The 72089-nt window shown below is 33.3% G+C and overlaps 5 protein-coding genes and 1 long non-coding RNA gene across 12 annotated transcripts in view; 3 read left to right on the forward strand and 3 right to left on the reverse strand.

Moving 5' to 3' along the window:
• The window catches only part of LOC106673811 (glycine cleavage system H protein, mitochondrial), a 7502-nt gene extending 1382 nt beyond the window's left edge, over positions 1 to 6120 (reverse strand). Inside the window, exon 1 of the mRNA XM_024225518.1 lies at positions 5783 to 6120. Within this exon, the coding sequence (XP_024081286.1) occupies positions 5783 to 5933 (151 nt within the window). The 5' untranslated portion in view covers positions 5934 to 6120. The remainder of the gene's footprint in view (positions 1 to 5782) is intronic.
• Positions 6121 to 9346: 3226 nt separating this feature from the next.
• Positions 9347 to 19566, reverse strand: LOC106673810 (protein arginine N-methyltransferase 5). The gene is made up of 11 exons (XM_014406099.2): positions 19310 to 19566; positions 14340 to 14458; positions 12966 to 13183; positions 12808 to 12899; positions 12452 to 12749; positions 12184 to 12392; positions 11906 to 12028; positions 11664 to 11839; positions 10271 to 10474; positions 10023 to 10204; positions 9347 to 9967 (listed from the first exon to the last, which is right to left on the reverse strand). The coding sequence occupies exons 1-11, from the start codon at positions 19390 to 19392 to the stop codon at positions 9812 to 9814; spliced, it is 1860 nt and encodes a 619-aa protein (XP_014261585.1). The 5' UTR covers positions 19393 to 19566; the 3' UTR covers positions 9347 to 9811.
• A 93-nt stretch (positions 19567 to 19659) lies between these two features.
• Positions 19660 to 31508, forward strand: LOC106673812 (magnesium-dependent phosphatase 1-like). 4 transcript variants are annotated; one of them, XM_014406105.2, is made up of 7 exons: positions 19832 to 20029; positions 29819 to 29879; positions 29939 to 30157; positions 30215 to 30401; positions 30652 to 30706; positions 30762 to 30980; positions 31042 to 31508. In XM_014406105.2, the coding sequence occupies exons 4-7, from the start codon at positions 30308 to 30310 to the stop codon at positions 31214 to 31216; spliced, it is 543 nt and encodes a 180-aa protein (XP_014261591.2). In that variant the 5' UTR covers positions 19832 to 20029; positions 29819 to 29879; positions 29939 to 30157; positions 30215 to 30307; the 3' UTR covers positions 31217 to 31508. The 4 variants fall into 4 exon arrangements, with proteins under 4 accessions (XP_024081285.1, XP_014261590.1, XP_014261589.1 ...); XM_024225517.1 differs by lacking the exons at positions 30652 to 30706; positions 30762 to 30980; positions 31042 to 31508 and having other exon boundaries at positions 19660 to 20029; positions 30215 to 30645; XM_014406104.2 differs by lacking the exons at positions 29819 to 29879; positions 29939 to 30157; positions 30215 to 30401 and having other exon boundaries at positions 19702 to 20029.
• Positions 31509 to 31642: 134 nt separating this feature from the next.
• Positions 31643 to 55726, reverse strand: LOC106673883 (DENN domain-containing protein 2A-like). 2 transcript variants are annotated; one of them, XM_014406257.2, is made up of 11 exons: positions 54949 to 55725; positions 39754 to 39837; positions 39617 to 39692; positions 39385 to 39560; positions 37295 to 37540; positions 37128 to 37234; positions 36912 to 37067; positions 36546 to 36732; positions 36139 to 36490; positions 36020 to 36079; positions 31643 to 31867 (listed from the first exon to the last, which is right to left on the reverse strand). In XM_014406257.2, exons 1-11 carry the CDS (start codon positions 55555 to 55557, stop codon positions 31845 to 31847), a joined length of 2076 nt encoding a protein of 691 aa, XP_014261743.1. In that variant the 5' UTR covers positions 55558 to 55725; the 3' UTR covers positions 31643 to 31844. The 2 variants fall into 2 exon arrangements, with proteins under 2 accessions (XP_014261743.1, XP_014261744.1); XM_014406258.2 differs by lacking the exon at positions 31643 to 31867 and adding an exon at positions 35086 to 35267 and having other exon boundaries at positions 54949 to 55726.
• On the forward strand, positions 37547 to 39084 carry LOC112126446. Its single transcript, XR_002909979.1, has 3 exons — positions 37547 to 37938; positions 38162 to 38214; positions 38714 to 39084. It is a non-coding gene; the product is annotated as an uncharacterized LOC112126446 (long non-coding RNA).
• A 3927-nt stretch (positions 55727 to 59653) lies between the features above and the next one.
• LOC106673751 (cyclic nucleotide-gated cation channel subunit A) overlaps positions 59654 to 72089 on the forward strand; it is a 353803-nt gene continuing 341367 nt past the window's right edge. The window contains exons 1-2 of one of the 3 annotated variants that reach the window (XM_024225512.1): positions 59654 to 59888; positions 66516 to 66518. In XM_024225512.1, the coding sequence (XP_024081280.1) occupies positions 66516 to 66518 (3 nt within the window). In that variant the 5' untranslated portion in view covers positions 59654 to 59888. The remainder of the gene's footprint in view (positions 59889 to 66515; positions 66519 to 72089) is intronic. The other 2 variants (XM_024225513.1, XM_014405961.2) reach the window with 2 other exon arrangements.

Here is a 72089-nt window from a genome sequence, read left to right on the forward strand (position 1 = left end):
TTAAAAATGTAAATCAAATCTAGATTAAATAGGTTAACATCATACGCAACGTTCCCAATCACTCTTGAGATACAATTCGTACAGATGTAATAAAGAGGAAAATAGAACACGAGGATAAAATATATGTAATGATTTCAGTGAGTTAAGATTATGAGAAACAAATGGATGGAAAAAAAAAGATTGAACAAAAATTTACAGTACAAGCTACTAATTGTAATAAACATTATAAATTTTGAGTTGATCTGACTGCTATAAATTGGCAAAAATTTATCTCACATCTTGGATGAGATTATTTTACAACTTTTTTGATCAGCAAAAGAAAAGTAAGATAAGCTATAACAAATCAGAAATTACATGAAAAATATCACTGTAATTTAGATAATTTTCATTTAGTCAATTAAAACTAACTGCAAGATAGAACTGTTAATTATTATTATTATTAATTATTAACACATTATGAACGGACATGCTGACTTTGTGGTTGAGTAGTTACATCATCCGATTTGTATTTGCCTGGTTCTCGGTTCGAATCACAGCATAGCCCATGACTTTTTGATTGAGAATATGATGAAAGGGGTGTCGCTGGCCGCAACGGTTTAGGCGTTGACATGGCACTTATCACTTTACGGTAAAGGTCCCAGGTTCGAATCCAGCGGTATTGTAAATTGGTTTGACTCTTCATGTGCTACAACCCTTGGACGTTAAGACTGCATGTCAGAAATACTTTACTTAATTTACTTATAGGGTCATGCTACAGTACTATTGTAATAAACAGTAAGAAAAAACAATTCATAATCAATTGAAAAACACAATTGAGATCAAGCAACTCTCTTTTAATTAATTAGTAAAATAATTGTTTATTTATATTTATTGTTGTTTTAACTAACAGGGTCCAAAGTGAGTATAATGGGGGCTGATAAAGTAATTTTTTTTTTCATATTATCAGCAGTCAGTTTTTTGTTTTTAATTTAATTATGAAATAAGCCAATGGTTCATTTCTCTTTGCTATTTAAAAAATGTGTACGTAAATTAATAATAAATTGATAATAAGCTCTCGTCTTTTCATAGTACAAAAGAGACTCAATATCTTAAGAAATTGCCATAAATTCTACATTATGAAAATGACAACTAACCAAATGAAAGATAATTTCGATAAAATCGTGCAATTCCTTGGCTCTATATAGAGAGCAGGTAGGAATGCCATGTCTGTGTCCCCTGTTCAGATACTTGGAGGAAACAGGTGATGGTGGTGAGGATACTAGGAAGTGGGGTTTGTCCTCCCCAGGCTCTGAAGCTTTCTGACTTATTGTTCTTCCCAATTTCAGTGCAATCGACTCAATCCTTCTTCTAAGAAGTATTAGGTCATTGACTGTTGCTATAATTACATTCCCTAGGTTTTTTCTGTATCTCTATTCAGCTGTTGCTTCATTTGATTTTGTTATCCCAAGTATAGGTTTGGGGCCTAAGTTGTCTTGCAGATCCTCCGCTGGCCAGTGTGTCTTCTTTTTCGTTACTCAAAATTTCTTTGCAACCTGGCACCCAAGATATCATCAGATTGCTGTGTTTCCCCAAGTTTTGGAGATTTTGGATACATTCACTGAGTTGGATGCAAATTTTTGCACAGTGTTAATAGCTGCTTGTCTAACAAATCTTATGAGGATTTTTTTTGCTTTTAAGATTTTCTAGGGTGTATTTCTGCTTGAAAGACCAAGTGTACTTCCCTAATGAGTTTGATTGCTCATATTTTGGGCTTGTACAGAAAATGCCCGATTCGGTTTCTTCGTTTGTTTTGGAGCCACCAGATCATTGTATCTGATGCTCTCCTGAGTTCTTCTTCTCCTTTATAGTCTGTTGAGACTTGATAGGATGTTATAAAGAATGTTTCCGGGTGTTTTTTATAAATAAATATAAGCCTTTAGTTCCAGCAGTTCAAATTGATAAGTAGTGTTATATGAAAAAAAAAAATAATAAGGCTGCGAGTTAAGGGGCTGAAGATGATTATAAAATAATTGAAAAGCTTCCCATGTGAATAAACCTGGTGGAACTAAAGGCTTATATTTTTTATAAAAAAACACCATTATGGAGTTCCACAACAAGAGGCTACACTTAACAACATCTTGAATATTTCCGGGATCATGTAGTCAGTCCCCATTTCTAAGAATGTGTGTCTGATTTTATTAATTGTGGTTGTGTGCCCGAATTGTTTACTTCCTATCCAATTTGATTGATTTTGGAGCCTAAATGAACTTTTCCTAGTTTCTCCTTGTATGTATGTTTCCAGTGGAGGTAGGTTTAGCAGTGTCTAGCGCATTTGTAAAGGTTGTTCTCATTGCCCCTATGATAATTAGATTTGCTAATCTTTGTATGCTACCTAGTGTTTGGGTACTTTTTGTTAAGCTTTGCTCCACCAGATTAACGATCAGGACAGAGTTGTTTTATTTATGTAGTAATGATAGTTTTTGTCCCTAATAGATGTAAAGAGTGAAGGAGGAATATTGACTACTCCACTACCCTAACTGATTGAATGGTAAAATAAGTAAGAATGTATTTAAAAACGAGTAAGATTTAGGGTTTGGATTTAGGAATTGATGCGTTGCGTGCTAAAATGATGTTGAATATGAATTTTGTTTCACGCCCTCCAGAGTGTAAAATTTATTTATTAAGTTATATAATTATGTAATTATAACTTAATTAATTAAATTATACAATTCCTAACATTTTTCTTTAAAAAAATCTCAATAGCCTGTAAAATTCTTTCCCTAACCTAAGACAATTACAATATTTGATTACAGACCATTTTAGAAAAATTCTATCATCAAGTTCAATTTTTTGTTACAGAAACTGCCAACTTTGTATGGCTGTTGTGTTGACATGGCAATTCATCAAAGCGTCCTTGATTTGAACCCAATGTGCTTACTAACGGGATTTTTTTATTCAAAAACACTAGTTCCCCATATATCACTTCGGCTGTTGAGAAGATGGAAGTAAGTACTATAACAAAGTTTCAAGAACCAAATATAGTTCAAAATCTAATGATATTAATTCATAACAGCACCTGAGAAAAATTTATCGTGTTATACAAAATCATCTTATCCACTATGCATGCCAAGAACAAATTCAAATACTTACCATTATATTGTTGATTAACAATTAATAAAAACTGACATGGATTTTCGATGTTTTGAAAAGTTACTTTAACTCAAATGACACATGTACTGGAATGGAATAAGTGTTTTTGCTAATGGCTGATTTACATAAGCTCAAATCTACACATACATGTACATATGTACAGAGTTGAACCTATCACTTCTCACAGTCCACTGGTCATTCCAGCTTTTGTACTTTTACATTGAATTTTCGCCAGGCCTTGAAAATCACCCACCGTTAGTGTTGGCAGTTCAGGGCCAGGCCTCAGCCTTATCATAATCAGTTCCTAAATCCAAACCCATTCACACACTCACTCTTAAATACATTCTTTCCTAATTACATACCATTCACTCAGTAAGGGTGGTGGAGTACTTCAAATTCCCCCTGTACTCCTATTATATACTCACCTAATTGTCGGTTTATGGGTTACTCGATATTCAGTAATAGCCCTTGTCACGCTACGCATTCATGCTAATAAATGCATTCATTCTCCACCCACACACTAGGGACACAAAACTGTCATTACTATATACAATAAAACAACTCTGTTTCCTCCATGAATCAGAACAGGGGACCCAGGTATTCCCAAGTACAATTGCACCCTTCAATTAGGTGGGACACATCGATCAACCTTTCTCTATTGCCGGACACATACGTGGGCTTTGGAACAAAAGTGTCTGTGTGTCAACTTTGCATGGCCTATTCTTAATCGGGTGAGGATGATCCTTCTGCTACAAATCAGGTCTCATATGCACAAGATTTTCTGCTGATCCGGCCCAAATAAGTGTATTGATCTTTTTATTCAATTTGTTTTTGCCTTGTGAAAATCAAATCTGCCATGTACTTTAAATGCAAGCCAGCTGTGCTGCTGCCAAGGAAGATACCAGGAGCTTGTCCTACTGGTGATGTTTTCCTCTTTCTTACTCAGATTTGTTTTTTATTTAGTTTTATTAGCATTTGTTTTGTTGGTAACAGCTAAATTAGTGCACCTTTAAACTTGGTAGGTTTTAATACAACTTGACTAATACCATTTTAACCGTCTAGAAAATTCAAGTCATATACGAATAACTGCATAAGTGGTTTGATAAAAAGCCAGTGCTGAAAATTTGTACTAAAAACCATAAAAGTGCGGGTGCATAATGATACGTACTAAATTAGTATAACTACTAAACAGTCGATGCCGGTAGTCTGCAAGTGGGTGAACTTATTTATGCTGAATCAGTACTAGGTCTGTCTTCACTCATTGATTTGTTGAACTACTCAAAACCGTGGGTGAAGACCAATAAATGACCCCGTGCCGGTTCTGCCTACTAAAAAATCATGATAATAAATAAATAAAAAAAATTAGTACGGACAACTAATTTTTTTACTTTGCCTTACAGGCATTCAGTCAATACCATTTTGTTGGAACCCTCGCCACCCCTTATCGGCACTACCATTTGGGTAGCATTAGAAGGATGTGGATAAAAACCATACATGGCAGCAGATGCCCGTGGAAAAGTCCACATCCTCCCCGCTTCCCGAGAAGGGACAAATACATTGAATTTGATGAAATGTGAGCAAAATAAAAAAAATGTTACTACATCAATTGTATTTGTAGCAAAGGTCCAAACTTTAAAATCGCAATCCTTAAAAGGTGTGCCATTTGACTGATCTACTTTTGCCACAAGGTTGAAGATATATTTATTATTTTTTTTACACTATAAAAGCTTAACAATATAACTAAAAATATATGAAAATGTAGAAAATCAAGAATGTGCATTTTTTAGTGAACTGTTGTTCCATAATTTGTTGAAGCATAATTTGTTCGGGTCACAACAATTTCACATAAAAACCAATATGACATCACAAGAATAGCACCACACTTTAGACCCTGAAGATGACTCGAATAAAGGTCGAAACATCAGGGAAAAGAAAAGAAAAAGGTGTTTTGCTGAAATTTTCATTTGACTGCCTCTCACAACTCCAAAAAAATTATTGAACAACCGGTCACTAAAAAATACACATTCTTGATTTTATTCATTTTCATATAGTTTGTGTGATACTGTTAAACTATTTTAGTGTAAAAAATTAATAAATATTGCATTAGCAACCCTCTTATTAACATTAAGAAATTTAGTAACAGTAGGAGAATTTGTAAGGGAGGCGGACAGAAAATGAACAACTCAGAAGTGACTTTTTTTGTGACGTTTTGCATTTATTGTATCCTTTATCAGGCTTTTAGAATATGGAGATTGTGATAATGAAAAGATGTTTGTGCAAGTTACTAATTAAAATGTAAAAATTAAAGAATTAAAAAAATTAAAAGGGAGCGCTTATTGCTTGAATTGAAGCAATAATTGTAACCAATTTTGTAATTTCAGAATTTTTTTTGCCATTATTTGCCAAGCTGCCTTAATTTTTAACAAGTTCATATTCAACAGACTTTAACCAGTTTGATCTTGTATAAAACTGAAATTGTTTTCGCTCTCTGTAGAGCTGATTTTTTTTTGTATCTATCGCATCCGACAATCTTCATACGCCAGTTACCGAACTTCATTCGGTTGCAGTCGGTATGCCGTTTCTACCCCCCGGACATGTAAAAAGATGTGAACAAGCTATCCCCGGAGCTTGTTTTCTGCAACTGCAAGATTACCTTTCGGGGCGGAACAGTAGTTCCTCAGGTTGGAAGAGTTGAGCCGGATGGAGTTGACCGTCCTACACGAGAAAGCAGTCAGGCTGCTGCCTACAGCCGGCTGGAGGAAAACGAGCTGCCTGACGCGCTGTACGATATGGGAAGCTGCCATCGTGGACGTCTCACCGGATCGAATAAAATTTCTTCTCGAGGACGCCTATCAGCCAGTTATCGCTTTTGCGTAACAGTACAGTCCTTCGTTTTTACTCGCGATTATCTGACCCCTTGGATAGGCGGCGTAAAATAGGTCCTAGTCCCTCTGCAAACGGAAAATAGTTAAATAAAACCGACTTTTATTCTCGAGAATAGAGACCATTGATGGAGGTTGATAACAGGCTACCTGGGGCACGTGCTTTTTTTATATTTTTTATAAATATATACTTAATAGAAACAACCATTTTACTTTTTTCCATCCAAAGGAACATCGAAAATTATGAAAATTTCAAATACTTAAAGTATTATCCATAAACTTACCTTATCAACACGTGATAACTTATCACTGATAAGAGATAACAGATTTACCTGAGAAAAAAAGCAAAATGGTTTTCATAACTAAACCAAAGCTGCCTAATTTAAAAAAAATCACAAGTTTTTAACTTTTTACAAAGTTTAAATTAAATTATATGCACCTTTGGAAAATGGAAACAATTACAATTAAACATTTAAAGAAAAAACTATGTAGTGTTTGGTTATACCTTTTTTATTTTAAAGGTACAAATAGGACTTTAAGCCCCCTTATAAGTACATATATTAGAAATAAATTTAGCCTTTCATCCTGGAATAGCATTGAAATAGATCCCTATGAACAAGTCCCTCCTGAAAAAGAGGAGTGTCCACTTTTAGCTATGCAAATGGGTGACAACGTCCAACAACAAATTACAAAAAATAACAAAACTCAATGCAGAATAGGCTATCATTGTACTGCATGGATAGAAGATATGAAAAGGCTCTCTGCAGACTCAGGATTGGACATACAAGGCTGACACGGCTAGGGAATCTCCTTTGCTTGGTATATGAGGAACTGACAGTAAAATACATACTTAGCACATGCTATTGTTATACCACAAGTTCAAACTGCCTGAGTCCCTGCTTAAATTATGGGCGAGATGGCACCCCCTTATTTTCCTCTTTAATTTTTTATTAAAAATGGAGTTGATAGAAATATAGTAAAGTAGAATTGGGATCGATGAGTTTGGGGGGCGCCTTTGAGTGGTTTGACAGATCGGATGGGCAAACGCCTTGAGCAGTTTGGGGGATGTGCTCTTTTCCACAACGCAATGAAGGCAATCTAAATGGTTTTTTTATACATTTTCCACTAAAAACACGTGTAATCATAAGAGAGGACAAATCCTCAAAAATACGAGTGCATACACGTCTGTCCTGGGCTGGTGTTATTCCCTGCAATCAACTGTTTGATAGTAACACCGACTTTGAACTGACTATCAAGAAGCCAGCCCAAGTGACCCATATTGGTTGAAGGCCATTTATTACAAAAAGTAAAAATAATTTTTTTAGCTTTATAAACAGCAAAATAATAATAATAATAAATAATAAAACATAATAAAATATACAAAACATGACAATAATATATTCTTTAAAATATTATTTATAATCAAATTATGAAACCACATTACAAAAGAAAAACTGAAAGAGAAAAAAGGTAAAAGGAAACTAAAAAGAAAAGGAAGAGGGAAGAAAAAATGATTTATGTCATTTTTAAAAACTCAGATGATGAAATAAGCTAGCGAGGAAGTAGAACGAACTCCCCACGGAGGCCAATTCCAGTCTTGACCCTGCAATTCTGAACAATAAGGCTAAGATTTTAGAGGAGTGTTGAAGGCTTACCTAGTTTTGATAAACTATGTGGGAAAAAAATTGGTAGATATTGAGTACATTTATGTGATTTAATTTTAAATATGTGTATAAAATTCTCAATTTATGAGTGCTTAGATTGTTAAGGTTGCTGAAGAAGTTATATAGGAAGAGATATGACCTCTTGATTTAAGATCATAACAGTATCTAATGCAGGAATGATAAGCAAATAGAAAGCAATGAGCAGATTGAGAGTCCAAGGAAAGTGAAAAAATAGTACATCACTAAGAAAATAAACAAATTATTAGGGATTTAATAAGGAGAACTCTACCTTTCTGTGCAGTAAAAAAGGTAAGGATCGAAGAGAAAGTAGACTTTTTTAATAATGGAGCTCACATGTAAGCTTGGAGTTGTTTAACTATAGCACAAAAATTAATAGGGGAGCCATATTGGTTTATTGGAAATTAATAAGGACAGGGATTTGTTAAGGTTTAAAATAATTTTTTTCTTGACCGTTGGTTGAGAAAATGAAGATCATGGTAGAGCAGAGAGATAGCTTCAGATGCTGTTTGTAGGACGTTGAATGTATGTGTTGTCATCATCATAAAGATAAAATGAGATAAATTAAGAAAGCTAATTTAAGAATTCCTTGTTTATAAATGATAAAGGTCCAAGAATAGAGCCTTGTAGTACACCAGCTGAAAATGAAAGAGAAAAGGAGATAAAATTTGAAGCTTTAACTCTTTGAGTTCTGTCAGACAGATAGGAGATGAGATTAGTAGCAGTACGAAAAAAAGTGTCCATTTGCAAATAATCTAATTATTATTTACTTAGCCGAATGCATTGGAAAAAGCAAGAACAATAATAATACACTTATTAAAATCCATGTCTAAGGAGATTTTGTAAAGGGCTGTCTCACAACTATGAAATTTTTGGAAGCCCGATTGAAAAGTCAATATGAGCCTGGGAGTCAATAAAATCAGCGGTAGTCACTAGCAAGTGTGGATTTTGGTTTCAATTGAATCAATATAAGAAAAAAGAGCTACTAGCTTCTACCATGAGAAGATGATCAGTATGATAATGAACCAACCAACTTTGGTTAATTTGATGTAGGCACTAAAAGATGTAAATTCTACCCAAACCGAGATGATGGTCTTGAACCACCATTTGGAATGAATTTGTTATTGAAAACAAACATTTTTCATTTCCTGGCAAAGTGTTGATCTAATGTGTTCTAAGTCCAGCTGTGGTGAGCAAGAAAAAATGCCGTTTTTTAATATAAAAAAATTATTAAAGAATTTATTTTGTTTTCTTAATATGATACCTTAGTGGTCCATAGGTAATGGTGATGATTCCAAACATAGTTTTTATCTCAACCAATGATTCAATTGGTCAGTTTTTCATGAAAGATCTCGTTTAAATTGTATAAGTGATGCATAGAGTGTTAATGTTGACTAAACCAAGTCTATGGAACTGTAAAAGGAAAATCATTATGATGGTACAATTTTATAAAAGGATTTTTTTTTTTAAATCAACATACAAGGATCAAAATGTTTAGAAAGTAAGAAGGCTCCTCCAGGTCAACGAGGTTGTTAGATAATGCTCGCCTCAAAGGTCAAAGTGTCATCCCCTGCGGAGTGAGTTGCGTAATAATCTTGTGGGTTAATGACAAGAGTAGAAAAAGAAAAGATAAGCTGAGAAGAAAAAAAAAAATTAAAAAACAGTACTTTTTTTATTTGATAATAGACTGAGAGGAAAAAAAAAACTATAGTTTTGGCATCTTACAATATAAACTGCAATATGCAACAATCAATTTAGTTTCATAAAAGTAGGTTTTAGTTTAAACAAGGAACATAAACGTTCTTACAATTTTTTTTTTTTTTTTTTCAACAGGAAAATATAAAATGGAGGGACAATTTTGACTCGAATATTAGATCAAAAATTTAAGATTAAAAGTTTTAAATGATTTTTTTTTATTTACAAACAACAGTACTTTACAATTCATGTATATATATTAAAATCTAGAGATAGAAATCGGTAAAAGATTTGTCTCACACAATTTGATCAATTTGTGTATGAAAATAGAATTCTCAAAAAAATATTGTGATTTGAAAATGTAATCTCCTATTAATAGGGGAATGTTGCTTAAATTCATGTTTTTTAAATGTTTGTTTATCATTATAATAAACCGATGTTGTAGGATCTGCCATTTGGGTTATGTACAGGTACGATTACAGGTTTGGTAATGCTCCACTCATACCAAACTGATTTTTTGTCACACAGCCTCCAAAAATGAACTTCAAGTTCATCTCCTTTCTTCAATTTGACCGGTTCCTAAAGTTAAAATATATAAATATTTCCTTATAAATTGTATATTTGTTTGTTTTACCTTTAACGGGAAAAATATCGGGAACCAGCTAAACATTCCTGTCGAGTAACTGTGGGGCACTATGCTGAGTGTTACGTCTTTGTACAATACAGTGTCAAAATAACCTGAGAAGCCGTTTAGGACTGAGTCTTGTTCCACATGAAACTTGAGTATGCCGTATCGTCTATTGTCTTGATTTTTGTCTGTTAAAGCCATTACAAATTATCGAAATTAATCAATTTACTGACAAACATGTTTATAATTTATACCTTTATTAGGATGTATAAATGTAAACAATGACTTAGCAGGAGCGATGGTGTATGTATTGACTTGGTAGACAACATATGGCATCTCAAATTTTGCAATTTGTGGTTTATCACCAGTGTTCGTCGCCCTGGCCTCATTGAAAAGCTTTGATGATTGTGTCGGACACAAGTAAGATGTGTACTTACAAGGTATGCTTATCCCGTCATCTGGGGAGCAAAAAAATGTCTTTATAAACGAAATACACTCAAAGACAAAAATTGGACACTCGTATTTTCTTGTTTATTTCAAACTAAACGTTGTTATTTCCTCCTGAGAACTTTCTCAATGTACCTATTAATTACAACATAACTATTTTATTATAAACTAAATTAAATGAGATGTTTGAAAGAAAATTCACTAAAACACCAAAAATTGTGAATGATTAAAATGAACTATCAATTTATAACCTAGTTTTGATATTAATAACGCATAATACCTCCTCTGGTCTCAAGCCGTAAGTCTCCTAAGCAGCAAATAAATAAGTAATCAGATTTTGTCTTATGAAAAAAGAATTTCCATCAAGACAGTTTAAAGCTGTTTAGTGCTGGTTGAAGGCAAATATGTCTAACCCGTCTCTTTATGTTCCATAAGTGTCCTACAGGATTTATGTCACGAGAACATACTGGCCAATTCATTGTGGTAATCCTTACATCCTCCAAGTAATGGGTGGCAACTCGAGCAACGTGAGGTCAAGTGTTATCATGCATTAACATGAAGTTGCCCCTAATAAATAGAGCGAATGCACCACAGCTTCTAGAACTTCCTCAATGTACCTTAGTGCAGTCAAAGAATGATAATCAGTTCGGTGTGAGCATGGATGTTTATTCCGCCCCGTACTATAATTGACTGCCTTTTAAAACTCACGCATGGACGTCTTTTCCACATACGGTCTTGATCGTCTAACTGTCATTCGCAGTCGACTGCTACCACTTTGAATGAGACAGGTAGCCCTGAACAGCTGTAAGCTATTGTGGATAGCACACCCAGGACTAAGGCTAAGTAACGGATGCTATGTCCATCACTGGCCAAAGCATATTTGCTCGGGTGGTTTTTCTTATCTTAAAACCATGCTTTTCAGAAAAAAATATTTACTAAAACTTATTGATTCATCAAAGAAAATAATTAAAAACCAATTAACTCACTCAATAAGTTGGATCTGGAAAGAATGAAATTTAACTGATTTTCTTTATTTTGATAGTGTAAAAAACAAAAAAAACTATACGTATTAATGTTTTGTTTATGTTTTAAATCAATTAATCTTTAATATATAGTTATTCTGGAAAATAAACAAATAAATACAAGTGTCTTTTTTTTTGGCTTTGCATGTATAAATAATGATAGTTGTTAAATCATCACCCTTGAGAAATTTCTGAGCGCCGTCAAGGCATTCAGGAGAGAGTTCATTGTCTCCGAAAGAGCCTAGTAGCTCTGATACTAGAATATCACATTTTTCAGGTGCTTCCCAGACCCTCATGTCACTCCCGACCACTTCGACCTTCTCGCCCCACTCTTCAGCTTTGAGTGAAAACAAGCTATAAATGTAAACTAATTGAATAATTTAAAAGCTTTTAATTTGAAATGAAATGTTAAAAACGAACGTCACTAAAGCGTTTGGATTCTTTTCAACAGCATAGCATCTAATCTTCCGTTCTGCTTTGACTGCTGCTTCAAGGGCTGCATTCACAAGAGGCCCTCTTCCAGCTCCAACCACCATCACAACTCTGTCAAAGAAAACAACCTTAGCCCCCAATAAAACTTTTCCATTGTGAAAATATAACATTTAGGCTTCTTTGTTAAATTAATGGGTAATATTCCATTATTGAAAGTTTCTAGTTTTGCTAAAGTAAGTTCTAGTTAGGTAAATAAATGTACTTACTGAACATTTGTACTTGCTTCGTTATCAGGTACCCGATCCTGAAGTGCTTTAAATATTGCTCGCTTGTATTCTGTGTACTTCACTGGATCCCTTTCAAAAACTTCGTAAGTACTAGATTCTAAATTGTCCATCAACGGCTGCAAGGGTATTTGCAAATGATCTTCAAATCCTTTAGAATAAGGGGCTGTGTTTTCATGTTGAGTCGATGTCTGTTAAAAATAATAAAATAACAAGGTAATCAAATAATGATCATAATTTATATCCTTACCTGGTAAAGATGGTTGAGATATTGCAAATAATGTTTGATCGAACTGTGCTTGCTGTTTCCATTCAGAAGCATCTGATAACCAAAATAAGCACAGCGTCTTATGAAAGCTTGATGTGCAAGTGAAAGTACAGGGAAGCCTTTTTTGTTTGTAAGGAATATTGAAGTGGGGATCACGATGACTTTGATCGGTTCACCAAACCATCTTGTGATAACTTCTTCTGACGGAAGGTCAGCAGTAACTTGCAAAGCTACGCCTAAACGTTTATCCGAGTTGCACATTAATTTAAAATTGTTCCACCTAAGATGGAACAAAAATTATTACTTTTTGTTATAAAATATGGTTGTTTTATACTGACCAATCCCATGGGTCGGAATCATCACAAATTTTATCCTGTCTGTAATCGTCGGCCAAAACTTGTGGACTAACCATTGGGACATGAATCCAAATCTGAAGGAAAAAAACAAAAACCCTGAAAACTATTCACCGTTAAAATCCAAATTATTAAGTGCTTACTGATATCTGATATTCATGGATGGATTGATTGTAAATGAGTCTTGCCAAGTTTGGCTTCGGTTGGGAGTCTAGCGTCAAAGTCACAGCAGGTAGGCCGAGATGTAAAGCGTACATGAATTCCTGGAGAAAGATTTCCTCGCTTTCCTTGCGTACTTCCTCGCACGAGCTGTCCACATCTATATAATCGCTGATTTTCCCGATTACCATGTAATTCCAATCTGTCACAATATCACGCTTAAATACGACTGAATTCAATAGTAAATTCAATAAATTGTCGAAATTTCATATTAACACAATTGAAAAAGATTATTCAGAAATCGTGAGATGAGGTCTGGTGTGATGTAGGTTTCAGAAAAACATTTTCTTTATCGTGCCAATGTTTCGATCTTTATTGAGATCATCTTCAGGGCCTGGGCGTTGGCCAAAGAAAATGTTTTTCTGAAACCTACATCACACCAGACCGCATCTCACAATTTCTGAATAATCATCGACTAACAGTCACTAATCACCACACAATTGAAAAAATTGTTCTTATCAACCTTACAGTAATCACATTAGAATTTTTTGGGCTATCTTCATAAAGTCTTGTGATGAAGTAAACTTTTTTGGGTTCACCAAGCTTTTGGTGATTTATATCTCCATCCTCAGAGCCTATTTACTGAAAAATACATTAACAGAGTTCTTCAATAACTCACTGTAACTATGTTAATGTATATATTTTTCAATAAATACGCTCTGAGGGTGGCGATACAAATCGTCAAACGTTTGGTGAACCCAAAAAGTCTACTTCATCACAAGACCTTATAAAGATAACACAAACAATTGAAAAAGTTCAGTTTGTAAAGATCAAACTGATGCTACCGTAAACTCGTTTTATTCCACATGTTAATGATAAAATGAACAAGGGCAAATGCGCAAATGAATCATGCAAAAATGGGTGCTTGAGGCAAACACATGGAGCGCTTGGACAAGAGCAATTTTACGACGGAAGTCTAAGAAGTCTTTTGTCTGTGGTATCTCTATTGGTGCTATAAACTAAGAAGTATTGGTTCCATCCTATTTTAAGAGATAGATTCACAAATGGTATGTTCATTACTCTCTACCCAAAATTGCATGATTATGATTTTTTATGAATTTTTCATTGATTTTAGAATGACAATTCTTGACGATTTTTTTGCACTTGATTAACAGCAATATTTTATCAAGACCTCAGTGTGTGAGGAATTCCACCACTCCATTAAAAACACTCGTCATTAAACATCGATTATGTTCACCTATTTTACAACCCAATACACATCCAAAATTATGAATAAACAATTAATATGAATATAGAAGGAATTTGTATAATTCAAACAGCAAACAAATATAAATTACCTTGGCAAGACAGTAATAGATCAGACCTGGTAAAGGCGAGATATGCAGGATCTGCACGCCCTTTTGATAAATCCCGTTTATATCTTGGGTGTGCGATAGGTAACGAAATAAATGAATATCTGAAACAAAATATGCATATTTTAAATATTTTCTTCACCTTTGAACCCTTCTCAGCAATCAGGCTAATAAATATATTCACTCAAACAAAATACTGTATACCTGATTATTCAGAGATCGTGAGATGTGGTCTGGTGTGACGTAGGTTTTAGAAAAACATTCTCTTCATCGTGCCAACGTTTCTATCTTTATTGAGATCATCTTCAGGGTCTGGGATTTATAAATAGTGTTTAAATTTTACAAATACATGTAGGATGTGAAAAAAATAGTTTATACAATGCTAAAAAAAGTTTTTAATTAAAAAAAAAGAATTTATACAATGATAGAAAATTTTAGATTTAGAAAAATTTCTATCATTGTATAAATTCACTTTTTTTAATCTAAATTTTTTTCTAGCATCGTATAAATTCATTCTTTTTTAAAATCTAAAATTTTCTATCATTGTATAAATTCATCTTTTTTAATAAAATTTTTTTTTAGCATTGTATAAACTCATTTTTTTCATATCTACATGTATTTGTAAAATTTAAACAATGTTTGTAAATTGCAGGCACTGAAGACGATCTCAATAAAGATCGAAATGCTGGCATGGTAAAGCAAATGTTTTTCTAAAACCTACGTCACACCAGACAACATCTCACGATGTCCGAATAATCATTGACTAACGGCCACTAACAACCACACAATACTGTATACCATGGAGTATCCATACTTTTTTTTCCTGAAAAACTTAATGCATAAATAGGCTACTTACTTCACTTTAAAACTACTGTCAAATTAAGAAGCTTGCTTGCTTTCTGTATGATTTTATTGCTTAAACATTATATAAAAATGTGTACAGATTAGTGACCGTTAATCGATAGTTATTCAGATATCGTGAGATGCGGTCGGGTGAGATGTAGGTTTCAGAAAAACATTTTTTTTATCGTGCCAACGTTTCGATCTTTTATTGAGATCATCTTCAGGGCTCAATAAAAGATCGAAACATTGGCACGATAAAGAAAATGTTTTTCTGAAACCTACATCACACCCGACTGCATCTCACGATATCTGAATAATTATATAAAAACTCATCTGTTAGTTTTCTGTGTGAAATACTTAAGTAACTACACAGTTCTATTTGGCAAAACGTTACGACCAACAGAAATAACATATAAAAGTAAATTACAACAGTTGATATTCGGACAGTACAATTAATCCCCGAATATGTGGATGCTTTTAGTTTGGCTACTTCACGAATATATTTGTGCACTTTGAAGCAGAATTAGCTGACCAAGGAGAGGACCGAATAGCTGAGTACCCACCATTAGTCGGTGAATTGTGCATGTCTGAAGCTAGTTTTAAATAAATCAGTTATGTCACAAGAGATCAAATTTGATATTCAAGTGGATTTTTTTGCGATTGCCCTTTAAATCCTTCCCACATAATTTTTGAATGTCCAGAATATGAAAATGAAAGAGACAAACTGCTAAAAAATCTGAGCAAAGTCCCAAACATTTCAAAACCAATAAACTTAGAATCTGTCCTAATAAGCAACAATCCATCAGCTTTCAACATAATCTATGGATTTCTAAAGTCGATAAACGTTTCTTTTTTGATTATCTTCAAGCATGAAAATTTAGAAGATGAGAAGATGATGGAGCTGAATGAGTGGTGCGAGCGCGCGGCGGGGACCTGGCCCTGGTCGGCCGATCACGCTCGACAGTAAAATGAAAATAGAAGAAAACTTCATGGGTAATATGCCAGCGTAAACCCCCTCCCCCAAAAAAAGTGGATTTTTTAAATCGATGCTTTCAACTTGGCTATTTAATACTAAAATAAAAAAAACATTATGCAATTTTTTGAAAAGAATATTATAATGTTAAAATGGTATGATAGCATATGGAAAGAATCGTGGAAATCTGGATGATATTTATCGTATTTGACAGTCTTCTGTTTACTTGGCAAAGGATAGCTGAAGCAAAATGTGAACTCAAGAACCATGGTTTTGGATGTAAACTGCTCAAAAATGAATATGGATATTTATAATTTATTCTTATTTTATTAATTTTAATTAAATTAATGAATATATTCTTGTTAGTCAGATGAAACAAAAAAGAAAACACAAACAGACAAACAAATGTTAATCCTCATTTTTAATAACGGATTTACTTAGGAATAGTAAACATGAATAGTACTCATTTTGTAAACAACACCTTTTCTCGACTTTTCTCCATTTTAATCCAGTTGTATTCTCTTTAACTATGACAAGACATCATCTTGGACCAGAAGTTTGCAATATTTTTGTGACAATGAGCCATCGAGGTCACCTGCAAGTGGATATCGCAGAGGTAGTTGACGTTTCCTGAGCTGAAGCCCGGTTCTGAGAGACTGGAAGTGCCAATTGGAGGACCGGTAGTGTATCTCAGCGCATTACGATGCTAAGGGAAGACAAAAATATTGCCATTGCTGCAAGACGGAACCTTTCCTTAATGCACGCCAGATCCTAAATGAAGTACAAGATTGTTTGGGAAGGCTTTTATCAACTGGTAGGCCTCACATCGTATGACTCTTTGAGACAAACTGCAGCAACAGCCCGTCACCAGCAACTCAGGAGCTGCACAGTGCAGCGAGCACCTAGAAGAGAACACCAATTGGATGCTGTTTTGTTCACTGATGAGTCACATTTCTGTCTGTACAGTGATAGCAGATGCCGAAGTGTCTACCAAGAACAGGGCGTACGGCCCAATTCGTGCTCCCTATAGTGCAGTTTGGAGGAGGCGGTGTTACTGGAGGATGAACTGGACTTTATATTTTTGAAGTCAATCTCACTCCAGTCCGTTATGTCTAAGAAATTAACGAGGAATACATCCCTCAAACTAGGGATCTCATTGAAATTGATTTTCGATTTCTGGATGACAATGAGATGTATGATTCTCAATCAATGTTTAGAAAACCTGGGAATTTCTGCCCATTGTCTTCAGAACTTGAGCATTTGTGGTATGCATTGCAGAGAAGGTTTTTCGATCACCATCTGCAACCAGTTGACAACTGAGGGCAGCATTGCAACCTATGGAGTGAAATCCCTTATAAAGTGACAACCTTATTGACCTTGTTCCCACTATGCTGGACCAGTGGTTTTGCTGGGCTGGTAAAACTGCCTTAAGGGCCAGTGGCCGTATTTTTATATGAAGTTGTTCTCATTTAGCCAGATACAGCATTTTCATCGGACATTTTGTCACTGCGGAGAGCGGGCGAAATGTCTGGATCGGCGTAATGTGAATGAGCTCTGCACTGCCATAGCCTATTCATTAGGTAGCTCGCACGTTTGGAAGGGGTATAGAGAGTATACCCAGGCATGTTGGTTCATTTTGGCATTCGCTTTCTGCATGCACGTGCATACCATGGAATCAAACTTTTTTTACCCTGGAAACTTTAATTTCGCTGGTCCAAGAGAGACCTGTACTGCGGGATAAAACTATAGATGAATACAAACAAAAACATCAAAAGATGATGCTATCATTCGAAAATAATTGAAAAACTTTGTTTCATCACTTCTCAGTTCACCTATTCATGTTTCAAATGTTCCTAGTGAAAATCTTTCCTGTAAAGTAGGATGTACCCAATGTTTTCTTTTTACTCTATGCCGTCTAAAATACCACCACAACACAATTACGTCATCCATCAAGCACTCAGATCTGACCTCGACTGAGGTGAGGACTTGAGTCTCCAGTTTTCTTGCCGAATCGAGTCTAATGTGAACACCTATGTCCGGGAGCCGGTTTCCGGCATAGTGGGAACGGGGCTTAACAGGTTCAACAGGTTTTACCTAACTGAGGACATTATACACGATATTAATTGTTAAAAAAACTGTGTACAATAAATTAAATTACGGAATTAAAATCTTTTATTTTGCTATTTTTCAAAATCCCTCAATTAAATTTTCCTTCATTAAATAACAATAATTTCTGTGTGGAGTTTAGTGACCGTTTAATTAATGATTATTTAGAGATCGTGAGATGTGGTCGGATGTGATGTGGGCACAAGTGGCGTTGCGCAACTGTACTAGAGTACCATTAAAACAAGACAAAAGCATCTGGAGTTTGCAAAAAAATGCGTATAGTGTACGGGGGACCTTGTTTGCACAATTTGTTGTGCAACGTACGTTTGCACAATTTGTATGGGGGGCTTTAGTGTTGTGTGTCGTATTGAGGAAGCGGCACATTTCACCTCAAAGAAGCCGACACCTCATAGAAAAATTGGATCTCTATCCTTACTTCCTTCTCCATTTCTTCAAAACCCAACATATATAAACAAAAAACATTAATATCTCACTAACGCTCTCAACACAACACACAACAATGACACACCTACACAGAAAACACACGCTTTGAGTGAGTACAAATACTTTGATTAAACAAAATATCTATATTGTGTACATTGATGTATAAATTAATATTCATATCTTATATGTATTTGTATAATTTAAACAATGTTTATAAATTCCAGACCCTGAAGATGATCACATTAAAGATTTTAAAGTTGGCATGTTAAAGATGTTTTTCTAAACCCACATCACACCAGACCACATCTCACGATCTATAAATAATCATAATAATCTCTAATAAAGTTTAATACAATTTATAATAAAAATGTTAGGTAAAGTAAATACTACAAAATTGGTATCCCTATTCATTTTTGAGCAGTTTACATCTTGCCCAAAACATGCAGATATTGATAATGATAGCTAAAGGTGTTGATTTAGTTAATCCCAGTGGATTGTTTATCCTGATGATGATGACACAGAGTAAAATCTGTGCAGAATGAGCAGTAAGATGCCTGAATGAATTTAAGATGGTATTTGTTGAGCGTACCCGTTTTCGGATGCGAAGTTGAGCGAAGTCCTGATGTCGGTCCCCGCTGGAAAATCCAGGCCGCAGGAGGCCTTCTTCACCATGCTGCTGCTGTAGTGCTGTTACCTCCTAGCCTTCTCGGCACGTGACAGTCCGTCTGCTGGGATGAAGATGGTTGTGACTGTTGACCCGTTGAAATCGGTAAAATCTTCGTTTCCTACGTCCGGGTTTATGTGCGGTTAATCAGTCAGCTATATCGGCCGGGACTCGGGGAAGCTCTTCGAACGTACCTATTCGAAAAAAGGGCCGGTGCGGGGTCGAGTGAGGATCGAGGCTAGGGATCGATTTCCGAGAGGTTCACTTTTCGAACAGCGGCTCTGTTTTGTTTACAAAACACACACGGCTTTGAGTCGGGGTACTTTTCAAAATTAAAGACTGGCGGACTTCAAAATTCACCTTAGGACGGGACCGATCGGCGGCCGTGGAGGGCGAAATGCGCCTATTCCGACTTAAATCGATTCTCAAATCAAGAGGGGTTCGTTGATATGGTAAGCGGAAAAGGACTTCTGATGAAACGTGAAGCAGTTGCGAATGGATTTTTGCGACGGGATCGTCTCTCAAGACTTTACTGGTTTTCGCCTCGGACCGGATTTTATTTTGGCTGATTCGAGCCCCTAGTCAAAATGATACCTGGCTTAAGCAGGAATCCAAAGTTCCCGAAGCTTGTGGTCTTTGATTTGGGTATGTTTTCTTTCCTTATCAATGGTCAAGACCTTTTCTCTATGTATCTTTGCTTATCTTTTATTACATGCTTAATTATGAACTGTCACTGTCAGCCAAAATCCTTACTTAAAACATGAAACTATTCTTTATCTACCTATGTCATTGATTTTATAAACGATTTGATGCTATTGAGACAATGCTTTATTCCTTGTACATGTATGAAACTGATGCAACTCCTTAGAGAAAAATTTATATTGCACAGTTAAAACACCTTTTTTTCTTCTTTTTCCCCATCCTAAATCCTGCCTGAAACCCCATGCTGGCAGAATCAACAACCTAGCTAAAATTATCATTTTTAGGGAAACGCTAAAGCCTTCGTTTGGTCTCACTTATAAAAAGAGTCCAACGGAAGGTAAGAGAGTTTATATATCTAATTATTGCTAATTTCCCGTTTTTTACAGAGGAAACTGGAAGGGCTTTTAAAATATTTGCAGGTGGTTTTGTCCGGAAAACAATTCAGATTTTTGTTTTCTTTCAATTATCCCTCTATGCAGGGTGTCCTTTTTAGATGGCCTGGCAGAATTTCTCTTGAACCAATGACACTATAAAAAAATATGTCTTTAATATTCTTTAGTCTAGATTCAAATTTTTACTTTTTTTTTGGAGAAAAATTATACAGGGTACCTCAGACCCAGTTCAATTTCAACATCTCAAATACAACCCTATACATCCTGACACATTGATCCAGACAGTCTATGAGATTTTATGCGCTGAAAACAATAACAAAAAATGACAAACTTATAGCAAAAAGTTTGAAAAACCAAACACACACACAAACAACAACAACAAACAGTCATTTGGTTTGCTATTTATTAATCATATTTTATGTACGAACTGCCTGCCTTGTGTAAAGATGCAAAGATTTATTCTTTTAAACCACTCCAGAAATGGGTTGGCAGGGATTTTCCATCCTTTGCCGCAGTCTTCAACTGAGGTTGCTGGGTTGTTGTGACACTGTTTTTTAAATGGTACCACAGAAAATATTCAAGTGGAGTAAAATTGGGTGACCGAGGATGCCAAGAGATCAGACCTATCCTGGAAGTGACGATTCAAGTAACGTCTCACCTGCTAAGAATAGAGTGCGGGGCATTCATCAAGGAGAATCAATCTTTGTAGTTGTTGCAGAAGAACATCAACTAATAAAAATTGAAGAACTGAGCACTGTTTAAATTACTATCGAAAAAATAAGGCCAAATTAATTTATTTCTGAGATGTCCGCACCAAATGTTGATACTGTGAACCAACTGATAACAAAAGTATGAAAAGATTTTCCTCTGCCCACATTCAAAAATTCCAATGGTTTAGTATGTCTTTAGAGGTGATCTTGGATTCATAAGTACCCAGGATGGTATGAGGAACATTGTCTCCAGCCTCTCAAATCGACCTTTATGCAAGGAACGTTAGACGCCTTTCATAATCACTGTTTTCTTCCTTGCCATTTTCCCCCTACCCATTTGACTAGTAACCGTTTGATTTCCCCCAAAGAACATCTGTCTAGCCACTCCATTTATAGCTTCTCAGGCCTTGGATCTGATCGTTTTCTCTTTGTTTTTTCTTAGCAGTACCTTTTCGTCTGCGCAATCAGATCTATTGGAAGAAAGGAAGTTAAATCTTGTAGTGCATGCATGGATGATGTTTTTTGTTTTGCTAGGATATTTAATGTTATTAATAAAGTTTAGAATTGGCACATGGATTTCAGACAATAGTTTAAATTTATATACTCACTCCGTCATTACGATTTTTATTTATGAATTTTATCCTGTTGGCACAGTCTATTTTTAAAATCAGGGTAAAGAAAGAACTAATTAAAATCAGTGTAGATGCATGGCACATTTTTGATCTAAACATCATTCATAATAAAAAACAATGACAACAATTAATTAAGGTTTTTAGTTGAGATAAAAAAGTCAATGGCACTAGCAGGATTCGAACCCACGATCTTCGGCTTGATACGCCGCTACTCTACCACCTGAGCTATCGTGACCTAACCACTTGGAAGATCGTGGGTTCGAATCCTGCTAGTGCCATTGACTTTTTTATCTCAACTAAAAACCTTAATTAATTGTAGTATATTAATTGGTCAAGCGGACCACGAAATTAGTGAATTTGATGACAATAATGATGATAGAAAACATGATTTCTACAAACTATCGTCATTTATATTCCTAGAGAACTGATTAAAGGCATTGCAGCATATTGTACATTACATTCTACGACTTCGGACCTCCATGCTGAAATCTATTAGTACATTTCAGTTGCTGAACTAAATCCTCTTCACTACAGTAGGAGATTCAGAATACCAGATTATTTTATTTGTTTATTAAATTGGACATTTCTTTTTCCAAAGAAAAAATTTGACTATGGTAGTCTCTAGTATTGGTTGTAAAATAATTCTGTAGTGTTTTTCTATAATTCATATAATGTTTTTTTAAAATGTTTTTCTATAATTTCTATAATTACCCCACTTACGTTAAAACAATGTTTATATAGTTATTTTTGTTCATGCACTCGGAAAAGGAGTTAGGTTTTTTTTATGGTGGATTTGAACCCAGGACCTTAGTTAAGTCGATTTTATTTGAGATCTCTTATTTTTACAAGGTGTTTTGTTAATTTAAAATGGAAACCCACAGCTAAGTTTGCGAGGAAAATTTGTGATGTGTACGGTGTTGACGCTTTAGCAAAATGCGTTGCCCACAAGTGGTTCGCTCGGTTCAGAAGTGGACATTTTGATTTGGAAGAGGCAAAGTACTCTGGTCGTCTTTCACCCATTTGACCAAATTCAAGCTTTGGTCACAAATTAATTAAACTCAACAACACGAGACATCTCGAATGCAACGGAGAAAGCCCTGGGGAAAATGTAATGACACACTGTTAACAACTCAAACCTGAAATATATCCCAAGAATGTGCTCAAATAAATTAATTTTAGTGTATACTGCACACAGCTAAAGTCAGTAATTGACCAAAAATGACTAGCATTGTCTAACCTTGAAGGGGTTGTTTTCACCAGAATAAAGCTTGCCCTTACATGCCTTTACATACTCACACAGTCTTCAATCCAGAATGATCGGAAATTATTGGAGCTTGACTGGAATTTGCTACCTCACTTACCATATTCGTCCGAATTACCCTCGCAGATTTTCTATTGATCTGGGCTCTGCAAAACAATTAATAGAAAAACTTACCTGGATTGGAGGAATGGAGAAAATACAATGAGCAGTTCATTTCTCAAATTCCTAAGATGTTCTGGGAGGATGGAATTACAAAATTACATGAAATATGCAACTAGTAGTGGAACAAAATAGTTCATAAATTGTTGAATAATTTTATGGAATTAGCGACCAAAAAATGCTATGGACTCATTTTACAACCCAATATCAACATTTTTAAAATCAATATTTCTTAATGTTTATGCATAATTTTCTTGGCTTTTATATTTTTATTTTTATTAATTAATGAGAACTTTGGTGGGATTGGAAGTATGTGCTTTATTACTTTGCACACAACTGAAGTGATTAAAATCACTAATTGACAAAACAGCCAGTATTGTTAATCGCAAGGGTTTGTTTTCCACAAGGATAACGCTTGCACCCACATGCTTTTAAAAAAGTGCAGACAATTTTTATGCTACTCTAACCGATGTATTCACTTGACATTGACTCTTCAGATTTTCACTTATTCCGGGTCTTACAAAACTTGTATTAGTATGAATAACTTTATATCACTTGAGGACTGCAAAACTCATTCATTGAACTTAATGGTTGCTGCGTATGGTCACAACTTCATTTAACTTTTATTTATTTATTTTATTTTATATTTATTTGATTGTTCCCGATTTCATTGTCCATTTGATTATCTTTTACATAAACATTTTTTAGATCTTATTTATATAAGGGCGAATGGGCTTTAAATTCACTTTGGAAATACAATAAATTTATCTGTACGACGCTAAAACTTAAACTAGTCAAAATGCTTATTTTACAATTTTTTTACTTATTGCCGTACTATCTACTTTTTTTCTCTTAATCACACTTCTATTAATTAGATTAGAATACTTTTTAATAATTGCTTAGTATTTGTATTATGTTTATGAAGAAGAGATGATCTCAAAACATGACAAGTTCATTCTGGGTATTAATTTATTTATCTTAAACTCCGATCTCTTATTTACTTATGTAAAATTAAAAATAAGCTCTGCCCATTATACTTATTCATTATATTCAATTTTAATTCTTCCCGTAGTTTAAATATTATAAAAAAGCTTGCATCGTAAGTCCAAATATATGAAGTTCATTTTGAGTTGCTGGGGTGCGTCTGTGAAATATCCTTTTGCGGCATATTCAGATTTTGTGCAAAAAAAATCCTTGGTTTGATCAAACTAACTCAACATGATGTTGTTGCTATTCCGATTTTCTTCTTTCTTTTATACTTTTCCTTTATACCTGTTCGCTCCTTTGTTCATATTGAATTATGTTAATATCATAAAAATTTTGTAACATCTTTGTCATTTAATTATTTTGTATTTTTCATGCAACAAAACATATTACACACGTTTTCATAGTAAATTACAAAATCACACTAACACTCAAATACGATTACTCCATTCTCCTAATGACTGAAAAGAATATGGATAAGAGACCTTCTAAATGATTAATTTCATTTTAGAGTGGCTACCAATAGGGTAACTTTCTTTATAACGCCCGCAATACCACAATCATAAATTGAAATCCAATCTGCTGGTTGTATATAATACAGTTACAGATAAAAATAAATGACAGAAAAACAAATTCTACTCACTGTAAGGGCCAATCCCTACTATGAATTAAAAAAAATATATATATATTTATAATTCTGTAATGAATTATTCATTAAGGTAGAATACGCAGTTAAAGAGATAGCATGTATATTTGGCTCCTTTTATAATTTCATGTATATATATTTCAAACTCCATGCTTTTTGCAACACAGTAACTACTGTATTGGCTTTTTAACTTGCTACTTTTTATGTGTAATTTTTTTATTAGTCATTATCAGAATGTTAAATTTTGTTTATTAGTAATTGGCATGTCCAAAATGAAAAGGAGTACGCAAAAGATTTTCCATTTTTGTTTGTTTGTTAGATTACACATTATGGCCGTTTTACATAGATACACATGTTACACCACCTTTTCGCCATTCAAGGTAAGTCAAGTTTGTTTAATTTAATATGAGCAATTGTTTTGAAATTAGCAATTGTTATTGATTAATCGATCACAACAGCAATGGCAAGATTGTAGACCACTTTGGGAAGAAAGTCGAAATATACCCGCAAGTCCCAGAAGTTCTAGAGCACTTGCACAAAGAAGGTGTACAGATGGCGGTGGCTTCAAGGACAACCGAACTCGAAGGTGCGCAGCAATTGACGTCGCTGCTCGGCTGGGACAAATATTTCAAATTCAAGGAGATATACCCTGGATCAAAAGTGGCTCATTTTCAAAAGTATGCGTTTTCTACAAAACAGGGAAAATGTTTTAGCTCTGTTTAAGGAATGTGTTATTTGCTTAAAGGTTTAAAGAGTACACTGGATTGGCCTTTTCTGATATGCTTTTCTTCGATGACGAATCAAGGAATATAACAGATTTGAAAAAGCTCAATGTTACCAGTATTCTTGTGAACAATGGAATGACTATGCGTCTACTCATGGAAGGATTAAACCAATTTGCAAGATCTTCATAATTTTAATTTAATCAATTGTTTCATATTATTATTGTTAACAATTGTAACTGGTGCAATGTAAATTTTTTTAATGATATGTTTATGTAATATTCCACTTATTTTTTTTTTAATACATAAAATTCTGTTTTAATAAGACTTATTATTTTAGAAATTAAAATAAAATCTATTTATTAGGTTTCGTGGCCCGCTTGACCAAATAATTTAATAAAATCTTGGCTCAATCACTGTATGGCATTCTCTGCATACAATTTTGAATTAAAAAAAAAAAAAAAAAAAGTTGATCATTTTCAACTACGAAATCATTGAGACAATTTAAAATGGAGATTTTGGCTGAAGTTGTTTCAATTTTATATTTGTTTTTATGTAACTGACTGATTTTAAGACGATGAAAGCTCTGCCTTCATTGTCTGTACTGACTCCCTGAGCGTGGTATCGGTTGTTCAGGGTAGATTCGGTGGGCCTTCTCATCGTGCTCTTTTTAGAGAGATATGCTCAACTAGAGCGCCTCAGAAAAATGGTGGTAGTCGTCTGTACTCAAACAAAGAGATGGTGACGAATGTCAGACGCCAAATCTTGGATGTCTCTCTTCCAGACAGCTACCTCCATTCGGTCCAGTGTTGCTGTATGACAAGTAATGAATGCTGTGAGAGAGCATTGGTAGCGACAGTGGGCCAGGTTGTCCAAGAAGCTCCTGTGAGTTAAGAGCATGAGTACAAGAGTGTTAGTGTAGTTGTCAAACCAACACAAAAGCTCTATTGAACATTCGTCTTTCTTACTCAATTAATGGTGGGATTCGAACCTATGACTTTCAGCTAAATATGCCGCTGCTCTACCGCTTGAGCTACCGTGACTTCGTTCGCCCATGCCACAAACTTCCCGTTTCGACTCCCTGTTTTGTTCCAATTGTAAGCAAATTGCGGCTTCATATAGAAACACTTTTTATTAACGATTGTACTACATTAGCGGGACTGTGTACAATTCACATATTAACAATATAATCAACTTTTTAATTATTTTTATCAGCTTATGCTTAATTATATAATTAATTAATTATATACAATTTTTTCGAATTGAAAGTTTGAGGCCTGGACGATCGATGTCACAGTAGCTCAAGTGGTAGAGCAGCGGCGTATTTAGCCAAAAGTCGTGGGTTCGAATCCCACCTGTGATACAAATTTTTCATTTCAAAAAATTGTGTATAATTAATTAAGTATATAATTAAGCACAAGCTGATAAAAATAATTTTAAAAAGTTAATATTTGTCTTTTGTGCAAATTTGTATTATTTTAAATCTTTGTGGGTCCCACAGTTGTCATATAGTGGTGATGGCATTTTCTGTTTGGTCCTGGTGTATGGGCCAAGTGGTGACTTGGTTTTTTTATTTAAGGCTTTTTTTTAATTTTAAGATATTCTTTTCGCCAATGTTTAAAAATTAAGCCTTTAAGTTCAACATCAAGTCTAATATGAGACTAGGTCCGGCCAGAGGAGTGCCATTTATTGTGATGCTTTTAGTCAAGTGGTTAATAGCTTCATTATATTTAAAGCTAGTATGTCAGGGGGGGTCAATGGCTGCAATGGTTTAGGCATTGACACAGCGCTCATCACTGTAAGGTGAAGGTCCCGGGTTTGAATCCAGTGGCCCTGCATTCGAACCCAACATAAAACACACCCCTCAGGGTTTGTATGACCTCTGCTGTTGCGAACCCTGTAAAAAAAAATGTATGTCATATTTTTTACAATGCTGTTGTAATGCATTTCCCTCTTTTATTGATTTCTTCTTCAGATTATACATTTGTATATGAAATGTATGCTCATTTTAAAGTTTATGTACTCTAATCGATGCAGCATATTATTATAGATTTTGAGTTAAGTTTAGCATACACTGATATCTACTTAATAGCAGTTAAGCCAAAAATGCTGATAATCAATCAAAAAAGAGCATATTTCTCCTCGTAGTTGAGGTCATAAAAACCACAAGCTACTTTATGATTTATCAATGACCCGCCTGTAAAAATAATGACTAAGGGAATAATGTATTTTTGATCAATTTCCAAGTCTGAAGACTGTCTTTAGTCTTTTAAAATTGTATTGAAGGGATATTGGGGCATAGAGAAATTTGCCGTGAATAAGGTAACACCTAAGTTTTATCCAGGAGACTTTTAATGAGAAATACTTTTTTTTTGTATAATTAATATATACAACCATTTATGAACAAATAATTATTACATCGTTAACTTTATATACAAAACTTATTTTCCCTTGCTATATTTTATTTTTGCACTGCACAAGAATTCATACAGTTTATTGTATGTCGTTTTGGTGAATGAGGAAAGAAGAATTTCGTAGTTAATAACTTCTCCCAAGATGCTACTTCCTTCTTCTTTGTATTTTGCATTTCATTTTGATGTGCTGGAGATCTTAAATGCAACCGCACACTTGGCATTGAGGTGAATCCTTTTTCCCTATCTTATTGAGATAGTTGCCACTAGCCCATTATTTGTCAGCAGTCTTTTTATGGTCGTGGTCCTGTTGTAGTAATCTCCACGGTACCAAGGCTCTCATCCTACTAAGGGGAAAATTCTCTTGAAAAATTGGCCTGCTCCTGCGGACGAATACGTCAATTGCCAGTCCACGAGAAGAGTCAAATGTAGGGATCTTTTTATGTCTTTTTTGGAACTGGTATGGCCAATGTGAGTCCAGACTCCGTTGCTTTTTTGGCTAATTTGTCAGCTATTTTATTACTTTTTATCCCCACTTGCGCTTGTATCCACACTAATGAAACTTCCAGCCCATCCGACTGTATTTCTTGGATACACTGGAGAATTCTCATTAGTAAATGCTCCGTGATAAAACCCTTCTCATTCCCTTTTAGTTTTTTCATTACGCTCTCACTATCTGAGCAGACCACCGTGTGTCTAATTTGTTTTTCTTTCGCATATTCTAGTGCCTTTACTATTGCGACCAATTCTGCAGAGTTCATTGACAGATTATCTGGCAGTCGAAACATTGGTTTCAGATTTGCTTTGGGGTCGTAAAAAGCACAACCTACTCCCTTTGTTGTAACCGAACCATCTGTGAATATGAAGTGTCCATTTGGAAAACTGGCCTTTAATTTGGACCAACACAGTTGGTTTGCTATGCTAGCTGGGTGTTGGCTATATTTGTTGCAAAATTTAATGTCGGGACTTTTAAAATTTGTGCATATTCTGCTTGGAATGCCGGCAGAACACTGTTTTGAGAAATACTTGTTAATCAAATAACAATTTTTGTTTCAGCGATTTGCACAATAGTTTTGTGTTTCATCTCCAATACTTTATTTATGTCACATCTGCTTTTTTCAGTCATCTTACAATTTTCTTAGAATAAATAAATTTGTGATATGTGTTTTAAAGCACTTTATCTTGTCTGTGTTGTACAAGTCATGTGAAGGTTGTTTTACATAAATTATTTTAGGTTTTTATTTAAAAACAAATCAAAGTTCAATTGGTGTCTTCTGAATGTATTGATAAAAATATGTTCAACAGGTTGTAGTACTCTGGACTAGTGTGAGCAATTTATTAGCGTGAATGGAGAGGCTTCTCGCCAAGTACTGCAAGGAATATCAAGTACTCTGGGATAGTGTGATTGCTAAGCAGATTATCATGTTTTTATCTTATTTCTTTTTTTTTTAAATCGAAAATTGATGAGGTCCTAAGGCATAGAGAGGCTAGCAGTAAGATTAAAAAAAAGAGTTGGTTTCTGTTGTATAATATGTAATAACTTGGCTGGAGAAAGAGGAAAAAAATTAGTAGGTTTAAAACACAAGAAAAGCTAAGAAAGAGAGAAAGAGAGGGCTGGCGATGACCTGTGTAGTTGCTGGCCCTAAAATTTTGACATACAATTTTTTGTTTATAAGTATCGTACTTAGAATTTAAGTGTTATTAATATTGAGATAAACAATACATTTTGCAATTTTTCATTGGTATGCGAATATTCCTAACTTTGTACAACTTAAAAACTTCAGTATTATTGGATTTGTTTTCTTTTTCAATTAGATTACACGTTATGGCCTTTTTATTCTGATGTGCATGTTCAACCGCCGTTTCATAACACAAGGTAAGACTAGGTTGTAATAGTCACAATCCATTGAGTACTTATTTTACAACTATACCTAGCGAAGGGCATGTCTATGATAGCAAGGGTGTTAAAGTGACTGTGTACGCCGAGGTCAACAGAGTTCTTGAGAGAGTGCATAAAATGAACATAATGATGGCAGTCGCGTCTCGTTCAACTGCAAGTACTGGCGCCAAGGATCTAATGCACCATTTAGGTTGGGACAAGTATTTCAGTGCGAGGGAGGTATTTCCAGGATCGAAAGTGACACATTTCCACAAGTAGGCGTTTCATTAAACAAAACGGATTATTTATATTTAGCTTTTTTCTTTTTGTAGAATTAAAAACCAAACGCATGTGCATTTTACGGATATGTTGTTTTTTGACGATGACCCAAGAAATATAAAGGATATCTCTGACCTGGGTATAACATGTATCCTTGTTATAGGAGGAATGAAGATGGCCGATCTTCAAAAGGGATTCGATACGTACAAAAGAAATCACCAGGGCCAGTTTTAGCATTTTGTAAATCTAACCCAAACATTATTGAAACATTCACTAACAATTAAATAAAACAGTTTAACTGTATAATTAAGCATATTAAAATTACAAAATGCTTTAGGTTTTACTTTTAATTGAAAAGTTTGAATTCAAAACAAAACCCCTTAATTTATTATTTATCAAATCATAATTGTTTAAATCACTCAATGATCATTTCGTGATTTCATTATAGTTCTGTGTGATTTTTCTCTTTCATGACACACACGGTTTTCAGATTTGACTCTTTGGCCATTTCAAGTCGATAAATGTGTGTCTCCATTTTTAACAAGGTAAATATAGCTTATGAATAAAAAAGAAGAAAAATTTATTATTTAATTGTTTCAGAGATGACTTAGTAGTAGATAGTCAGAACGCAGTGTGTAAGTTGTACCCTGAGGTCTTCCAGCTGCTTAGCTATCTTTCAAGCCTAGACGTTTCGCTCGCGATCGCCTCTAGGATAACAGATGTCGCTGGGGCTGTTCAGCTACTACACAACTTACTCATCCGAGATTTCTTCGATTTTGTGGAAATCTACCCGACCAGAAAGACCCTTCATTTCATCGAGTAAATAAGTATAAATTTTCAAATTCAACTGACGTCTTGTTTATATTTTGTTTTCCCCCAGGCTGAAGAGAAAAACAGGCTTTGAATTTGAGCAAATGATGTTCTTCGACGATGACTGGAGGAATATAAAAGCGGTATCAAAACTGGGAGTGGCCTGCTATCAGGTTATTGGTGGTGTCCGGTTGGATTTTGTTAAGTCGGTTTTAATAAAATTACTACAACATTATTTTTTTTAATTAACATTTTTTCATACATTCATCAACAAAATGTCAACACCTTTCCTTACAAAAATATTCAATTTGAAAATAACATTACAATGAAATTAAATATGGATGGAATCTTTTAGAAGAAAGTTCTTTGTATTACAAAGAAAACTGTAGAAATCCAGTTTTCATAGGCACGTTTATTGTTAAATACTACCCAAACACTATACTACCCTATCTATTATTTAATCTACAATACAATTATATATAAAAAAAAAAAAATCTTATGACCATAAAAATCCTAAATATTCTAATTAGTCTTTGCTTATTTAAAATCAAATGACAATTTTATTAAAGCTTTTATTTGTTCAAATATACCAACAAAAAACAATACAAGGAATGTTACAGTTAAAAAAGTACAAAAAATAAATAATTTACTATGAATATTAATATTCTTATAGAAATAAATACCGGTTTTTTTAGACCAAAAAGTAAAAATCAAACATATAAGGCACTTTTTTTTTTGGAGGGAAGAGTTACATCACAGTAGCTAACTGTTTGGAGAAACACAAATAAGTATACAAAACTTGAGTGGGAGAAAAGACATTGTTGACTAGATTTGAATTCAGTGGGGCACTTTTTATTGTTCACCATTGTGCTTTTAGTCTCTAAAATTCCTCAGGCCTGAAAAACAGAACGATGCAAGAATAAATATGGTGATTACATATGTTTCTGACAAGTTATGTTTCAAACCAAAGGCTGATCGATTAGCTTATGGAACATGAACATTTGGAAATTTGTTAAACAGTTGCTGGGTTAGCATTAACTCAAACACGTTTTGGCTTTGCGCCACTTTAGGTGAGAAACCATCTCTCAGAAATCAAAACAAACCGCAGACGGACTAAGTGCCAGTTCAATGTGCGTTCGCTGACTCGTAGATCCAATCATCAACATAGAAATTGGTTTATGTTTTAATTATATTGAGTATTATATTATTTGAAGGTCATTTGATTGAAGGTCACGTAAATGGTCATTGGAAGAAGAAAACATCAAAAATGTGTCGAGCTTTCGTCATATATTATAACATCTTCAGGGAGTAATGGTCCAGATTAAAACTGTCAAAAGTTGAAGTTAAGCATTCTTTACAGGTACCGGAAAGGAAAATAAATAATTTAAATACAAAACCGTGTGGATACTACAAAGAGGTTTTTATAGATGAGTTAAGAAGACCCTTCTGTAATGTCCGCACAATTTTGGCGTTTACTTCATCTGATGACCGTTTACCTGATCATCTCTAAAATAATTTCACTGGTCGATCTTCACACAGTTTTAGTGCGATTGAAATTTAATTTTTAATTCACTAGTTTTCGTGGTCCTCTTGACCAATTAATATCTTTCAATTAATTAATTCAAAAGGTGGGGGTTGAGATGGGAAGTTAGTGTCCAAAGTGGATCGAAGTCACGATAGCTCACGTGGTAAAGTAGCGGCGTATCTAGCCGAAGGTCGTGAGTTCGAATCCCGCTCGTGACATTGACTTTTTTATCTCAACTAAAAACTTCAATTAATTGAAAGATATTAATTGGTCAAGCGAACAACAAAAACTAGTGAATTGAATAAGTTAAAATGAAGTACATCTTCACTAATGCTCTCCGTGGTCATTTCAATTGTCACTGAGAATCAAATAGATTACACGACATTTGAAAAATGGAAAAAACGAGGGAAAATTCAATAGGTGGAATTGAGATGGGAAGTTAGTGTCCGAGTGGATCGAAGTCACGATAGCTCAGGTGGTAGAGTAGTAGCTGAAGGTCGTGGTTTCGAATCCCGCTCGTGACATTGATTTTTTATCTCAACTTAAAACCTTAATTATTTGAAAGTTAATTTTTAATACTGAAGAAACTGATTTTTTAAAACAAAAATAGTGTGAGATCTCTCCATGTTACCATTTTTGTCTGCATATCCTCACCAGGCTGGTTTGTCAAATGTTTTTTTTACATTTCATTTATCTTCAGTGTGTCTATGCCAAATCCCCTTAAACACGTTACGGTTGTCATTCTAGAACGATGAAATAGACCCTCCCCACATATGGACTTAGTTCCAGAGCAATGCATCTTTTCTAGAAAACCCTGCTTCTCAGAGCAAGTTGTAAGCTGTTGGTTTGTTTTTCCAAACTGAGTCAGTTTCACAGGCCTTTAGTATCATTTTATATTTTTATTCATTTTTTTTCCTGGCCTTATAAACTTTGCATATTAGCCAAGGAACATGATTGATCATATGCTATGCGTTTTGGGGGAGAAGGGTTGTGTGAAAAAGGCCGGGGCGACCGTGGGAATCACACCCATGGCCACAGGGTCTACAGCCAAGAGTCTTATCATGCTGACCCCTCAGCTACCCCAGTCTCCGCTTTGTCAATGTTACTGTGAAGATCGTTTTTCAATTTGATCTTTTAGACATTTTCACGATTTAAAAAAAAAAAAAAAGTCAACCATTATAGTTGTTTTTTTTTTCTCTCAAAAATACTTTCATTTGAAGGTATAATCAAGGACAGCACCTTAAATTTCTTTGTTCACCTTTTGTTCCTCGTTTTTTTTTTAAATTATATTTTTTGTATTAATCATAAATAAATAATAAATATATAAGTATTTTGTAAAATAATTGTTAACATGTAGTGAAAATGGAAATAATTACTGAATTTGTAAATAATTATAATTTTTTACCACACGTTCAAACTTAATTTACTTTATATGCTTTCAAAAATGTCTTATTTATAAATATAAATGAAATAATCGTTTTGCTATTGTTTTAATTATATGTAATTATCACAAATAAAGTTCAAGTAAATGCAATATAAATTTCATTTACGTACTACTTTCCGTAATATTTTTTTTTTAAATTTACCATGAGTTAGTAAGTAGAAACAAATTACATACAATTTTCATAGTATAGGAGCGGGTGTATGTAAATATTGAGGGGGTAAACAAAGATATTGCTGGTTTGCCAAACATGACCTTCCCTGAATATGGTCTTTGTTCATTTTAATTTCTATTCATACAAAACTTAAAAAAAGTCAGTATTTCAGGAGTGTCTTAAAAAATCAGTACCGTAATGAACGAGTTAAATCCGCATAAACTATGTACCAAAACACATTTATTTATGGGTGATTCATTCTCAATACTGACCTATTTGTCAGAGTTTGTTCTGGTTTCAATTTTTCATTCTGAAAAGCGATATCTAATTATCTTGTACCGTTAAACGTCTCAGATCAAATAATGAAGATGGGAAAAATATTTAAATGCATCTGACAGAACAACACAATAAATAAAAAAGAAATAAATCAATAATTAAAATTAATATCAGTGTTTTCTTATTTAGACTCCTTCAAACCGTCATGTCATTTATACAATCCAAGTGCTTTTGATTCTTGATAACCACCTTGCAATGTCAAAGAACTACTGCATATAATAAAATACGTAATTTCCTGACTCTCTTATATAATATAGTCAATGATTTAAAATTGAATTTTAATACAATGATTTATCTTTATATAAGGTTTTGGTTGAGATAAAAAAGTCAGTCTCAAGAGCGGGATTCGAACCCACGACCTTCGACTAAATACGCCGCTGCTCTACCACTTGAGCTATCGTGACCTCGATCCACTCGGACACTAACTTCCCATCTCAACCCCACCTTTTGAATTTTCCCTCCTTTTTGCCATTTTTTATCTCAACCAATATCTTATAAAAAGATTAATTAATAGAAAACCGTTATTTGGTCAATCAGACCATGAACTCTAATCAATCTAATGATTTATTTAAATTTAATAAGATTGTAATATGAAAACATGTCAGATATACAAATAAAGATGAAACACTCAAGAAAAAAATATTTGAATTATTAATTGTATTATTCGATTAATGAGACAATAAAGCTGGCTATCAAATGCAAGCTGGATATTTATCTGGCAAGGAGTGTGAAACGTTTTCATGTGAACTTCTACACATAAAATGTTTTGTGCATTCCTCGTTTGTAGCTGCAGTGTTCGTCCGAATTTTGTTCTGGCATATTATAGAGGAGATAACTTTTCTGAAATTGAATTGAATTGATTGCTTCAGTCAAGTCGCCAAAGACAAGAGAACAGAAAATGTGGCTAAATAGTATTTATTGAAAAAAAAGAAGGTGTTTGATAAATTTGCTAACTTTTCACTCAGAGAGATCTGTAAAACGATGAGGACCATTAAAAAAAAAAAAAAACATAAATATAATAGGTAAATAATAAGATTTTTTAACAATTATTTTATGAACATTGGTTCAATAAACAGTACCTAATGTTTTTATTCCTAGATATATTCTAAGTCTATTTAATCTATACTAAAATCGGAATGTAAACTATTGTTCCCCTTGGCATCATAAATATAGTCTCTCCTGAATGGGAAAATTAGTTTTTCACAGACCATAGTGAAGTAAGACTTGCTCGTAGATTTGGATATATTCGCTCTTCGCAACTTTACACAATATTTCCGATGAATGAAAACTGACTCATCGACACGTTTAGATCGTTCGCCCATTTTCATCAGACAAACTCGAATTCAGACCTTCTCTGCTACCAGTGGATGCGAGACATAATGTGGTTTAAGTCTGGTCTACTCAGACCATCACACTTGCAACATTCGTTATCCCTCAATTAATTTTAATCGACGGAAAAGCAGATTATGGTTAGATTCTCCATACTGAAGCGAAAAACCTTCTGGGTCAATCGAAAGATGTTACAACTCCCAAAAATTTTCCATAAGAGATCATTAAAAAAAAAGTTAAAAATTTAAAAAAATTAATAATACCTTTTTTTCCTTTTGAAACACGTTTTTCTATGTATTCTGCACACCTTTGTTCAAACAGTCCTAAAATTGTTTAATGAAATTAACCAAACGATGAAGAAGAAAAATACATGCAGCCTTACCAAGTTGATTTCTTCTTTCCATCCTTTGTTTAATAAAAGTGTGGAAAAGGGCTGTTTCCGTGAACCATTCGAGATAGAGACGAACGCTTTTTGATGAAGGGGCATTTATGAACTGTTCTTTTTGGAATTGTCGATCTTTGTCAGGTACTGTGCTTATCAAGAAGTTGCTGTAATGTCCAACCAGCTCGACAAAAAGCCTGATGAGGGCTTCTGAAGGGGCGATGTCGATGCTGTGAACCGGAACAAGGTACAATGCCTGTTTCAACGACTTGCTAAGTTGTTCTGGTATGATTGAACCTTCGTCCCCTTGTCGCTTGACTACTGTTCCGTTATCGACATCGACAACTATCACCTAGAAATTTAACAATTGTAAACTATTCTTATTATTTTTGTAAAATCAGCCTTACATCTTCTATCTCAGAAAAAAACATTTTCTTTATCGGCCATTTCCTGTTTTTGAGAAGCCCAACTATGTATGGTGTGGGAGCTTGGAGTATTTCCGACATAGAAATAGGCAACAGGGATACAATAGTATGCTGCCACTCAAAAGGATAAAGCGATTTCAAAAGGCCTTCTATGCAGTCTGAAAGAACGCTGAAATATTATTAATTTTGATTAATGTTCTGTTGACAATGTATGAACCTATATATGTTGTATTTGTATTTGAAAAGTGAAATAAAAACAATGTCTTCTGACAAAATTTAAAAATGGAACGTATGAATGTATGTATAATTCAATACAAGTTATTAAATTTTAATTACAAAAATTAATACCTTATGAACGACCCGACCAATATTATTTTTCTCTCAAGTAGGAGACTTGCTAAAATCTGTATAAAGATTGGCACACTTAGAATTTGTAAAAGCGTAGAAATGTTTGAAGATTCCTGCCTTTCATCTAGAGAACTATGCAGTCTCCAATCGCCTATTCTAAAATCAAACATCCAGAATTATTATCCGAATATTTTTTACAGAGATGGACAGTCTTACAGGAGTGATTCTTGTTTTTTTGGAAATTTAGCCTGAAGCAGTAAATTAACAAATCTGTTAAACTCCAGCTTGGGTATGCCATGCTTGCTTTCAACAGTAGCTAAAATCTTTAACAAAATAAAAAGATAAGAAAAAAATTAAAAATTTCTTTTGTTATTTTTTAATACCTTGTAGTAAAGAGTATTAGGTCTATGGGAAGTAAGTATAACATAGGCTAAAGGAAGGCACACCAATGATCCCTCAGGCTGTACCCGCCTACAGTAAGCAAACGACCTCGAGCCATCAGCAGCTGTGATAAAAATTGTGTAATTGTTGTGCCTTGCTGATTTCGGGATGTAGTCAGGGACTTGAACTACAGACCAGTTGTCTGCATCCGGGAAGATAAGACTGGCAAAGTTGTCAGGCACTTTAATCTGAAATATGTAAAATGACATTTAATATGCTCAATATGAACGAATTGAAAACGTGAATTAAAATAAAAAATAATAATAAAAAAAGTCAAATGTCCCACTCTCCTTAATCCTGCAGCATGTAGTGCGGTACTGTGTACAGCAATTTCTTTTTTTATTGTACAATTTTTCCTATAGATTATGTCAAAAGTGGTTAGTATTCATTCTTTACGTTTTCAAGGACTGAGAGCGACAAGTGCCATTTTTAAATTTTCTTTATCTCCGTAGTTATGGAGCCATTAAAGAGAAAACTCATGTTTTTGGAATTGTGCGAACTGCTGGCACCTAATAATGTAAATATAATAATTAAAGACCGGATTTTCATGCAGCAAAAATCTTCAACATAGAAAAGTGTAATAAAGGTAAAAACTCCCATTTAACGTAGTAAACATTGTTTATGATTTGATTGTTTATGCAATCAATTATACTAATTTTTTGAATTCAATATGTACAAATATACAATTAAATTTTATAACTAAATTTCAAAATATATAACTAGATAATGAAAATAAAGGTGTCGCTTTTAGTTCTTATTTACAGTTTGTTGTTTACAATGATCCATTTCAAGCATTAATCGTTTATCAGGTTGAAGGAGTTACAAGCACATTTCTCAATGCCAATGGGACATTTTAAAGGAGGTAAATAAAAATCTATTATATTATTTATACACTTATCTCCATGTTTATGTTTATCTTTTTTTTTAAATTTCAAATCTAGTTCCCTCCATTTGTTGAAATGTGTAACACTGTTGTATTTCAATTGTGTTTTGTTTCATTTAGATGATGCTTAAATTCAGAAAATTTCTTTAATTTACGCAGGTTTTATTTAACTCTCGTTTTAATTTCTCTTCTGCCTTATATTTAATATCACAATCATTACGATTAACTTTGTAAATCCACTTTTTGGCCTGTATAAGCTACTCTATTACCATATCGACTAAGAATTTACCCACTTTTTCTGACAGTTCACCAATGTATGGGAAGCAGCGAAAATCTAATGATTCATTTTTGGTAGGGTTGCTGAATCCGATTGTTGCTTCTTTTAAAGTTAATTTTTTTATTCTTTTTTACTAGCATATATATTTCTTAATATCCACTGTTTTTAGCCAAAGTTTTAATTGTTTTTTATAATTAGCAGGTGTTAATGGGAGTATCAATATTCGGTCTATGAGCCACATGAATCCAGCAGTTTTTTAGGTCCATGGGTGAGAAGAATCTGCTGGTATCACGGCGTCAGTAATTGTGGATTTTCTATACATGTCTATTTCAATTAGGTCATTTATTATGGACAATTTTAAATCTAAACAACCATCTTTATTTATTTCCAGTGTGAAATTTATACTAGTTTTAAGTATTAATTATTGGATTCTTTTAGAGCGCCTAGTTTTCATTTCATTTCATGTACATTAAATATCAACTACATAGTGTTTCCAAAAAAAGGACAGATTTAATTAATCGATTTGATTTGAAAAGAATTTTTTCAAAGTTATTCATAAATATTTCAGCACAAAGTGGGGATAATGGAGACCCCATTGGTAGCCCTTTCATTTCATTATTAAATTTACTATAGTTATATGTCAGGCATATATTTAGGAGTTTTATTTTATCATTTTTTAGAAATTTGTTAAGTTCTCCATAAGTTTTGTAAATAAATTAGTAACATCAAATGACACTAAAAGGTTTAAAATTGTGGGTTTTAATTATTTTATCTAATGTAAGAAAACACCACCACTGTTCTGAAAAGCTAATGTATTTTTAAAAACAAAAAGCAATGAATTTATGAATGAAAAGAAAAATAAATCTACTTACATCTCTAGGAAATTTGGAGTGAATGAAGCCAACGTTTCCTCTGTTTATATCATTATCTAAGCCAATTAAAAGTAGAGCATCAATTAAATTAGACGTATCTTCATTCGAATAACGTTTGAATTCTTTAACTGAACAATTCCTTTTTGCATATATTTTCTTCTCCTGGATGGATTTGACTGAAAAACAAAATGTAAGACTGATTGTGATTAAAATTATTAAAATACATCCTTACTGTCTTTAATAGAATCGCCATCACTGTCTGTTTCTGATTTGGTATTGTTGAAAGGCTCTGACATTTTCATTTGTATCTAAAAAGGATTCAAAATTATTTATTTGTTTAAATAGAGGTAATTAATAAATGTAACTTACATTTCTAATTGTATTTTCATAAAGACTGATAATCGGTTTGACTCCATTCTGCGAAACTTGGTTGTCTAACATTATCGGGCTCGACTGAAATAACACAGAAAATAAGTCGGACCATAAGTCGAAACAAATGTTGTCCTCTGACCTCTGGTCAGTAGTGGGGAAAAAAAAGAAGATGTCTTATTAAGAAAGTTTCAGGAAAATGATTCATTCCTAATTATACGCGAATGGCCAAACATTTCACAAAATAAGTGTAAAATAAAAATTTACAACAAGGGTTACTAAATCTATTTCTGAATAGAACATCAACAGCGGGGAGCAGTGAAGGTCAACTATTTAGATTTCTAATGTACTTCCTAAAATACATACAATCAAGATCAACTTTGTCCTGTTACAGCTGGAACGATAGTTCGGCCAAATATTCGCTGCCATTTTTTGGAATTTTATTTAAAAAAACTCATTAACATTCAACAATGTAAATTAATTCCAGAAGAGGCACATTTTCACAATAGAACTTTATTGACCAACTACACAAAATCTATTCTGTCTTGTCTAACTTTGTCCTAACACAGTTAATCAGCTAAAGTTTGATCCAGTCAAACATTTCTTGTTCAAGTTGAAAAACAACTGTTTCCTGTTCAACTTTTGCACTGTGTTGGGTAATTTTTTTTTTAATAGTTAAAAAACAAAAATGAGCCTCAAATGGTCTTGAAATGATATGCTCAATTTATTAAAATTTTATCTTAAATATTGCCAACATTTGTAAATATTATTTGAGGGTGAGGAAGAAGGTGAGAGAGAATTTAGAGTAAACTCTGAAATGTAAAAATTGTTGAAGAAATAAAAATTACCAGATCCCCCCCCCCAGAAATTAAGAGGTTTGCCATTTGCTTCAGATTACCAGGCAAAGCTATGTGGCATCTTTGGAACGGAATTTTAATTTTATTTTAAATTTTAAGCCTTATTTTTGAAATTTTAAGCCTAATTATGATGCAGTTTGTTGATATAAAAATGAAGATGGGAGAGAAAATGAGAAAGACGTGGAAATTGCCAGACTTACAGATACGAAAAACAAATTTTGATTAATTTTTTATCTTAAAAACACGTCTTTAGTGCAGTTAAAATAGCCTTTACTTTCCTGAACTTGTGTTATGCTTATTGCGGGATGCGCAACCATAAAAAAGAGAAAAAAGTAAAAAATTAAAATAAATAATGAAATGGATATATTCTAATAACATCAAAACATATATATGAACAACTTTTTTGCCATAATTGTCTCAATTAATTGACCTCACCTTTTTTATATGGTTCTTTGGTGATTACATAATATGTTAATTCAACAAAACATGGCTCAATATCATTTCTGATACCAAAAAAGCAAACATAATCATTTATTACAATATAAAGAATTGATCTTAAACAAGGAATAGACTTTATTCCTTGTACTTGTCCAAACTGGTTTTTTGTTCTTATTTTTACACATTTTATGGTTCATGTTTATTAAATTGTTCTGGTTACATTTATTTGTCACATTCTAAATAATGAAATCATTTAAATTTGCCCCATGCTCATCAGTTACCTTTTTAGTTTATGAACTTTGAAGGAATCTGATCTTTTTTTAAAAATAATAGTTGACAAAACCTTCAATATATATTATGTACTTTGAAAAATCATTTGGCAATTGCACATTCATGTGATTTCCTAGTTACTTAGTTCAGTGCAATTGACTTGATCCTTTTCTTAAGAAGTACTAGGTCACTGACTGTCGTTGTTGCTATTCTGTTCCCTGGGTTTTCTTTGTATCGCATTGAGTGGTTGCTTCGCATCCAACAATTTTATACTTTACTTATGTTCCATATGATGACATTATGTTATTCACAACCTTCTAGTCATAATCAGAAGACAACAAATCAACCTGCTATTTGTCTAGAACAACTTCATTATACCTTCTTAATTTCTACATACCACTTTGTAACACCAGATAAACAATTAATTTCGCTAAAAAAATAACGCCAATTACCTTTCGAATAGCACAATTTCAAGACTGATGAAACTTATAAACAACCTACCAATGGAATATGACATTCTTTCTTACAAATCTACAACATTTCAGCTCTTTCCTACAAAATTTGTCATCTCAATTTTAACAATCTTTCCTTCTTTCTGTTTGTGTATTTTCTACTCTTTTATTTTCGCATCTTCCAGACTGCAATTATTACATTTTGTGAATAGTGTATTATTTTAATTGCTGATCGATATCAAATAAAATCTGCATGTGCATGTACAGAGTTGAGCCTTCTCGCATACACCAGTAACTTCGCCGTGAATTATCGGCAGGCCTCGAAAATCACCCACCTCGGGTGTTGGCAGTCCAGGGACACATTTTGGTCTTAACCGTCCAACCACCAATGTAAACAGCCCTGTTTCCTTCAAGATACTCGTTCCTTGCTCAAGATAAATTCTCATATTGGGTGTTAATCATTCGTGCTCTTCATATACAACCTTCCTCTACATCAGTGGTTCCCAAACTTTTTTGATCCATGGACCCTTTTTTATAGTTAAAAATTGCCCACAGACCCCCAAGTGAAAAAAGCCACATAAATGAATAATACAAAAATTACAAATTAAAAAAAAAGTTTTGTTGAAGAAGTATTTTTGAAATTATAAATTATAAATATATATAAATTATAATATTAATTACTTTTGTTTAAAATAAAATATAAAAAAATTAATGACTTGGATGAACGTGATGAGATGTTATGAGTGTATAATTTCTAATCGGTTTTTTCTTTTGTGATGAGGTTCATAATGGCACTGAATCCACATTCTACCGAATAGAAAGACAGGAAAGCAGTCAACAACTTCTGTACAATAACCCATAACGCAGGATATAAAATTGGGATCTGTTTTTGTAACCATAATCCTTGTTCAAACATTGGTTTAATTAAGTTCCTCATTTGTAAATATTTCAATAAACTACTCCTGTATTAGTATGGATTCATCTGTGTTTGGGATCTGAGTGTCCACATGTAAAAGGGTTCACGGGAAGTGAAGAATGTCTTCAAATCTTTGGTTCAGGTATGAAGAGCCGTTAAGTGTTGACAGTAAGCAAGCAAATCTTCATCTCTAATTTGCAATTTTGAAAGATTTGGAAACTGAGAGCATTCTCCTCTTCCCAAGTTTTGCTTGTAAAGAAAAAGTGTTGCAACAAATGCAGATATTACGCTTTTAGTTTTGATTAAATTTAATTGGTCACCTTGTAGTTTCAAATTAGTTTTGTTAAATTTCGCAACTAAATCAGACATATAGACTATGTCATTTTTTGAGTTAATTAAATTGTGTCGCAAATCATTGTCTTTGGTTTCCAAATCAAAGAGCACATAAAATCGATTTAAACATGCACTTTTAGATAACCAATGTATTTCTGTTTTATATTATATTATTTAATATTATTATTCATATTATATTAAACCTTTCGCGGACCCCCTGACGTTCAGAGACTCTCAAATCAATTTTAATTTTCCACGGACTCCATGAATGATATCAGGGGCCCGGGAACTCCTGGGGGTCCATAGGGACCACTTTGGGAACCACTGGTCTACATGTTGGATATGTACACACGTTTTAATCTTAAAAGGGAACAGGTAAAAATATACTCCCCATTATAGGGTTATTGTACCCCTTAGGAAGTAGTAGGAATAAAAAAAAAGATAATAATTTTTTTAAATCGAGCAACCTTTCTCTGCATGTCACATATGGTTTTGGCCAAAAATAAGTATCCGTGTGTCACCTGCATGGCCTATTCTTATTTATTGAAGAAAACCCTTTTACTACAAGAAAGGTTCTCCAAGAGCCACCTATCGACAGTGCTCTTGATATGTGACAGCTTTTCTGCAAATCCGGCCCACCGATGCTGCCACATTCTTTTAATAGTTTTATATTGCATTTTTAGTGTCAGGCGGCTGGATTGTGAATCAAGTCAGGGGTTGGAACGTCTCAGCCTTAGCTACTTTGTTACCCTTCTGTGTCCGGGTTAATTATTTATTGTATTATTGTTATTACTACGAAGTCAGTATATCTTTAGTTGTGATAGGAGTTGCAATTTTCAATTTGATTTTTTTGGTATCAAAGATATGTTTGGCTTGTCTTCTTTATTTATTTATTTTTTATACTCTTCTTGTTTAGCTGAATCACTCTCCTTTTGATTTTTATGAGGGTGAATTTTAACTTGTTTCAGTATGTTTTTTAAATTTTAATATTCATTGTAATTCAGTGTATAATTCAATATATTATGCGTGTTATTAGGGCATTGTAACTGGGTAAATTCCCATATAAATAAATAATTAAATAAATTCTGATCTTTTTCTTCTTAAGAAAACACGTGCAACAATTTCGTAACGGGCGAGATGGTCTGAAGGGCCTGCAACCGCCGTTTCCCATTTACTTAGTTTTATTGCTTTTAAAGCAAAACAGGAGAGAAAAACGCTTATTTAGGATTATGATTATATGCATCGAATGGAAACAATAAAAAGTGGACATACCAAATTTTTGATATTCCAAATAGAACAATGGGCACAATTTGTCGTACCCGTAATAAAAAAAAGTGGGCATACCAAATTTGTCATATCCGTAAAGTCCAATTCTTCCAGAAAGTCAGTAGTTTAAAAAAACAACACGAACAATTGAGGTTGAAGGTATTAGATAAAGTTTAAAAAATTCAAAATGAGCATTAAGGGTTATACATCAATTTAATACCCATTCCTCCATAAAATTGCCCATTTTGATAGTTTTATTTATTTAAACTTTGATTTAAAAAAAAAATATATATATCACATACAAAAACAGCACGACTTATTATCCGATTTTAAATTTAGGTAGACTTATACAATAAAAACAATGATCAATTTAAATCATCAAGTATTTTATTTTCTTATTCAAAATTCCCAAATATCCCATTGGAAAACGATGAAAAGAGTTATCCCTTCTGTTTGGAAGCAATGTTTATTTAATCATTAATGTTTACACACTCTGAAATGGGATTAGTCAAGGTGTTTTCATCATTGAAAATTAAAAACTTATATTTAGTGAAGTTCCTCACTGAAGACGGCGCAATCACGAATTCGAATAACTCAAAAAAACCCGCGAGTGGGGGCCAGACCCTGTGTGACCCAAAGTTCAACATGAGTTCACTGACGATATTCTAATTCTTCTAATTCTCTCTGCATCAACTCTAATTTGACATAAGGTTATTTCTTTATTAAAATTAAAATTAATTTCAACATTGAACTCGGCGTAAAAACCCTAATTGAAAGGTTCCCTGCTAAAGGAGAAAATAAGCGGCGCCATCTAAAAAAGAAGATTACAAGACCATTTAAAGATGCAAAATGGTGAAATTCGACTTTCTGACTAGGTCACTGAGGCATCAGGAACGATGTAACTTCTTCCTTTGGTGCTAATTCTTCTAGGAAAATTTTCCTAAAAATTGTACTCTATAAGGTATGCACAACTTGGATAGATTGTTCCCATCACTTCAAACTCATGTCATTTTCTGCATGTAAATGTAGAAGCATGTGTATAACGGAAGGGGGGAGACAAGAGGCAAAATATATGCAAAATAAAATGTAGCCTTTTTAAAATTTATGCAACCATGTTTATGAAAGCGATCACTAATAGACCAACCAATTAAATAGTAAAAAAAATCACAATAAATGTTTTATACACACACTAGAATTTTATGAAAAATTGATAATTATTATTTTCGACACAATAAAAACAAATAAATACTTAATAAAAGGACTGTCATGATTTAATTGGATTAAGAAAAAATGAGTTTCATGTTAAAAACTCAAACCAGATCTCGAGTTTTTGAAAGAAAAAACTTTGCAAATATTCCTCCCTGATGACTATGGGGTGATACTCCTGAAATTTGGTCTCTACTGATTATTTCGGTCTGCTTATCCTTGCTGGACTGTCTGTCAGATTTTTCTCTCTCAACATTTTGCCATTTTGTTGGGTTTGAGTAATGGTACGTGGCTTTCCAAAAGAAATGAAACAAGAACGAATTCTGACCAGTAAAACAAATTATTGTGAGTGGCTCACCCCAAAAATAAATGATTAGTGTTTTTTTTTTAAAAATATATCTATTATGAGTAGTCTGGACCTTGATAAGGTCAATTGAAAAATTGATGAAAAACAAAGATTGTGAGTAAAAATGGGATCAATACATCAACACTTTAATATATCTATTATGAACTGTTATTTAATCAAGAAAACAGTCAATTCCATCAAATACTATTTGTTACTTTCTACGGCAATTAAAATGACGACATATATAAAATCGAGTTCGTCTGGATTTAAAGAAGGAGACATCTAATATTTTATTTGTGTTTTTAAACGTTGACGAATTTGATGATGTTCTTTATGAATTTCAAAGTTAGATTGAAGAAATCCTGGAGAACTACACTAATAAGAGGGTCTTAGATGATTAAAGAAAGAAGTCTCTTATTCCATAGTTTACAGGATATTCGACGAAAACTTTTATAAAAATCTTGACAAACTGTTTTAGTTCATGCTAGGTTAAATTAGCTAGCTATTGCCGGCTCCTGACGTTTTGCTGTCTTGCATTTTTTAAATATTTTTATTACTTCTATCTTTGATGTTTACCTTTTCCTCATGTGATTAAAATGTCCTAAGTCAATTAAAATACAAATTCATTATATTTAAAAGATTATCTAACCTAAGTTTGGTGGTTCAAGAGTTATAGATATACCTGAGACCCTAACACTACAACTATGATAAAATTATCTACAGCCTAAAATTACGGTTCAGAGCCTGGCAAGGCAATTTTCCCTTCATTCACACCAATAAATACATTCACAGTAATAGTCGTGCATTCATTATCCTAAGGTAACCTAATGGCTTGACAGGTTCTGTGGGTTCCATGTCCATACACACTTAACCACTCACACAATTGGGTAGTCACCAGGGTTTTTTATATCATGTCAGTGGCTACTCATAGATTTTTATTGCTGGGTTATTCTTTTAAAGAGGATTGTGTAAATAAAAAAAGCCATAATTTATTTGATCAAATAAAGGATTAAAGGCTAACTCAATTTATGTTGAAAAAACACCAACAACCAGACAGCTTTGAAATAAGCATTATATTAATATGTTTATTTATATGAATTGATATGTATAAATATGAATTTATTTATAAATAATATATGACAGTTTATTATGTTGATTACAATATGCTTAGAAAATAATTGTTAAAATTTTTTGGTTTTGTTTAAAAATGTGTCATATGAAATCATGATTTCTAAACTGTATGAAAGAAAAGTCTGGGATTTACAGTAATATAATAATTATAATGAGATTATATTATAACAAATTGTGCTATTGAATGACAAAATTACAATGATATAAAATTGTTTTGTGTATCATTGATAGGGTATAACAATTAATTTTTGGTTTTTTGTTAGAAAACATTTCCATGATATGATATAACAATAAATTAAGATTGGCAAAATGTTCATAGATTCTTTACAATGTAGATAATACAATGTTTATATTTTGCTGTCAATCCCTGTCTAAAGGAACAAAAAGTGTAGTCACTCGAATTATGACATCTATAGGTGAACTTTATCAAACTGTAAAAAAAGTGTCGCAGACTAACTTTTTGACCCTTGACAAATTAAGCGACTTATTTAATTGTTCTTGGGATTGCTGTTGTAGTAATTACTAATTGGTCTCCAGTTTGGCCTTGCAGAGTCAGACAAGATGTAATATGGTGTTTAAATTTAATTTTGATTGGTAGATGCTATTTTAATGAAAATCATTGGGGGAGATTATGATGATTTTTTTTACCACACCACTTAACAGGCAACACATTTATCAGTTTACAGGATTAAATGAAAGTAGTTTTCCCTTCCTTATATTTTGTTAAATTAGTATTTATTAAATGTTACAAACTTTATTTTTATGCAAACTAAATTGAGTCATTTTCAAGAGTAAGAATTTGAATAAATTATAGAACTTTTATAACTTTATTTTGTCTCATTTGATTCAAATAAAATTTAGAATAGTCTTGTTTAGTTACAATTAGTTAAATCAAACAAGCAACATTTGCTCAGCACATAGCTGTAGCTTTATTTCAAGCCGTTTGTTCATCTCAATAAAATAAAAAAATAAATGTTTACTTACACACATCAAAGGCTTCCAAGTGGCTACAGACAAAACAAAGAGAGAAATGATCTCATTTTTTACTTTCACGTCTAGAAAGGGAAAAACTCACTCATCCATTTCAGTTTGCCCATTGTTTCAGTTCTAATTTACATTCTTTTTAATTTTCAATTAGTGATACAAAAAAATAATTACTTTTAAAATAGTTGTATTAATATTTGTTGAATAGAACAAAAGATGCCTCCACTCCATTCAGTAAGGGACGTTGGCTGATTCATTTCAGCTTAAAGAGCTTTTAGGATTCATCTGCAGTTCTTGGCACTGTAATAGAAAGCACCGACATAATAATAGTAAATAAATACTTCAACTTCTGTAAATTTACAAGTTTAAGCTCTCAAAAAATTAATTACTCAAATAAAAAATAAAATGTAAAATGGTAATTTGTACGGATTTTCTTTTGTGCCGATTTATTAATTTCCAGTTTAGTAGAACTGACTTATGCATTCAATAAAAAAATCCTTTGTTTTCATATATAATTTAAAGAAGAAAAATACCCATGGAAATCATGGCCAATCTCACGAGAAAAATGTTGTAAGGTCATCATTTATCATTTTTGGATATGGAACTTCCTTATCTGAATGTGTCAGGCTCTGACTCATGTTTTAAATGTAAGCATAACAAAAGCTTTTAGCTTTTTAAAGGGATCTTAAGCAAAATATTCTTGTAAGGGGTGGAAAATAAATATGACATTTTAATTTAAAACATTAATCTTGATTGGAAAAAAATTATTTTTCACAAATTGCTAAATAATAAATATGCTAAAAAGAGTAAGATATCTATTTTTTGTTATTTGAATTTTTATGTTTTAATAAAGGTTTTCTCTCATTAATATCTATTAGAATACTTAATTGCTGAGAGAACTTAACCAAAATTACCCTAAAGAGAAGAATGGCAGTGACAGGCGTTTACATATGGTTAACGAAAAATTAGTTCATATAGTAGGTATTTTAGTCATATTTTTAAAAAGATGGATTTTCCAGCTTATGAATATTTTAAATTAATACATACTTAAAAAAAGTTATTTTTGTGAAAAAAATGCGTTACTCTCAAATAATTATCAAATTAACTTCGTTGATCTCGATTTATCAATGAAAAGGTGGCTCTCAATGAATTCATTTTAGCATTGATTTCAAATTATCTCTTGAAAACTGAATTGAGAAGTATTGTAGAATGTAAATATTAGGTGAGATTTAGCTTTTGTTTATTTTAAGAAGAAAAAAAAAAGGATGATTGTATACACATCTCCAATTATTATTATTATTTATTTTTTTAAAATAATTGACTAAATTTTTAATAAAAGTGCAGCAATTTGACCTTATTAGGCATTATTGTAAAAAAGTATAAATTAAAATTAAAGTAGCAATTTGTTTATTTTAAAATAAAAAAAAACTGTATCCTCAGTAAAACTATAATTTGAACATACATACACACATACATGCATATAGCTTATCACGTCTCACAGCTTGCTGGAAATTCCTGCTTTTATATAATTTACAATAAATTGCCGGCAGGCCTCCAGAATCACCCATCCCGGGTCTTGGAAGTCCGGAGTAGTACCTCGATCTGTCCAGTCACCCTGGTTGGGCTCCAGGTGCTATATCAACACCTAGATCATTCCAGCCCAACTCAATCAATCTCCGAATCCTAACCCATTCATGCTCATCACACTTAAAAACATTCATTTCTATTTACAAACCTTTCACTCAATCAGTGGCATCACCCTCTACACTAATCTAATTGATGGAGTATTCAATATTATGCTATTATTCACACTAATAAATACATTCATTCTCAATATCTAAGAAACAAAAGATGAGATATCAATAAAGATACAGAACAAAACTTTCTGTTTCCTCTAAAAATCAGAACAGGAGACCCTCTGCATGCTCAAGCATAATTCTGACTACATGCTCTCTATATGAAGCCCTTCAATTTATTTATATTCGCGCGAGAAATTAATCATCTAGAATAATCTCCCAAAAATATATATATAAACAAAGAAAGAAAAAAATTAGAATGTAGATTGTGCATTCAATTTGAGTGTAAATGATGAAATGTGTGTTTACTTAAAGTACTAGAATTATTTTATAAATTGCCACTGTACAATATCCAATGCACAATGGCATTTGCAAAAAAGGTTTTACTAAGTAAGAAAAGTTATTCCTGACATACAGAAGGGCTTAACGTCAAATTACCTTGTGCGATTTCCCCTTGGGTCTATCTATAGAGTGATGAACCTTTAGTTTGGTTGTTTCTTATCATTTTGGTCTACCTATCCTCACTTTTTTCTTGTGTTACAAGTCCAAATATTTGTAGCATATTACATATATTAAGGGCAATAGAGTACAGAACCTCTAAGGAGTAAATATTGTATGTCCTGACAACGCGGACACCAGTTTCCTCTACTATTTTAATATAATTGTTTTACAACTATACTCTAAGTAATTAAATATATCGTTAATATAATGGAGTATCTATCACTGCAAAATTGTACTGTTTCCTTATCACATTCAACTAATTTCATACTTAAGTCTTTAATAAGCATAGAGGGCTGAATATATTACTAACTAATTGGAACTGAGAACAGCCGAATAACGGTAATAATGCAAAAGCAAGCAGCAAAACAGGCCTGATTTATTAAGGATAGAATGTATAGTCACAGGCAAAACATCCACTTATACATTGAAAGATAAGCTATTAAATTTTAAAAAGCTTGACAAGGGTGAAAGTATAGTTTGTTTATTTGATATCTCTGGTTCTAAATTATTTACAGAGGCCAAGTTATGCTATTGCATGTAGATTGGAATATTTAAAATGTTTGTTAAGTTTTCAGTCGATTGTAGAGTTCTTTAAAAGTTATCGACATTTTTATGATTTTTTATTGGGGGGGGGGGGAATTCAAAAGCATTTGAAAGGCGAAAAATTTGAGCTTAAATCATCCCTATTTTTCTCACTTATAATGGCATAAAACTAAACATTGTTACCACATCCTGCAAGAAGAAATATTCTATTTTACAACAGTTGTAATAACTTTGAGTTTATATTAAATTCTGAGGAGTCATGCATTTTTATGTGGAACACCCGACATTAGCGAGAAAAAAAATTGGACACAGTGAACCTCTACTGTGAGTAATTAAATAGTTAATTGAATATTCTACCTACCAGTGCAAATTTGTAATGCTTCTACTCACAATTGTTATAATTTTAATTTTGTTTATTTGATAGCTAAATATCAAGCTAAATAAAAAAATTAAACTGAGTAAATAAATTTCTAATAAAGCTAAATAAATTTTACCAATGTTGCAATAGAAATAATGAAGAAAATATTTGATTCATTACGGAGTATTTCCTCCTCTTGAATTGGTCACCTCTTGTAGTCGACGTGGCATCAATTGTATGAGGTTTTGAATGTAGTGCTGCGCAATATTATCATACTTCTCAACCAAGCGCCATTCTTAATTTCTGCAAATTCTCTGGAACCACTTGGGTGACTTTTTACTCTCTGACAACTCGTCCAGGTGTTCGATATGGTTCCGATAAATCAGGACTACATGCCAGTAACTCGTAATGTTGAATTGAAGCCTGTTCCATTTAGTAACCAACAATCCCAGCTGTATGGGGCCTTGCAGTGTCATGCATAAAAATAAAACCACTGCCAATTAGTAGCATATAAGGAACAACTTCTGATAGGGAACCCACGATGAAGATCAAGTTTGTGCGACTTGCCATAATGCCTGCCCAAACAATAAAAACCACCTCCTTAGCTTCTCCAGAAAAATGGGGATATATCACCTCTTGTACTTCTCCAAACCCTCTCTTGGCCATCAGAAGATTTCAAATGAAACCTTTGACTCATCCGAAAACAAGATTTCAGTCAAATCTTGCGCAGAACAATTAATTTGATTTATTGCTAAACTTAACCGAGCTATTCTGTGCCTTGTCAGAAGTTCTGGACTAGAGGCAAGTCTTCTCCCACGTAACCCAGCTTCTGAAAGTTTTTGCCTTGCAGTACATAAACTGACATTAAAATTTCTAACTTGTTGAAGTCGTTGCTTGACCTCAACATTGGACAATGTCGAATACGGAATATATTCGAAACAATAAAACGATCATCTCTCTCAGATGTGACAAGATGGTGACCTGATCCATGACTAACCTCCAGTATCTTGAAAGCGGTGGAAAACCTTTTTGGACAATTGTTCTGGGAATGTTAAGCACCCTGGCCATATATGCTTGACTTCTTACATTTTCCAACATCATTATCTAGCTGAATTTGTATTACTTGAAACCACCACTCAAACAAATTTGAAACATATAAATGTTAAAGCTTAAAAAAATCAATCCACTGGAATGTTAGAAAGAAGTGTTACTTAAGAAAAACCAACAAAGAAAAGATTGACTTTTCAAAGATTTATTTACATAATCCAACTGTAACACAAGTGAGAGATTTTATCTGTGTTTTATTTACCTCTAATAATTTAAAACAGACCAAATATTGTTGTAAGATAATCAACAAAGTATTTTCTAAAAGATAATTAAAAATAACTTTTTTGCCTCACTGTTCAAATTGGCGGAATAACTGCAATCATGCAAAAGCAAGCAGTAAAACAGGTTTGGTTTATTAAGGATAGAATGTATAGACACAGCAATACAGACACTTATACACTGAAAAATAAGCTGTAAGTTTTGAAAAAGCTTAACAAGGGTGAATATTTGTTTTTATGATAATTTTGGACTGCTGAGTTTTGACTTCACACCATCTTAGTAATAATCTTCGTTAAACCCAACCATAGAAGATGTCAATTAAAACGACGATGATATCCAGATAAAAATGTTGATTTTTTTGAGTTGGTAGGCCACAATGTCATTTGAATTTTATTAAAATGATTTTTACACATGTTTGAATTAGGCAAATTTTTGATTAGTTTTTGGATTATCTGGGGTCCTATGTACTTTGAAGATTGAAGAGAGCACAGATCAAAAAACTGGGTGATAAATTAATACTTGATATACAGGGTGACAGGCGATAAGTGTTGAAAATTTCAGGAGGTGTTTCTACTCACCATATGCAACAAAAAACTTCCTATAAACCCCTGTCCAAATCTCAACGGTAGATAAGCAATTCAGTTTTTTTTTGACAGGTCCAATAAATTGCTTGTAAATGTAAGAATTACTGACTACAAAAATCTGGTTGCTGTAAGAAAACCAGAAAGAATGTTAAATTTGCTGTAAGAAAACATATTTACACTGCACAATTGATGAAAAAATTCGGCACAAAAAATTCAGAAAAAACAAAAACGTTGAAATTTGGATTTTTTTTTTGAAAATGTTGGGTTGTTAACTGTTAATAACTACAAACTCCAGGAGCTTTGCAAATTCCCTCAAAAGTTCACCATTTGAATTTGGCTGCCTCATCATCCTGCGCTTTATTTTCCAGTGCTCTGATAGGATAATCCCTTCTTTCGCTATTTTATCTTCAAGGGGTTTTAGACATTTTTTTTAAATTTTCCAGGTTATGACAAAGCCAAATAGAACCACTACCCGAAATACAATGCAAGCAATATTGTACAATATTCGGGTTAAATGTTATTAGGTGATCTCCAGGCCTGGTAATACACAAATGGTGTAGATTGTAAGCAATAGCTTAAGAGATTAGCTTTATTTAATACCAGAGGAGAATATTGAAAGATTTTAAAAAATTGGTCCCTGCTTTTTTACTTCATCTTGCTCTTCCGGTAACAAACAAATACCCATTATGTATTAAAACACTAACTCACCAGCCTACTGTTTAACATTCTTTCAGGTCAGTAATTCTGAAGTTTATAAGCAATTTATTGGACCTAAGTTGAAAAATAAAAAACCGAAAACCTGAAATTACTACTTTACCATTGATTGGATTGGGCAGGGTTTATAGGAAATGTTTTGTTGCATATGGTGAGTAGAAACACCTCCTGAAATTTTTGACACTTAACGCATCACCCTGTATATTAAGTATTAATTTATCTTTTGATCTTCAATCTTCAAAGTACATGGGACCTCAGATATACCAAAACCTAATCAAAAATTTTGCCTAATACAAACACATTTTGGTCAGTGTTGTAAAAATCATTTTAGTAAAATTGAAATGACATGATGTTTATTGTAGCCTGCCGACTCTAAAAAAATCAATCAACATTTTTATCTGGCTATCATCACCATTTTAATTGACATCCTCTATTACACCCATTATTAATATTCCAGACCTGTTTTACTTCAAACTAAACATCTGACATGAAACTCAAGAGCTGGACGGATTTTCTGGAAAAATTGAGCGTGCCCCCCTTCTTTGACACCAGTTTTTTCAACAAAATGCAAAATTTTTGGTCCTTCAAGAAGCGCAATAAAAAAAGGTGGGTATTCCGCTGGAAGCAAATTGAACGGTGAACTTTTGTGGGAATTTGCGAAACTCCAGGAGTATGTAGTCATTAACAGTTATCAATCCAACATTTTCAAAAAATTCCAAATTTCAACATTTTTTTTCTGAATTTTTCGTGAAGAATTTTCTCGTCAATAAATAAGCTTTGCTTACAGCAAATTTAACCTTATTTAAGGTGGCACAAACCAGATTTGTATACATTCAGTAATTCTGAGTTTATAAGCAATTTATTGGCCTTAAGGTGAAAAAAACCAAAACCCTGAAATTTTCGACGCTTATCACCAGTCACCCTGTATAGTTTTTATTTTTTAAAATTTTTTTTTAATGTTTGCATTTTAAAAACTGAATGACTAGTCTAGACTAGGAGTAACGATGTAGTTATAGGTTTGCTAATCTTGATTTAAGTAATATAACGTATCCTGGCTGAAATTGGTAAGTTCATGGTTCAAGTCATTTTGGGTTTACTGATACCTAATTTGGGACATGCTATTGTCTGATAAAAGACCAAGTCTTGTATGCAAATAAAGATAATAAATATTTACCAAATAATGTAGAGTCATGGGTTTTGTAGTGTTCGGTGCATCCCTAGTTGAGATCTTTGGTGCGTAGGGCTCCATGTAGAGGGGCTCTCGCCGGTTGCAGAAGACAGGGAAGCAGTTGTTGCCCTGCCTGGGTCTGTTGTTCGAGTTGCTCGGAGTGTCGTAGACGTGGTTGTTGTTCGTTCTGGGTGCCGGTTTCGGCTTCTCTGCCTGGAAAGGCGCCTGGTTGCTCAGCAGGGCGGATTCAATCTTTTTCAGCATTATGTGCGGCTCGGTTTTGGACCTTCGCATCAGCGGCCTATCTTCGGTGTTGCCGTGGGCGAAAGTCCTCGGCGGTTTTTTCGGCGCTGGGCCGACGGGCAGAGGAGCTTCGAGCTTTTTCTTGAGCGTGTCAGTCAGCTCATCCTGACGTTTCGGCTTCGTCTTTCCCTTCGGCGTACGGAAAGCAGGCGTCCGCTTGACAAGGCCGCGGTTCTGGGGCTCGCAGCCACCCTTGCTAGGGCTGTTTTCGACCTCGTTCTTCTTCTCAGACAACTCCGGACGGGTGATTATACTAGGGTTTAAATTTTCGAACCTTTTCCTAATCTCTTGGACTTTAAGCCCGCTCTCCATGACATCATAACGAGGCTTTTTGGTTTTTAATCGAATTGTCAAAAAAAAAGTTCAAAAAAACGGGACGGAATTATGATTGTGAAGAGAGAGAGCGATGTTCCTTCCGAGCCCGTCAAATACCAAGGCAAACAACTATCAAGTACACGGGTAACCTTGAAAAAACCTCCCGAACTAGTTTCTTGACCAACAACTACAAGCGGCAGCTGACAAAACTAGACAGACGGCGCATGATAAACTTTTCAAAAAACTTCTCAATGGTACAAATTTCGATTAATTTGTGTATGAAAATTTAATTATTAATCAAATCAATTTGCTATTGAAAATATTATTGTGTATAAAAATATTTCTTGAAAATATCTTAGTCAAATAGAAAACTTCATTTTGGAATACAAAAAACAAGTAAGATGTAAAAAAGAAGTTTATTTTTAATAATCCACTTTCTTTGTTGTAAATGAACGCATGAAATATGATAAAAATATAATTAAAAATATTATTACGACCGCTTTAACGGAAGAAGAACAGAAAAGCTAATATTCTTAAATCCTTCAGATTTACGAGGGGGTCGACCAGGCTGGTGTCGCACGAATTTTTTTTGGCAGGAACCAAGCATTTTTCGGTGATTGTACACTCCAAAATATCTGATATATCTCACACCCACTAGAAAAGTGGTACAAATCGAAAATTTTAAAAATATATCGGGTCTGTGATGGTACAGGATAAGTGATACGATACAACCGTAAGTGGACTCTAATCTGCTAGGCAGCACTATTCTCGAAAAGTGGCATATCTTAGTTCCGCGTCGAACTTTAAAACATTGGTGTAAGTATTTATCAGGAAATGTGGCACAAGTCAAAAAATTCTAAAAACCGGGTTATTTATTTATTTATTTTAAGTATTCGGGTGGGTGATGCTACAGGAAAAATGACCCAACTGTAAGTGGACTCTAAGCTGCTAGCCAGCACTACGTCTCACTTTTCATTTGGCAGTAACACACTGTCACTGTTCACGAAAAGTGGCATATTTTAGTTTTATGTCGAGCTTTAAAGCATTGGTGTATTTATCATGTAAAGTGGCACATGTCGAGTTACGTCAGCTTTTCCTGATTTACTGAAGGATTTTATGCTATACTGGAGACATGTTTTCACATTATGAAAAACAATTGTTAAATCAAAAAATTATATTTGTGGGTCTCTAGAGATGCGAAAATAAAATCTCATATTAGTTTTACGTAAAAAAAATTATGACCTAGTTTACTTGAAAAATGTTTGTTTTTAAGAAATATTTTGGTTATTGATAAATTTTGATAGTAAAACGTAAAATAAAGAAATATTTTTAACTGAAATTAACCTCGTTTTTTAAATGGAAATTTTAGTCTTATTTTAAAGTTTGATACGGTTATAAAATGAACTTGACAATTTCTTTAAAACGAATTATCAACCGTGAAAATCGGTCTCCTAGGTATTGAGAAAAATGATGTTAGAGCTTGCACTAGGAATGTAAGTCACATAAGAAGGTCGTCGAAATTATCAGTCAAAAAGTTAACTCACACCGATTTCTAAAAACCAAAGGGGTTTAATAATGGGGGTATCTAAGGGTTTTATGATGCTAAAATCGCGACATCGAAGTCAAATCCAAAGTTTTGACCATTTTCTGACCTACTTTGCTTGCAGAATATTCGTTACAATATGCAAAGAAGCAGAATGTTGTTGATTTTTTAAAAATCATACCAAATTAGAATATTCTGCAGGGTAGAATATTTTTCTTTTTATACTAATCAACAATGAAATTAATACACAGAAAATAATATTTTTTTATTCTCTAAGTAACGATTTATAGTTATTCAGATATCGTGAGATGCGGTCGGGTGTGATGTAGGTTTCAGAAAAACATTTTCTTTATCGTGCCAACGTTTCGATCTTTTATTGAGATCATCTTCAGGGCTCAATAAAAGATCGAAACGTTGGCACGATAAAGAAAATGTTTTTCTGAAACCTACATCACACCAGACCGCATCTCTTGATCTCGAAATAATCATTAACTAACTAAATAATCACTCAACACCACACATTCACTTATTATGTTGAAAATCTTGAAAAAAGGCCGTTATATAAGGAATCGGTATAGAAATAAATACTAATTACCGCATCTCACGATATCTGAATAACTATCGATTAACGGTCACTAATCTCTACACACGTAACGATTTATGCTTATTTAATTGCGACAAAAATTAGATTAAAAAAAACAACTATTTTTTGGCGAAACCAGGCCCTTTTCACAAGAAGTGGCGGGTAAATATCAGATATTTTGGAGTGTACGATCATCAGAAGAAGTTTGGTTCAAATCCGCGACACACCAACCTTGTCGTCTCCTTGTTAGATTTGATGAAGGGTTTTGGTCTGCGAGTCTGCGAACTCATGTAACCGACACCGGGATACTTACTGTACTCAAAATTTTATTATTTATTTAAACACTGAAAATTTTCCAAATAAAAATAGACCCTTGAAACTCATATTTGGCAATCTACTTCAGAAAATTCTACTTTTTTACGATGTCAAGCTGTACCATGTAATTAATAATGTTAATGACAAAAATACTTCAAACCGATTTTTCTAATTTTATTGATAAGGACTTAAAAAATGGGATTGAACTTAATTTTGATAAATGCTTTGCGATGCCATTTTTTTACATGAAATAAAAAAGTTAATTAATTTTATTTTGGTAACAAATTGCAACTTCCAACTATGACCACATATAAAGATCTTGATGTAGCATACTCACGCTGAATTTTCCCAGCATGCAACCAATATTACTAACGAGGCTAACAATTTATTAGGACTTATGATTCGCAATACTCAACCTTTAAAAAAACATATTTACAATTTAAAAAAATGCTCCATAATTCGTAGTCGTTTAAAGTTTGCTAGTCCTATCGGGTCACCCTATCAAAAGGACCTTTGTACCAAACATGACACTTGAAAGAGTCCGAACTGATTTCTTAAGAAGTGCTATATAAATTCTTATTGACAAACCAGTTTGGATTCATTATAAGTATGTATGAAAACCATCAAATACGAAGTTTGGCTAGATTCACCGTTGCCAATTTTTTGTTTCTTGCCGATGACCTCTGTTACATTTAAAAATGACTCCTTAGGATTTAATCTAAACTCAAAGTTATTACAACTGTAGCAAAATTGAATATTTCTTCTTTCAGGCTACGCCAACATTGTTTGGTTTGACCGTGTTAATTATTTAAATGAATTATCTAAGGTCTTGGTTGAGATGAAAAAGCTAGTGTTACGAGAGGGATTCGAACCCAGGACCTTCGGCTCAATATGCCGCTGCTCTAACCACTTGAAGGCGCTCGTGACACCAGTTTTTTCATCTCAGCCAAGACCTTAGATAAAAAGTATAATCAATTTAAACAATCAAATTTTATGCCATTATAAGTGAGAGAAATAAGGATGATTCAAATTTTTCCCCTACGATTTTTTTCCCAAAAATAATAAAGTGGCGATAATTTTGAAAGCACTGTTCTAATTTACAAGAAACTTCACAAAGATTCAAAACCTTCCAAACTTCACGCAAAGAAGTTGTTTTTTTCGTCGATAGCTTGGATTGTAGTCTCAAAATCCAGTGACGTTTGCTCTCATTGTGAGTCTAGATTGTAATCAAGGTAGGCCACGTAGTCAGATTTGGGGGTGGGAATAAATGAATGAAATTGTGAGATTTGTCTTGGAGTGTGAATGTGACACGGTGGCGCTTGTTTCCATTGAGATCAATTTTCCATTGTTTACAGCCGTCTTCTTTAAATGAAATTGATCAGCAGATCTTCCGGAGCAACTGTAGGATAAGGGTCAAAGGTTAACACATAACTAAAATGACTATGCAATAACAGCTCAAAAGAAGCAATAAATCAGCTAATTATCTCCACATCATGATTCTCCCCGTCGGGCAAGGTTGTCGGCAGCACATTCGGCCTTATTTTATACAATGAGCATAAATCGTCGGCTGATGGCTCCGAGGCCTAATTGTATTTGTCGGGGGGGGGGCGGTCGGTGAGTCGGTGAGGGGTGGCGTGGGAGCAGCAGGAGTCCTCCGCCTCCAGTCTACCACCGCCCTTTGGCCCGTACTCTCTGCCATGTGTGCTCGGCACTTAACACGGTACGTCTGACCCGGCAAACTTTTCGTACATTCGCAGGACGCTCAAAACCGGCCAAGTAGATTTTGAGACAAGGTAAATTTAAATTTTTCCGGAGCTGGTAAAGTCAATCCGATTCGATTTTGACATTCCTCCTTCCCATGGACGACATCTGGATGTCGACTTTTTTGTAAGTAGTAAAACTTAGTTGTACTCAAAGTTTTACTTCGTGAACAAATTATCAGCTTAAGTCAGATTCTTCAAAAGTATAATTATTTGAAAAATACTGAAAACCACTTTCCTACCAAATAAATAATCAAAATAAGTAATAGTTTCACATTTTTAGTAATGTGTGGTGATTAGTGACCGTTAATCGATAATTATTCAGAAATCGTGAGATGCGGTCTGGTGTGATGTAGGTTTCAGAAAAACATTCTTTATCTTGCCAACGTTTCGATCTTTATTGAGATCATCTTCAGGGCTCAAAGTGTTTGTCTTCTCTGTAATTGTGCCATTCTTGCGTGTCAAGTTGAGAGTGCTCAATTGGCACAGAATGGTACAATTACAGAGAAGACAAACACTTTGAGCCCTGAAGATGATCTCAATAAAGATCGAAACGTTGGCACGATAAAGAAAATTTTTTTCTGAAACCTACATCACACCAGACCGCATCTCACGATTTCTGAATAATTTTTTAGTAATAGTTCAACTATTTCTCATTACGGTGCTTCTGATGTGACTTATTGTAAAATCAATCGGTTTGTGTAGTACCTCCATTGTATGAATAAATTATAAAATGAACCTTTTAAATAATGATTTAATGAAAAGAAATCCCATTCTTCTGTTAGTTCTTTCAACAGTTTCGATAACAACTATATATTATAAGGTTATTTTAATTTAATTGTTGATTCACTCATATTTTAAATTGCAATATTAAAACAAATTCACACAATAAACAATAAACTTTAGACAATTAAAAAAATCTAGCTCTGTATGAGGTGGAAATCTGTTAGATCGTATTAATTAATTTATAATAATATCTTTGAGATTTTTGGCTAAATTTATCACAATCATAAAATATGTTTTTTCTACATAATATAATAGGAAAATTATTTAAACAAAACTAGTATTTTATAAAATAGAAAAAACGTTGCAATAATTCAAATATTAAATAGGTTTTAGTTAACAATTATAACAAACTATTTAAAAATATTACCCTTTTTTAAATACAATTTAGACTATGAGAAAAGAACCCTCAGCCCAAATTTTCGTATAACATGATTATCACCTTAGCCGTTAAAACGCCCTTAAAAATTAATAATAATAATAATAATAATAACATGATTATCATCACGCAAATGTAAAATTTTTTTGAACACCAACTACTTATAACGTAAGAACTTTACTTTTTAAAGTATATATTACGCTTTTGAAAAATGTTTCGTTTCAGTAATTAAATTTTATGTTTTGGAAAGTTTAAGAAAACCCTACTTCAAAATTTGTAACAAACGGTAAAGAAGCAATTACGAAGTTTTTAAAACTACGCAAGAAAGTTATTCCAACGGATTATACAATTAGTTAAATTGTATAAAATGTGTTTTTAAAGTTTCTTTTAAATTAAAACATTCGTTACATTTTCTTGACGAGAAAACGATAGAAACCAATCCTGTGTTATTATAATGTTAACTTTTCTTAGTGAAAATAAGAAAATGCATTAAGAAGGAAAATATAAAGAATATGGCAAATTTGTTAATATTTAATAAATAAGACTGGAATGTACAGTATCAATACAGTCGAATTTGCCAGATTGTTGATTTTTATGATAATTTTTATTTAATTTTCTAGGCTTTTTCTTGATTTTCTTGTAATTATTATCGTTTTCCCATCGTTATGCTGAGGATCCTGCGCAAGGATATAATAGTGAAATGTACAGGATTTTCCTTCGCTGCTCCCCTTTCAGGTCGAGAAAATATTGACTTTGGTTCACATTGATTTCGTACAAAACGCTGTCATCCCGTGAACCGCTTTTTATATCTATTCTTCTAGAGATCTGTTCAATTCCATAAAAAATATTTACAACAGAAAACCTCAAGAAAAAATTCATACGTTGAAATCTTACCAGAAGAATTTCTAGCTTTGAAAATCTTGCTTTTTCTATTGCTTCTAACAACAATACAATAATTACAAGTATAATTATGTAAAAATTCAATTAATGGTTAGCTAAATTAAATTCATCTTTTGGTTCCAAAAATTAATAATTGTCAGTAAATATTTGTGCACGATGTATCTTATCATTACTATCTTATCATTCTTAGTTTCATTTAGATTAAAAAATGACATTTCATACTTACGAAAAACTACGCAAAATTCATTTGATTTTACTGCAATACTGTTTTAAAATACATTTGATATAAATTATGAATACAGTTAAATTAAATGGTTAGGATCAAGAAGTAATAACGTTAAAACCAAACAAGCACATGCGCATACTCAAACAAACAATATTTTTGTTTAATTTTTTCTTTTTCGTATTTTTTTATTCATAACATATTAGTTTATACAATAATTTACAAAACTACTTGCTATAATTTACTTAAAGTTGGAAAAATAAAATAAATTCAATATTGAAATGATTTACAATTACGTAAATATTAATATATATCAATAATAATATAAAATATTAAACTGCCGATTGTTTCTTGTGGAAACCAGAATGCTTTCCTCGGTATGAATGATAATTAATTTCATTAAGCTCCTCACTATTTTTTTTTTAACGAGGGTCCGCAACAGCAGAGGTCATATAAATCCCCAGGGTGCCGGTGTCTTTGAAAAAAAGCCCATTTGTAAGTATGTCGGGTTCGAATGCAGGGCCGCTGGATTCGAACCCGGGACCTTTACCTTACAGTGATGAGCGCCGTGTCAACGCCTAAACCGTTGCGGCCACTGATCCTTCTTCTCACTATTTTCTTGTTTTTACCATGAGTCCCTTTTTTATTACCGTAGTTTTAATTATTTTTTCTAAAATTTTAAATTTGGTTAAAGTAACTGACATTTAAAAGTACAAGGTAAAATAATTTTAGGCATTAAAATAGAATATGAATTTTAAATCATACCTTTCTGCTATTTCCCTACCATGATCTGTTTCAGTTAAAATTATGTATAGGAAAAAGTTATGAATTATGATGATGATGTGTGGATGCTAGGAAGGAGGATTTGGTAAATTTTCGCCTTTTGGCTTATTATACTTTTCTTAGTTTTTAGTTCAATTCAATTGGCACGATTCTTACTTTAAAAAGTAGTAAGTCATTGACTGTTATGCTGAATTTCTTTTCACCTGATCTATTTTTTATATGTGTAAAGATCTGTACATTGTAATAAGTATTAATTTATTGAAGTATACCTAGTTATTAATAATGAGCGTATAGATATTTTATTTTTGTAACATACTTTGGGAATATCTTCCTAAAATACAAGACACATTTTTAAACATAATGCAAAAATTGGTTTAACGGCTGAGAAGTTTTGAATAGAAAGAATAGGGTTATCATCGACATACATCGACGCAACAAAAAAGATTTTCTTAAAAGGATAAACTCTAATGTTAAATCATTACGAACCAGTGAAATCTATGAGGCAGAAGAAATTTGGGTTTCTGCGCTTGTGGCTTCCAGAGAAACGCCCTGGAAAAGCCTTTGACAAGAAAGAAAAAGGGGTGAAATAAAAAGCATTCGTCACAAAGGGCTCGTTTAGCCCAATGCCGGTTGAATTTGTCATTGGACGAACTACCGATTTTCCTTGCGCCGTCGGGCTTAAAAAGCAAATTTTAATGAACCGTCTCGTCGCGGAAAAAAAAAACGGCTTGGGGCAGGCCTCATGAAAATTTATAAGTGCCGACTGCTTCATTGTTACATGGGGAATGGCAAAGCGCCCGATATCAAGCGAGGCATATTTAAAATAAGGAATTCTGAAAACCAAGGTCTACTGCATTTAATATAAATTCAATTTATTTTCTTCATAGGGGGCAAACACATTTAAAATCTTTTTATAAAAACGTCACAATTCACAAAGTTGGCAGTTATTCAACGCAATTTACAAAAAAGTAACGTAAGTCTTGACAAGCCGACACAAAAAGATTTTTCAAGATACAGCGTTTTTAAGTTTAACATTTGGACATAATTTGGACTCCTCCATAAACTCTCAACACTTACAACAACGTGATGAATTTAAGTTATGTTTCATGACATGAAGAATGAAAATAAATTCAACTAAAAGCGTACAGATAAATTTTACCTTGCGGAAAAGTATCCGTCCACCAGAGCTTGAACCTTATTAACTTCCTCTGGCATCTTGTTCTTTCCATGGATAAACAAATCACTTGTATTTCCTACAAATGACTGAAAAGACAAGTAACAACCGACTTTATAAATTATTAAAAACACTACGGTCAAGCGAGACACAGACATAGAAAAGATTCAGGAATCCTGTGTTCTTTTGAGAGAAAAGATCTTTAGATCAGAAAAAGATCAGTAAAATCTTTCTTGAAACGAAGTCAGGCTTGATTCTTCGAAAAGGTGGACGTAATGAACATTTAATTGATTTTTTCAAAAGATTTTTTAAGTTTAATTTTGTCTTGCTTGTTTACTTTCTATTTCCATCAGTTATTTTGTTTTAATAGACATTTCAAAATCTTAATCACTATTTTGTTCAACAATTTGCAAAAACATCAAATTTTTAACATTTATCCGTTAATTTGACCTTGAAAAAAGTAAGTACTTTTTTTTTGGCGTTATGAACTATGCATATTAGCCATGGTGACAATTCTTATATGTGTGTTTCAAATGGGGGGGGGGTTATTGTGAAAAAAGGGGGAATCGAACCCACGACCGCGGCGTGAGAGTGTCTCATGCTAACCACTCGGCTACCGCGGTCCCCCAAGTTTGTTCAATGCTTTGATTACAATTGAGAATTTGAAGAGATGACATGTAGAATTGACCTTTGAAATTGACCTCCTAAAGTATAGACGTATGCAGTTCTCCCTGAATATCGCAAGAAAACGCGTGTTGGAGAGAGAAGAGTCAAAAAGAGAGAAACTGAGAGAAAGAGAGTGAGAGTGAGAGTGAGAGAGAGAGAGAGAGAAAGAGAGAGAGAGAGAGAGAGAGAGAGAGTGAGAAAGAGCGAAAGACATAGTATAGAGAGGCATAGAAAGAGCGAAAACTTTATACCCAACAAGTGAGTAATACATATAGTGAATGTGTGTTTTTTTTAGTGACCGATTGTTTAATAATCGTTGGATTCGTAAGGAGTTTAGAAAAACACTTTTCATTTTTTTGCCGACGTTTCGCCCTTTATTCGGGTCATCTTTAGGGCATAAAGTGTGGTGCTATTCTCGTGATGTCATATTTTACGATTACAATTTTTAATTAAACTAGCTTTTGCTGTAATGATAAACAAATCACAAAGTCAGTCATTGCTATTATGTTTACTGGATTTGGATAATCCTTGGTTTTCTCATGGACAATTGTAAGTTTTTTTTTCTTATTAGGGTTAGCAACAGCAGAGGTCATATAAACCCTCAGGGTGCTTTTGACCAACACGGTGTTTTTGAAAAAAAAAGCCCATTTGTAAGTATGTCGTGTTCGAATGCAGGGCCGCTGGATTCGAACCCGGGACGTTTACCTTACAGTGATGAGCGCCATGTCAACGTCTAAACCGTTGCGGCCACCGACGCCCCTCTCAATTGTAAGTTGCATGCTCAGGGGACCCAAGGGTATGTATGCCAAACGGAATCGCCAGAAACGTTGTATATCCAACCACACTTTATACTCTGAAGATGACCCGAATAAAGGTCGAAACGTCGGCAAAAAAATGAAAAAGGTGTTTTTCTAAACTACCTCATTCTTGACCACTCCTCACAAATCCAACAATTGGAAATGTGAATGTTCACTTTACGGCGCTCGAAACAACAGTTTCTGATAGTACAGATGTCGTGATGGTTTAGTATGCCATATCTACTCTGTTAATTCAGATTTAACTCGAAAAGAAATAATAATGTTTATTTTAATATAATATATAATTAGTTTATAGCAATGAATTAAAGATAGTTCGGTCAAATAAATCTAAGTATACATCTTTCTGTCAAACAAAATCGAAATTTGTAGAGATTGTGATAGAGAAAAGCGTTATTTGAAAGATAATTAAGTAGGTTGCTATTTTTAACATTCAAGGCTACATTGACAATAAACAGCAGTAGCACAAAATACAAGTTAATGAAATAGAAAAATATAGTGTGGGTAATGAAAGGTGCAAGATATTTTGATGAACAGTTTCGCAGGTATGGAGGTTATAGCAGTTAGAATGTCAACAAATAATAAAATGTGGTAAGTAGTACGTGAAACATATAGACCAAAATAAGCAATATAAATTTTGAATACAAACAAGAAAGGCGTGACGAGAGCAATACAAAAAATATTTTGAGGCAACAATATATAAACAACAAAAAAGAACATTTTGACAATTTCAAATAAGATGAATGCGAGGATTTACTGAAATAAAACGTTGATATATTCGGTGGGATCACCGAGGCCGTTTTTACTTATCAGCCGGTACCCTTTTTGAGATGAATCGGAAGCAGATTGTGCAAATAAGATTCGTTTTTCCAGACGGTTCTCGTCCAATACAGGTCCGTCAACCAGATCGATCCTCCTTCCAATCATTACGGGACTGCGAAATACGATTTCGTCTCAGCCCACACTCAAGGACTTTTTGACGTTTTCAGAGATTAACAATCAGGAGAAAATAAGCTTGAGGAAAATGAAAGATGGTCGCGGTTTTCATACTGCCTCAACGGAACCACATGACATTTGTTTTTCAAAATTCTTTCTCCTTCTATATTTCCTTCTATAATAATGATATATTTACCTGATGACTTTTCATGCTTCTGAGTGAGCGTAAACGTAATGAATTGTTTTGTATCTGTGAGATTAAGGAGTTAGCCAGTAGTATACTTCGTTCCATCCAATTAAGGTATATGCTTCTCCAATACTTATCGATCTCGGTTGACGCATCGGTTAATAGCTCGATCAAAATCCGTTAAGCCAAGAAATTGAGCTTCCCTAAGGTAATATCAGTGGAAGGAGGTAAAAACCAATTCCAGAGATTGGAATTCGCCAGACGAAAGGCGTTATTAAAGAGATTCAGGCTGAAGAATTGCCCATTTTAAACGGTAAATGCAAAATTCCAAACTGAAAGCCTACACGGCATAAATATTGAAGACATTTATTTAGAAGGTGTCTTATAGTTGTATGAAAATTGAATTTGTACGTTAAGAAACGTTCAGTACAGGGTATCAATATTTCAGAAGGTTATCTTACATGCCAAATTGGATTAAAAATACCTTATTGTTCAAAGCCTCATTCTCAATGATCAAGCTCTTTCATTTTCCAGGTTATTTCAATGTTTCACAACTTGAAGCCATAAAGCCTCGTAAAATCGTAAATCTACTGTTCGTTTTGTTATAACAATGGATATAAACACGCTATGAGATTCAATTTTTTATTGTAAACTTAAGCAAACAAATTAAATTTCTTAGAAGGTAAACTTTTACTAAGATTTTCTTGTCTCTGTAAATATTGACAAATATGGCGCTTATTAACGAACATCTAGCACATGTGATTAATTTTTCAAACGTCAATACCATTGTCAAATTAGGTTCAATTGCGAAAAATTTGATGTTTTGCTCACGAATAGTTAAAAAAATTAATCATTAAGATCTTGAAACTTTGATTAAACATAATTAAATTAATAAAAAGTAAAAAAAAAAGATTCTTTGGTACAAAATTGAACATAAGAGTAAAGAAGTTTCAAATTAAATTAAATCCATTATATTTAGTCGTCTATTGACCAAATTACTTCTTTCAATTAGTCTTGAATTAATCTTGAGCTCAAGTGCAGCAGTATTTAGCCGAAGGTCGTGGGTTCGAATCCCGCTCGTGGCACTAACGTTTTCATTTCAACTAAAACCTTACATAAAAATTCACTAATTTCGTGGTCCGCTTGACCAATTGAAAAATAGCAAAAAGGAGGGAAAACTCATAAGGTGGGATTGAGATAGGATTGAAGTTGATGTCCGAGTGGATCGAGGTCACGATAGCTCAAGTGGTAGAGCAGCGGCGTATCTAGCCGAAGATCGTGGGTTCGAATCCCGCTCGTGCCATTAACTTTTTTTCATCTCAACTAAAAACCTTAATTAATCTTACATAAAAAGATTAATTAATTGAATTAAATTAAATGTTTAAAATGTTCGTCTGTTTGAAGAATACGAGTGATATCTTCTCCTGACAGGCATAGAAAAAGGATTCAGGAGTATTACAAGGATTATTGTAACCTTAAGAAACAAAAAAAAATTACTTAAAACATAAATTTTTCGAGGTTGCAAAGTTCTTGTCTAAAGTTTAAGTACGATTTTCTAAGTTCTGAAGATACTGAGAGATATGGAGATGTACCTATTAATGTGCATTTAAAACATTCACGTAATCTTACAAATGTAAGTTATCACAAATTTAATTGATAAATTTAAATACAAAAAGCAAATAGATTTTTGGGTTAAAAGCGGTTAAAACAGTCATTAAGATTTTTAAACTTTAACAAATAATTAAAATAATAAAAAATTAGTATATAACTTGATAAAAAACAAGTTTCTAAAAATAAACGATGTTATGCTTGTTTCTTCTTTAATTTAATTTAATTTTATTAATATTTTAGTTTTTCAGGATTACATTAAAAATTAAAAAATTAATGTTGTAAAAGGTTGTTAGCTTCAAAAGTGAAATATCTCGTTTACAATAAAGAATCAGACGCTAAATTGACACTGATGCTTACTGATCTTTGCGAAATTACGTACATGTGTTAAAAGCTCATTAGTAGAGGAAATGTTTCTGTAAGACCTATATCTGTCAGTATTTATAAAGCCAAGTAACTCTTACTTAACATTGAGATAAGGACTACGGAAACTTGTAAATTTCTAGGTTCTAAGTTATTTTGTATTTTGTTTGCTTAAGTTTACAGTAAAATTAGATCTCAAAGGTTTTAATTGCTCTTATCATTGATGTAATGAGCAGTAGGTTTAAGATTTCGTGAGATTTGGGGGCCTTTATGGAATCAAGTTTTGAAAGGTCTGGTGAAAGGTAACTTAAAAAGTGAAATATCCCGTTTACAATTGAGAATCAGATTTTGAACAATAAGGTCTTTTTAATCCAATATGTAAGAACCATCTGGAGTATTGATATCCTATATGAGAAAACTTTTTTCATTATTTTTGGTATGTTTTTTATTTTATTTTTTACTAGTGGTTGTTGAAGACTTTTGATAACAAAAGACGTTTTAGTCCATGGACATAGAAGGAGACAAAACAAGCAAAAAAATATATTTTATTATTTAATAATTAGCAAATTTCATTTGTCTTTCTATTGCCAGCATTGTATTAAGAAAAACAGCTTTAACTCAAAATAATACCTTTTTCAACACGATAAAAATACGTTTTCGATTGGCCAATTCGGCTGAGAGCTCTTCTTCTGAGTTAGACGAACTTCGTAAGCAGGAAAGAGGATGCCCAGTCATGCTCGCATAAGAATAGCAATGCGCCTGACTCTTCGGGACGTTTTTTCTCCCAAACAAGCCACTTTTATACTCACGATGATCTAAAATAAAACCAGAAAATGGATTTGTGTTTCCTTATCGCATATTAAATACATTGACAGAATTTCCGTCCCAAGGGAGAATCGTCATCAGTTAGACAAGTCCCTTCATTCGGAAAACGTTCAGAAAAACGATCTAATTTATTCATCAGGTTATATGAAATTAAATAATTAAATTAAATTTTGTTGTATTATTTTTTAGGTCTCTTCGTCGTTCTACGGCAACTGATTCTTATTACTGTATGAGAAAATATGATTGCACTGCATTAAAACGTACAATTTTTTACCCAGATGTAAATAAATGGATATAGCAATAGCACGTTATTTTGTGGGCTTAAGGGAGAGAGTTAAGGAAAAGAGAGGTGGACTGAAGATAGTGGGCTTGTTATTACGGCGCTCGAAGCAACAGTTCTGGACGTAGCCGAAGTCGTGATGGTTAGTATTCTACGACATGTATAAACTTCCAATGAAGGCAATGTAAGCACATAAATCACCCTGAGATTTTCTATTTTACGGGAACATCTGGTTTTACATAAATCAACAGGGTCAGAAGTACAATAATATAAAAGATAAAAAACGAAATCAACAAAAATAAAGATTTTCTTTTTTGAATACAATTTTTTTAATGTTCAAATTGGCATATAACAAGAAGTAATGTCCTTACTAGATGTAATGACAGTTTCGATCCTTTTTGGCATAATCATAAACGTTTTCAGCCCCCTTTAGCATTTAGCAATAGTAGCAGAGCTTTTTTTAACGTAAGATTACAGTCCCGATTTATTGACGGTCAATCAAGAGTCAGGATAGATGCGATTTCTATGTTGGCTTATGTGCCATTATTTGCACTATTGCAATTTACACATTATTATGAAATGGTACTACATGGTCTTGTGGGATCAACTATATAAAGTCATTCATGGCCATTTTTTGGATTGGTATCAACCTGGTACATAATGATTATTTGGAGGTCGTGAGATGCAGTCTGGTGTGACGTAGGTTTTAGCAAAACGTTTTCTTTATCGTGCCAACGTTTCGAACTTTATTGAGATCATCTTCAGGGCTCAAAGTGTTTGTTTTCCGTGTGGATGTGTCATTCTTGTCTGTCGTGTTGAGACCTTTTTTCAAGTGTAACTATTTCCACTATCGTGATTCAGGTTTTCTTCAGAAACCTTCTCGGTCATATGGATGGTTTAGGCTCACTCATTCTGTTCGGTGAATAGGACTTTTTCCTTTCCTCTTTCACGGGTTTTCTTGATCTAATGTTTCTTTCAGTCTTCTTCTAAAACACATTGAGCTACTCAAAATAAACGGAAATGGTTTGTGACTGGGATTGCTAATCAGTTACTCATTAGTGACGCCCATTTACACACGAAGTTACGAAAAGGTAGAAATTAGTAGTTTCTTCAGTGAAATATGGAAGGAATATCATCTTTGTTCCTTGACAGTCATAATTCCAGCGATGATTCACGCGAAAAAGCTGCCATATTACTGAACTACCATCACGACATAAGAGAAAGAATATGAAGAAGGTTTTGCATTCATGCATTTTTACAACTTCATGCCCTTTCATTCTCGCCTTTCTTCATCTAATCAGGAAGTGTAAAATTGTATAAAACTGATTTTGTAAATTTCAAAGTAATAGGTTCACCTGTTGATCGTCCATCTTGAAAATCTCCGAACCTGAGCATCTTCGGTCCTTAGTGACTCGTCAGCCGAGTTACGTGGAACTTATTAGTAACGCGTGCTAACTCGAGTAACTAATCAGTTTTTAGCTCCATGTGTCGACGGCCTAACAGTTGACTATTGAATTGATATCCTTTGAATATTAACTATCAGGATTTTAATATCAGAAGCTGTTCAAATATGGTTAATTGCTTCTATTTTAACACAACGGTCGTCTGCGGTACTGGATATTCTAGAAAGCTCTGAACTTAATAATTTAAGTTGCCATTTAATTGACGAACATTTTATGCTAATGTACTGATTGACTTGATTACTGGATGTGAAATTTTTTTTGCAATACTTACGTTTATAAATTTGAATTATTAATTTCAGACATCATTCAAATGTTAAAAAAAAACTTTGTGTAAGATCACACAATATTATTCCCGCCTATTGAAGAAAGACATTTTAGTGATTTTACTGTGTGGTTTTATGAGTTTTAATAGCCGGAATATTGCCCTTCAGGAATGTACTGATTAAAATTCATTAGAGGCTGTTTTGTGGTGAATACCATCACACGACCACATCAATCGCAATCAACTAATCCTTGAGTCTTCGAATCACACCCGGACAACATTTGAATATAGTTCAACGTTTTACAAGTTGAATCGGAATTTCAATAATCGACAGTCGTTAGCGTTCCGACAAGTAATATTGATAATTCACTTCAGAAGAATAAGTGTGGCAGTCCTAGACGAACCTCATTTACCATGTACCAAGATAAATTTTATCATTAAAGGTACTGATCAGTAATGATGCTCCTGGTATAAGTAAGCAATTTTACAACATACACACACTTATACAGTGTCCTTTTTAGAATTTCTGAATTTCTCTTGAACCAATGAGGCTAAAAAAATTACGTGTGTAGTATTTTTCAGTCTAGTTTCAAATTTTTACCTTTTTTTTGTAGAAAAATTATACAGGGTACCTCAGGACCAGATCAACTTTAAAATTTCAAATACGACCCTATACATCCT

The sequence above is a fragment of the Cimex lectularius genome, unplaced genomic scaffold, assembly GCF_000648675.2.
Source record: "Cimex lectularius strain Harlan isolate CLEC.00 unplaced genomic scaffold, Clec_2.1 scaffold6, whole genome shotgun sequence".
NCBI classification, from domain to species: Eukaryota; Metazoa; Arthropoda; class Insecta; order Hemiptera; family Cimicidae; genus Cimex; species Cimex lectularius.

What these genes read in the sequence shown, in the direction of transcription:
- LOC106673810 (XM_014406099.2), bottom strand. Translation starts at nt 19,392, where the DNA reads ATGGTGAAGAAGGCCTCCTGCGGCCTGGATTTTCCAGCGGGGACCGAC. An exon ending in TCCATGAATATCAGATATCA is followed by an intron (nt 12,900 to 12,965) that starts GTAAGCACTTAA and finishes TTTTTCCTTCAG; the next exon opens with ATTTGGATTCATGTCCCAAT. An exon ending in CGCTCAGAAATTTCTCAAGG is followed by an intron (nt 10,475 to 11,663) that starts GTGATGATTTAA and finishes TTTGCTCCCCAG; the next exon opens with ATGACGGGATAAGCATACCT.
- LOC106673812 (XM_014406105.2), top strand. Translation starts at nt 30,308, where the DNA reads ATGTATCCTTGTTATAGGAGGAATGAAGATGGCCGATCTTCAAAAGGG. An exon ending in AGGGCCAGTTTTAGCATTTT is followed by an intron (nt 30,402 to 30,651) that starts GTAAATCTAACC and finishes CACGGTTTTCAG; the next exon opens with ATTTGACTCTTTGGCCATTT. An exon ending in AAGACCCTTCATTTCATCGA is followed by an intron (nt 30,981 to 31,041) that starts GTAAATAAGTAT and finishes GTTTTCCCCCAG; the next exon opens with GCTGAAGAGAAAAACAGGCT.
- LOC106673883 (XM_014406257.2), bottom strand. Translation starts at nt 55,557, where the DNA reads ATGGAGAGCGGGCTTAAAGTCCAAGAGATTAGGAAAAGGTTCGAAAAT. An exon ending in CTAATACTCTTTACTACAAG is followed by an intron (nt 37,235 to 37,294) that starts GTATTAAAAAAT and finishes ATTTTGTTAAAG; the next exon opens with ATTTTAGCTACTGTTGAAAG. An exon ending in TTTTTTCTGAGATAGAAGAT is followed by an intron (nt 36,491 to 36,545) that starts GTAAGGCTGATT and finishes TTAAATTTCTAG; the next exon opens with GTGATAGTTGTCGATGTCGA.